A 60,948-nucleotide genomic window follows, 5' to 3' on the forward strand; every position below is an offset into this window, starting at 1 on the left:
AGGCACAATACAAGGTAGGAATTCCCTGGGCTCAGAAGTGCTGCAGATGTAACCCAGCACCAATCTGTCGCTGAACTGTAATTCTCAGGCTCTGGTAAGTTTCGCCTTCTGAATCTCCCAGCTCCTCCAAAGCATGTCTGCCTCTCATCTTGAGACTTGAGTGATGCAGAGAGACAAGAGAGTAGGGGAAGGCCCAAGTCCTAGCCCTGTCTGTGTCAGTGGAGACGGAAAGGAGGCCTGGGACAGGAACAGAGCAGCTGGGGGCGCGTAAGGGGGAGGGGGCTTAGGAGAGGCAGCTGGCAAGCGGGAAGCTGATCTGGGGGTCTCAAGTTTCTTGACATCAATTAGAGCAGCCGGCCTGGGCTCATTAGTAGCCCGGGGTGCAGGGCTCATCAATAATGAATTCACCCCTCACACTGCCCCCCTCCAGCTGCCTGCAAGGTCACCCCGCCCTCCAGCCAGCTGCCTCCCCTTGGCGAGCTAAGCAACCCCCCTTCTGAGACCCCTCTAACTCAGGGTCCTGGGGGGTACAGAGTGAGAGGGTGGACAAAGCTGAGGGCAAAGGGGTCTCTATCACTAATCAACTATGTCTGATGCTGACTCTAGTCTGCTCGGGAGTCTGCCCAGGAGGAGAAAGAATAGCAAGAGGCAAGGAGGGAGTATATGTGTGTTGGGGGTGGATAACAAGAACTGGGAAGAGCAAGCTTGGTGATACGAGGCTGGAACAGCATGGTGGTAGGTCGGATCTGGACCACAAGGACAAACTCTGATGGGCTAGGAGACCCTACCGCCTCCGCCAAGGTCAGATTTAGGCATAAAGCCACAGTCTCCCTAGATCTCTGGGCCTCTGGATCAGAACAAGACCAAGGCATTAGAACCCCCAGAATTCACTGGCCCTTGAGCTGGAGCATCTCGGCAGGTAGAGAAACATATTTTTTTCAAACCAGATCAGTGGGGTGAGGACAAGAAACTGCTGAGGCCCAGAAACAGGAACTTAAACTTCCTGTACCTTAATTAGCCATATAGTCCTAAATTTCCTGCAGAACCCAGGAATGCTACGCTCCAGTCCTCTTCCTCTTTTCTAGACTATTCCAAGACGCCAGTCCCCCCCCCCCCCCACCCTCCTCCCGACCTCTGTCTCCCCGCCTCCACTCTCCCTAAATCCCAAGTGTTCTAGTTCCTAGTCACACCTACTTTCCCTCTGGCTGGGGCTGGCCTGAAGCTGGCTGCTTGGCATTCTGGGAAATCCTCCCGCCCACCCTCCTGGGGCAGGTACAGACAGGTCCAGGCTGCAGCAGCTGCATCTTTTCCAGACACCTCGCAGACTCCCAGGCTCCAGCCTCATGCTGCGGTCCAAGTTGCCTGCCTTAGAATACATCCTGTTGGTGCTTAGAATACAGTGTCCTGTACTCTGCCCTGCCACCCCCACATTCTCACCAGCACATACAGTCTGTTCTATCTTCCATCCTCTCCTCCACCTTATCAAAGACCCCCCACCAGGCCTCTCTAGCCCAAGCTCACCTGAGTGGGGAAGGCCCTGGACAGACGCTCCCATCCCCACACCAATCCAGGCCATATCTACAAGGTTGAGCCTCAGTTCTGGATCTCCTGTCACCTCTGGCTGCCCTAATGATTTCAGTTGCAAGCATCTATTTCCACCTCTTTGGGTCCATTGATTGCAGTCTCTTCCCTCAGACCTTCCCTAGGACTTAGGCATTCAGATCCCAGCCAGAGATTAACCGGGGATCCATCTTCAACCCCACATTTCACCTCTGAGACCCAGCCCCCAGGCATCCTGCTGCAGAGCCAGAGAAACAAACGAGGACCCAAACATTCTCTGCCCCCACCCTCCACTTCTGCCCAGTCCATCACTCTGGAGAGGATTCAGGTGTCCCATCCACCCTGGCCCCATCCCTCCCCACAGTATTTAGACACCCCACCCCCACCCCGTATCAATTCATGGCTAGACTTCCCGCCCTCAGACTCAGCCCTTCCCGGGATCCCAGGCATCTTAGTTTCCAGCTTCCTGTGTCAGCACACACCGTCCTCTAGATTCTTGTTCCCCAAGCCTTGGCTGCAGTGTCACCGTAAATCCAGGAGGCTCAGGGGCGGCAAGTAGAAGAGAACGCGGGAGAGGGCGAGGAGCCGCCGGGACGCCCCTTCCTGGAGCCCCGGGTGCCCGGGTCCCCCCTCCTCCCGTCTTCACCTGCTGCGGGCTCCGCCCCCGCTCCGCCTCGGCCGGCCTCTGCTCCTCCCCCGACTCCACCCCCCTTACCCCCAGCCCGGCCAGAACGGCCCCCGGGACAGAGCGACGCGGAACCCCCGGGCGCCTGGGTCCCCAGCATGATCCTCGGTGAGTGGGCTCTGCGGCTCCAGGCTCCTGGGTCCCTCTCAGTAGGTCACCCCCCAACCTCGCGCACCGCGGTGACTGCGGCCGCCCGTCAGCAACCGGTTCCCCCCTCCCCCTTCATCTGGCTCCACATCTGGGGCCCCCTCCCTCCCCAAACTACCGCTTCTTCTCCCGGTAATCCTGGGAATGGTAAAGGGGGAGGCCGAGCCGAGTGAGACCCCAGCCCCACAATGAGCACATTGCGTATTCATGAGCCTCATGAATATTATATGACTGTCTACGAGCGGCTGGGGGAGGGGGCTGGCCTTGGCCTGGTGGAGTTGAGCGAAAGGTTCTGACCCGCCCCCCCCCCACCCCAGCGCCCTCCTCCACCCTTAGCTCAAACACTCCGACCCCCTTCTGAGCCCAGGATAAGAGGGAAAGGAGGAAGTGGGGGGGCGGGTGAGGGGAGAAGATGGTGGGTGTAGTTTCGAGGTGTGTGTGGTGGGAGGTGGGAACCTGAAGGCTGAAGATAAGGGGTCTGGGGAGAGGCAGAGGGGAAAACTGTCCATCCCAGGGCCCCTGCAGCTCGGATCCTGCCTCCGCAGGATCCTGCCCCAACACGCCGGGACCTGCCCCTCTCTCTCCCAGCTCTGGCGGCCCGGGCCCTTCCTTCCCGGCTTCCTTCTTCTTCCTTCCTCCCCCACCCTACCCCCACCCCTGCCTTGGGCCGAGGGGCACCTTCAGAGGAAGGGGCAACGGAGAGCATCAGGATGGGGGAGGGAGCCTCCCGCGGGGCTCCGCCATCCCTTCAACCACAGCCACCCCAGCCTCCTGACCTACATGGGAAGGGAGCCCCGAGTGGGGGAGGAGAGGACTCTCAAAATCCCGGCTCCAGGCCCCTGCCTCCACAATAGTCTACCGGTGGACTACTGTGCTCTGTCCTCTAATCTCTGATTCCTGCCCTGGCTAGGCCGGTTCCTGGGCCCTGTTTGTGATGGGAGACTGCCCACCAGGTCAGGCACCTGTGGGCTCCCTGCCCCCACCGGGGACACCTGGCTCCATGCTGGCGCTCCAGGGCTGGCCTGGCTCCCGCCTCAGCCCTCTGCTGGTGCCTCCTTGGCTCTTTTGCTTTTCTTCTTTGGCTTGACCCCTGCTGACTCCCACTAGGGGTCTCTCTTCCCTTCTGCCCTCTTTCCATCTCTTTCTCTCCCCCTCCTGTATCTCCTCATTCTCACCACTCCATGTCTGCCTCCCTCCACCTGGCACTCCATCAAATCCATTAAATGAATGAGCCACCGGAGGCACGAATGACTGGTTGCTTGCTTTCCTTCCCAAGAGGATCTCTAGCAGGGAAGAGGCTCCCCTCCCATCTAGACAATCCCTACCCTTGTGTGACCCCCACCAACACACTTGGACTCAGGTCCCCAGAGCACAGGCTCCACATTCCTCCAACCTGTGCGATCCCCCGCACCCTGGCCCCTCCCTGGGCACGAACCCCAGAGGCAGCATCACGCTTGTCTGGGACAGACCAGTTGGAGCTGTGCTTCTCCTGGTCAGTAGGCCCTGGAGAGGACCTCTGCTAGTACCAGACCAAGACCCCACCACAGGAGGAATGCCTGGGGCCACCAACTGGATCCCCACCACATCTCCTGGAGGACAGACACTGTAATTAACTCTCTCCTTGCGCCAAGCCCATAGACCAGTGGGAAGCCTGGTGGGCCACACACCTAGCTCTCTTAGACAAGGAAAGAAGGAGGGAGGAAGCTGCCAGCTGGGCCTGAGGCCCATTCTAAGGTTTTCAGGTTCTAAATGCAGAGGTCCACTGAAGCTGTGTGTGGGTGTCCTGCCCAGCAGGCACGGCCCAGCCTGCCTGTTCAAGAACTAGACTGTGGGCCCAGATTTAAGGTGGTGACTCTGGGCTCAGGTTCCCTATTCTGAGCTTTTCTTATGCTCCTCTGCAACTGGGCCCTTGGTGTGGTGTTATGGGGGTTAGGGGCATTGAAGGAGGCCTTTCCAGTCAGGCTGGGGAAAATTTTCCAGGGGTCTTCCTTCTTCCTTTCCTGGCCACCTCCTCCCTTTAGGCCCTGCCCCTACCCACATCCACCCCAGGGTCATTAGGGATAATGTTTTGAGTAGTTGTTCATAATCATCCCCTTGTTGCTTTCATCTCTGACTTCAAAGCCTTCCCAGCACTCAGCCTGCCTCCTGCCAAGACAGGGGAAACTGAAGCAGGAGACACATACCTGACAGCTGGTCAAGAAAGTGAGATCCAGCGGTTCCAGGCTCTCCCCCCGAACCCCCTAGTTTTAAAAATGTCTGGGGTTTAGAAGAGACCAAAAGGCCTAAAGAGAAAAAAATGGATTAGAGATGAGATTCAAGTCCAGATGCCAATCTCATTTCTCCTTTGACCCCAGAGCATAATTCCCGCTTTAACACAGTGTTGACCCCTTGTTTTTCACGACCATAGGCCCTAACACATTTGCCACCCTAACCCCAAATCCTCTCTCTGATTTGAATCTCATCCCGGTCTAATCTCCAGACCAACACTAACCTGCAGCCCTACCCTAGCACCCTTCCTGGATCCTGTTCCTACCAGACGCTGCCACTCCCAGAGCCAGCTCATGGCAGACACTCCCATTCTTTGCCACAGGAGCTTCAGGCCCCAGGCCCACCTAAGAGAGGCCAGGGCTGGGACTCCCATCTGGTCAGAGTTTCTAGGGAAGAAAGGAAGGAAAAGACCAGCCCTGAGTTGGGATGGAAGGAGTCTGACCTGGCTTGGTCGTGGCTTAGTGCTGGAGGGGAAACCTGAACAAGATCAAAGTGCCTAGGGCCAGGTCGGGCGCAGAAATGGGCAGATGGACATGCATCCAAGGGACCGAGACCTCACCCCCTAAACTGGCTGGGAGCAGTCTTTAATAAAGCATTTGGCTTCTCCCAGCAGAGTTGGGTGGGGCTCTATCTGTTGGAGGTAATTACTCTAATGAGTCTCCCTCTGGAGTGGCCTGTCCCAGCCAGGCCCCGTCTCCTCCCTGCCCTGCCTGACATGGTGTGCACGCCCACAGTCCTGTGCACTAGCGCACACATACACACTCCGATTTGCTGTCCACCTCCTCTTCCTCCAAACCCCCCTGAAGCCCTCACCTAACCAGCCATCAGGAGACCAGACTTCCTGCTTCATTTCCTCCTGCAAAGCCCTCTTTATATTCTTGCCCCTCCCTCTTCCACCCCTAGTAAAGTGTGGTGCCTGAAAGCCCCGTCTGGAGCCAGCCATCCAGATTCAAATGCCTCACTAGCTGTGTGACCTTGGTCAAGTAACTCCCCCTCTCTGATCGATGGCCGTCATCTAAAAGATGAGGATTTGTTTATTTAGCAAACATTTATTGAGCTTTCTTTGTGGCAGGCCAGCACTGTACATGGATTTGTTCTATCTTTTCAAAAACTCTACAACGCAAGATACCATTGCTCTCTTTTGATAAAGGAGAAGTGAGACAGAGAGTTTGGGAAACAAGCTAGTCACCCAGCTAGTGAGCAGTGGAGCCATCCACAGGGAGGCGTGTATGTACAGTGCCTGGCATACAGTGGACCCCCAGAAAGTGGCAAGTTATTAATAAAGTGATTATTCCCAAGAAGGAGAGGAAAGGACTGAGGCTTGGGCTATCAGACCGAGAGGCCTGTTTCTGCTCACTGGGTCCATAAGCTGCCGTCTGCCCCTCTTCCACTCCAGATCTCAGTGGAGTGGACCCAGGCACACGAATCTCTAGCTGTCCATTTGGGTTCCTCACTTCACTCCATCCTTAGTTCCTTCCTCCCACTTCCTCTTCCCTCCCCCCACCCTTGGGCTCATGTCAGCGGAAAAGATGAGTTGCTGGCCAGAGGGAACCAAGTGGTGGCTACCTCTTTTCCTCCAGCCCCAGGAGGTGCATGGAACTTGCTCTCCATTCCCTCTCCTTGGACAAGATGGAAGCCTTGCTCATATCTTTGCTGAATTCAGAGTTAGACGGGAGCACTTTGGGGTTATGTAGCAGAGGAAGAATTTGCTACAGAGGGTGACAGATCGTCATTGAAATCTCAGCCTTGATACTTACAGGCTGTGTAACATCAACCAAGTCTTTGTAACTCTTCTGAGCCTCAGTTTCTTCATATGTCAAATGGTTAAAACCTAGTATTAGCTACTGCATAGAATGCTTCCCTCAGGGATGAAATGTGCTAATACTCAGAATGCCTGGATATATTTGTTTTTCTGTTGCCTTTTGCGGAACTCACCTCTCTCCTTTGAGTTGGGTGTTTGAGGGGTAGGGACCTGGAGAGTCCTGAGCCAGGGAAAGGGTCAGGGAGCTGAGCTGCTGCCCTCTCGGGGGGGGGCCGGGGCAAGTGCCAGCCCCTAACCAGCTGCTCGGGGTGGGTGCTGGGTGCCGGGGACTCTGGGAGCGCTCAGGTTTCTCTCACCATTCCTGATGCCGCCCGGGGCTCGTTAAGGCTGCCCTGGCCTTGTGTGCCAGGCAGGAGGGGGTGGGCAGAGAAGGGAGAAGCCACGGGGGGAGCAGAGGGGAAGGGGAGACGGTCGGCCCACCCCGTCAGCCTGTGCCTCCCTCTTTCTCCGCTCTCGTTCTCTGTTTTCTGGCCTCTCTGCCCTGTCCCTAGTTCTGTGTCCAGCGTCCTGCGGTATTCTGCTTCTCCCTCATTTTACTCTCTTCGCCTCTCCATTGTCGCCTATCCTCTTCTCTCCAGGCGCCTGTGTCCCTTTTCTCAGTCACCTATTTCTGCTTCTGTCAGTCTTTCCCATTCTCTCTCACTCACTTTTGTCTGCCTGTCTGTCTGTCTCTCTTCTGCCCCCCTACCCCCTCGCAACCTCAAGGTGAGGAGAGAATGGACATGACTTACAGACCCTCAGCTGCCCAAGGGCCAAGGCTAAGCATCCCACCCTTCTCCTTCAGCCCTTGGACGTCTGCCGCCCAAGCTCCCAGCAGCCTTGACCCCTCTCAGCCTCAGGCCCCTTGGCCACCACGCAGTCATAGCAGTGGGTGAAAAAGGCAGACCCCTCCGACCTTCCTGGACCAGCTCCCTGCCCCCAGCTGTGCCTGAGCCCTCCCCACCCCCTCCCTCTTGCCTCTGATTCCCCTAATCCCTGCTCCCCCGCCCTCCCCTCTGCCCCACTTTTCCAGGACTCTGATTGGCTGGTTCTACTGACTGGACTGGGGGTGGGGGCTGGCAAGGGAGGGGGTAGGGGGCAGAACCAAGGGAAGGGGACGCTGTCAGGCCCAGGCCCCTGGGGGGCCAGGGCCAGGCCACTGCCTGGGGGCAGAGGGCACCAGACACTGAAGGTATGAAAGGGGGCTGTCTCTGAAGGGAGCAGGAAAGGATCCGGGTGAGGGGGGACCCTCTGCCCCAGTGAGGTCGAGGGAGGACGGGGCTAAGCTTGCAGCCTCCTGGGTTTGCCTTTGTTCCTGGGAACCCCTGGTGCTGGCAGGGGGTTGCTGGAGCCGTGAAGGGCAGCCAGAGTTCCCTGACCGGTGGACAGTGAGATCGCAGAAAGGAGCTGGGCCAGTGGAAGCTCAGAGGGGTCCTTAGGGCCTTGGGGACCACCCCGTGGAGCCTGGCAGGGCTCCTCCCATGGCTCTGGGGGAGGAGAAGGTTTCAGGGAGGGTAGTGGTGTGGCTGGCCTGGACTTTCATTTCCCCTTGGGGTCAGACCCAGGCATTCCCCTCCCAGAGGCCGGTCACAGTTCCTCCTGCAGAGCCGGAGTGAACATTCCGGCAGCGACCAACAGAGGTGCCTGGGGAAGACAGACCAGTTGGGAGAAGGAGCTCTGAGAATGGTCCCAGGCAGCCCGCCTCCCAGAGCAAATGCCACTCGCTGACCCCGGACGTCGACAGTTCATTATGAATTACAATTGGGACAAAATCATAACTCTCTGGGGAGCCTGAAAGATTCAGCAGCCCTCCTTCAAATCCAGGTCTCAATATTCCCCTCTAAGCAGTGGGATGAATCACTCACCTGACTGTTCTCCCTGGGGTAAGCCTTTGGGATCCCCTGGGGGACAGCAAAACCGGAAGAAGGGAGTGGCCAGGGGTCTGGGACTCCCAATCCTGCTGGTCTGTCAGGCAGCCGGCAGATAAGGCCTGTGATCTTCCTGGGTTTGTAAAATGCCTAAAGGTCTTGGCAGAGGGAGGCTGGAGAAGGGGGAAGTGAAAATCACCCCGAAGGGAAGAACCACAGATCTGCACCCTCCCCCAGGCCCACAGGGCACCTTGCTCCATTGCTCCGGAGCCAGTCAGCAGGGGGAAGTGTGTGTGATGGGGGTCGGTCGCACTTCTGAGTTTGGGGGCCCCAGCTGGGGATTGGGACTGCCAGGCTTGGGTGGGGCTCCCAAGTGTCAGTCTTCCTGCCCCGACATAATGTTTTCTCTGCCCTTTAGGCAGCTTGAGCCGGGCAGGGCCCCTCCCTCTGCTTCGGCAGCCCCCGATCATGCAGCCCCCACTGGACCTCAAGCAGATCCTGCCCTTCCCACTGGAGCCGGCACCCACTCTGGGCCTCTTCAGCAATTACAGCGCTGTGAGTAGCAACCTGCCTGTCTGCCTTCGCCACCCTCCTGCCACCCGGCTCCTTCTCTCCCTCGGATCTATCCCTGCCTTCTCCTATTCTGTCTAATTCCTTATCTCAGGGCCCCATCCCTCACTTCTAGTCAGTTACAAGCATCGTTGACTTTCTGGTATACTATTGACAACAATATCCATAATAGCTAATAATCACTGAAGTTCGGCTACGGGCCAGACACTGTGCTGGGTGTTTTATGTGAATCATCTCATTCAGTCCACCATCGAGAGAAGTCATGAGACCTAGATTGGGGGCAGTGACAACAAGGAGATGGAAAGAGAGACTCCACAAGGGCATAGGCAGCCTGTTTGTAAGCTCCATCTCTCTGGAGCCCACTGTTGGCGAGGGGAGGGTTAGTGCGGTAGGGCTTGAAGGGCCAGCTAAGTTGTCTAGATTTAATACTATATGAAATAGGGAGACATTACCATTCTTGATCAGGAGAGTGAGCTGGAGAAGCAGTGTTTGAGGCAGGTGAGTGGGGCAGGAGGGAAGAGAGCAAAGGCTGGAGGACGGTGGCCAGTCAGGAGGCTGGCCCTGCAGTACCAACATTTGCATTGCACTTTGAGGTTTGCAAAGCATTTTGCATATCTCAGTCTTTATAGCAACCCTATGGGCTAGCTGCCATTTTACCCTCCTTTTACAGATAAGAAAAGGGAGTACTGACTGTAAACAAGGTGCTGTCCAGAGCCTGCAGGGGAGCCTGGAGAGCCAGACTAGGCCCATGACAGCAGCAGAGTGAGCAGGGGAAGGGGGAGGGGGGAGGTGTTTGCAGGGAAATGTTCACAGGGTACGGTGACCAACCAGGGTTTGGGAATCAGGGTAGAAGAGAGAGGATGAGTCAAGGATGACTCCCAGTTTCGGGCCTCAGTGACTGAGAGAAAGAAGTTACCTTGCCAGAGGCAGGGGGTCAGAGGAGGAGGCTGGCCTGGGGTGAGGCTGCTGAACTCACTTGAAGTCATGGTGACTTGGTGGACCAGTGGGACACTGAGCCAAAAATGTCCAACAGACAGTTGGAACTTGGGGCCTGGAGAGTTGGCTGGAGCTAAAGGTTTGGGTAAAGTTCAGCTTTATTCAACTCAAGTAACCCACCATCAAACCATATCCAGTTATGAGCATATTGAGCATCAACTATGCATCAGGCACTGCAGTAAATGGTTCTGTCATCGTCGTCATTGTTGTTTTGGCCACACTGGGTGACTTATGGGATCCTAGTTCCCTAACCAGGAATTGAACCTGGGCCCTCAGCAGTGAAAAAGCGAGTCCTGACCAGTAGATGTTTCTTTACATGTGATCTCATTTAATCTTCTCACTACCCAACAAAGTAGACACTATTATTCCAGTGTGACATATAGGAAGACAGAAACTAAGGCCCTGAAGGAATGTATCTAAGTTGACACAGTACGTGCCTAAGGTATGATTTGAATGCAGAGCATCTAACTCCAAAAGAGTTCTCTTCATACCTGCTGTTCCCTCCAACCTCTTATCAGGAATCCAAACCAACATTTGCATTGCACTTTGACGTTTACAAAGCGTTTTTCATATCTCAATCTTTATAGCAACCCTATGGGGTAGCTGCCATTTTATCCCTGTTTTACAGACAAGAAAACTGATAGTGACTATAAGCAGGGTCCTGTCCTAGAAATGATGGAGATGTGGGGATAAATATAACATGCTCCAGTCCTAAAGATGCTTATATTCAGGGAAGAAGTATAGATGTACATGAAATGATCTACAGTGCAAAGCAGAGGAAGGGTTCGAAATATGGCAAAAGAGGCAGTCACAAAAATTCAATTGAATGAAAAAATTTTTGAGCACCTACTCTGTGCCAGGCACTGTACCGGGTGTCAGGGACACACGACTCAGTCTGCTTGGAGAGCTCACAGTATAGTAGGAAAGATAACAAGTTAGCATTTACCCTATAGTGTGAGAAGAGCTGTGCTGGAGGCATGCAGCTTGTAGGGCAGCCCAAAGGAGTATCAGAAAAGACTCGCTGGATGTAGTGAGGGACCAACTGGAGCTGAGCAGGAAAAAAAAAAACAGTGGAGGAAAAAGAGATTGAAGCTGGAGCATCGATGTTATGATTTGGGCTTTGAAGAAGTATTAGTAGGATTTAAAAAGGGGCCTCAGAGAATATTCCAGACTGAAACAAGGACTAGAAAAGAGCATTTGAGAAACTGCAATTGATTGGGTGTGACTGGAGCAGAAGGTGCTGAGAATACTTTCCCCGCAATCTGCATACCTGACTGACACTTAACCTCAGGTCTCCCATCATTGTCCCCATTTATTTTTTATTTTTTGCCACATCCTGCAACATGCAGGATCTTAGTTCCCCAATCAGGGATCAAACCCATGTCCCCTGCATTGGGAGCATAGAGTCTTCACCACTGGACATCCAGGGAAGTCCCCTTTGTCCCCATTTTATAGATGAGGAAACACAGACCCAGAGAAGTTAAGTAACTTGCCCAGGGTCACAAAGCTACTTAGTCTATTCACTTGGATAATCCCAGGTTTCTGACTCCCTGGGTTCATGGTTCCACAGCCTCTTGTGGGGACAAGCCATTTAAAGCCAGGAGCATGGATAAGCTTGGAGAGAGTGTGACCAGGTTTTGAGCAATACCAACTTTGGCATCAGACTGACAGGCTTCAAATTGATGTTCTGAAAGTACTGGCTGTGTGACTTGGGCAAATTACTTAACCACTCTGAATCTCAATTTTATCAGCTGTAAAATAAGACAGCAATAGTACCAACTCACAAGTTATTGTGAGAATTGTATTACATAATCATAATGCCTAGCATGAAGTAAGTTTTCAAGGTAAGCTGCTATGATTATTATGTTATTTCTATTGTTTTTATTTTATAGATGATCAGAGAGAGAAAGGTAGTTCGGCCAAGGCCCAAGCCTTGGGGAATATGCAGAACTAGGCAGTGGTAACAGGAGGAGGCTCCAGCAAAGGAAATGGAGGAGCCACAGGAGGGGGTGGGGACAGAATTGGGTTTTTGTTGAGTTGAAGAAGCCAAGCGAGAGTGTGTGGCAGGCTGCATCAATAGTGTCAAATTCTGCAGGGGAACAAGGACTGCAGAAAAGCTGCAGACAGGCCTTGGCAGTGATGTGCAGCAGTTAAGTACAGGGCTTTGGAGTCAGGCTGCCCAGGTTTAAATTCAAATCCCAGTTCAGCCACTTACTAGCTTATGACCTTGGGCAAATTATCTAGCCTCTCTAAACCTCAGTTCCCTCATCTATAAAATGAAGATAATAATAGTACTTACTTCCAATAGTGATTGTGAAGATTAAATTAGATAATCCATGCAAAGAGCTCAGTCCACAGGCTGGCACATTCCAAGGGCTCAATCAACATTAGATGGTGGTGGTGATATTATTATTCATGGCAGAGTCTCCCCTTCGCTGCTCTAATACTTCCAGATCTCTCCTACTCCGGTAGTTCTTACTCTTTAGACCCCTCCCTGCATTACTCATCCCTCTGCCCTTGAATATCCCTCACTGTCTCCCAAAGACAGACTCTCTCTCTCCGCTTCCTGGCCCCTGCTTCGCTCATCTCTCGGCCCTAGGTGGAACAGAGGGGAAGAGATCCAGAGATGAGAGAGCCGGAATTTCCTAGGATTTATCCAGAAAAGGATAAGGAAGTGTTTGGGGGAGTGGGCTGCTCTGCCCTCCTGGCCCTCATCCCCCAGTGCTGTCCCCACTCGACCGCCAGAGGGCAGCAAGTGCACGAAGCATAGCTCTTCGGGACGCTGGTTCTCCAGCAGGTGGCGGGCGAACGGAGCAGGTGGGAAGAGGTTAGGGATGATGTCCCCAGCCTGAGGTCGCTTCTGCCCTGGGCGACCCCAGCTCCACCATCCAGAGGAGTCACTAGGAGAGCAGTGCCTGGCACCTGGGTACCGGGGCTCCGTCTCCCATCCCTAGCAGGGGAAGTGACATGTAAAAGGGGCACGGGGGCGGTATGCAGAGGGAGCAGGAGAAGGGTCGTCTGTGGACTCGAAAGAGAAGCTGTTAGCAGAAGAGCGAGGGTGGAAGGGGTGAGAGAAAGGAGAAAGGTCCACGCTAGAGAAACAGGGTCGGCTATGGGATTGGTAGGGATATAAGCCCCAGCAAGGTCCCCAGTGGAGGAAGCCCAATGGGGCGTCTGGCCCATGCCGCTCACCAGGATCAGGTCTTCCTGGAACGAGTGTCTGGACATGGACACCCCGTCCTCTTTTCGCCCTAGCGCCCCTTTATCCCTCCGGAGCTCCCTATCCCCGCCCCCGTGCTTGGCCCTCCCACGGCCCCGCCTCTGGGGCGGGCTCCGGGCCGGGCCGGCGCCGCCTCCCCTTCTCCCGGCCGGCCCGGCCGCACAGCCCCGAGCCACCCGGGCAACGAGCGCCGCGTCCCCGGCCTGCCCGGCCCGGCCCGGCTCGGCCTCCCCGCCCGGGTCCACCAACCCGGGCCATGGAGCCGCGTCCCCCGGGGTCCCGCAGGGTAAGCCACCCGGCCCCTCCTCTCTCCCTGGCCCCCGCCGCTGCCGCAGCGGCCCCCCCCCCCCGCCCCCCGCAATCCCCGCCCGCTCGCCCCTGTCCGACTTCCCTACCTCTCCGCCTGGTCCTCGGTTATCCGGCCCATCCCCCACGACCGGCGCGGCCCTAACCAATCTCCGGATCCCATCTGGCGCCCCGCAGCCTGCTGCCACCATACTGGATACCCCGGCCTCTGTTTCTCAGATCCTCGAAGTCCCCCAAATCTTAAGACTTCCCATCAGGTCCTACACCTACCCTCCGATTGCCACGCCGCTGCTCAGATCCCTAAAGCAGCCCTGACCCCATCTCAGCCTTAGTCCTCTTCTTAGCATCCCTCCCCCACCAGCTTCCACCTGCTCTTTGGACATCCTCTGGCCCCTTCTCTTTCCTATTTCATCCTCCCTGCCCCTCAGGTCTCCCCATCCCTGAGATTCCACCCCTTTCCCTTTTTTGTCTTTATTTGGGGGGGGATGGGGAAGTGGGGTGGTCAAACAGGGGCAGTGGTGCCATCAGATAAAGGGCAATGGAAGGAAATATAATCAGAGCCCCCCCTCGTGTTCCTGATCTGGTTTCCCCCTTCCCTCCCCCTTGCCCTTCCTGATTCATTTTGCCCCAGCTTAGAGGAGCGATTCCCTTTCATGTCTGCTGTTGGAGGGCAGGTGGGAGGGGACTGTTCTGTGGACTTTTCCAGACAGCGTCTAGGCCAAAATCCTAGGGAAGGGGCTCTGGAGTGGAATGGGCTCTGGGAGACGCTGGCCTCCACCCTCCCCAGAGAGCCCTCATCTAGGTCACCAGGGCCTCTTGACCTTGGCCTGGAGCAGCACTTCAGTGGTTCACATTCCACCTGCGCAAGGATTGGGCCCAGGAGCCTTCACCTTCAGCCCGGTGTCTCCTCACTTCCCGGAGGACAGGGTGGGAAGGACCCACCTGGCTGGGTTGCTGCCCTCTTCTCTACTTACCCCCACCCTTAGCTGGTGTTCATGGACTTAAACCTGAGGAGGGGGTGTGCAAAGGAAAAGGCTCTCGCCCTGCAGGAAGGACCCAAGCAGGGGAGGGACTGTTGGCAGGGGATGGATGTTGGGACGGTCAACTCCCAGGTCATCCTCAGGGCACTGGTCCTCAGCCACCCTGGGGAGCAGGCTGAGGTGCTGGGTGGGGCACAGACAGAACCCAGGGCCTCTGTGTCCCCCTCTCCTTCCCACTTCTCTCTCCCTACAGTTTTGACTTAGGTTTCCTGGCCCAGATTGGGTTTCTGTTTGGGCTGAATTCCATTCCCCACCCAGCATGTGAGGACGTCCAGGAGCTGCGGGGATCCCTGGGGCAGGGTTGGGGGTCCCTGATTAGGGAGGACTGTCGGCTAGGGGCTGAGAGTCGAGTGCAGTCACATGTCTCCTCTTTGTGATTAAAGCCTGTCTCCAACTTGGTCTGTCTATCTTTCTGCCAAACACATCGTACATTCACACCGATAAACACACAGCTGAAGATTGCACAACCTGACCATTCATGGCTTCAGCAGAGCCCCCGACACAGAAATGTTGATCCATAAATGATGTACACACAGCACGTGACACGCCTTCACACTCCACCCCTGCACAGATTGATCATAGCCTGCCTAGACACACACAGACACACCCAGTCTTCCCCTGTTTGGCTTTTCCCCAAAAAGGACCTAGGATTCCAGGAGGTGAAGAGTAAGCCACTGAGAGGGGCTGCTTCCAGCCATGGGCAGGCCAGGCAATGGACATTTGTCTGTCAGCCTGGTTATCTGAACCTGGTTCCTGCCTCTGCTACTGCCAGGGGGTGGCCTATTTCACAGGGATGCAGAAGCCCCTTTCTTGACATTAACCCCAGGCAGCCAGTGAAACAACTGAGGGGAGCAGAGAGGAGCCAGGATGTGTGGGCCCTCCAGACCGCCTTCTTCACCCTGCTCCGTGTTCCTGTCTCTCACCACTGCCTCCTTGGGAATCATGAAGACCTGGGCACAGGGAGGGCCTCGCCTAAGGAGCTATGGACCCCCCCAGTCTCCAGCAACGTTTTTTTCCACTTAATCATAGGAGATAAGGTTTCAACTCTCATTTGGTTCTAAGCTTATGAGAGATCACCCAGTCCTGCACAACCTCAACTGCATTCCAGGCTCGCCTCTCCCTGGCCACTGAGGGGCCAGAAGGGAGGAGGAAGAGCAGGGAGGCAGTTTTCATGCCTCTGGGCCCCTGGCTTCATCCCCTGATAGCAGAAAGCCTCAGAGAGAAACTCCCATCCTCTTCCCTCCTCATGTGAACTCTTGGCAGGACACTGCAAAGACATCTGCTGATCCAGGGTGGGGGCAGAGGCCATTCCTAATCCCGCCCAGCCCCACAGCCCTGCCCTAGAAGCCCTGTGACCAGAGAGAGGGAGTTCAGAAGATGCCTGGGCTTCCTTAGGCCAGCCCGGCTTCTTAGCTTCCCCTTATTCCCCTTTAGTCACTGGATCCACCTACTCTCACCTGAGTTCTTTCACTCCCTCTAGAAACTGCTACTCTTAAGAGGTCCAGGGAGTGAGCATGTTAGGGCAACCTGGGGCCCAGAAATGGGAAGCTAGGAACATCTGTCTCCTTGGCTTGGCTTGGTTGAAAGGCCGGAAAAGGCTTTAGCTGAAGGCCCTAGGATCTGGGATGCTCTGGGGACTTCCTAAGTGGGCCTCTGGTGGATTAGCTCAGGAAAAAGGTCATCGTGACAGGATTCGATCTTCATGGTATAACAGATGGATGCAGGAGTCCAGGTTCAAGTCCCAACTCTGCTACTGACGCATGCTGTGACCTTGGGCAAGCCACTTCTACTTTCTGTCAAATGGGAGCATTGAGCCAGTGGCTCTTTCAGGGCCCTTCCAGTGCTATGAAGATGGGGCTGGGAGAGAATCAGGGAACTGAGGCTCGGGGCCTTCTGGCCCACTGAGGAGTGGGGAGGAAGCTGTGGGCACTTTGTTTCAGCCCAGCTGCTGCCATTGGGGTTATGATGGACATGAGCTTGTGCTGGGGTCCCTGGCTTACCCCAGCCTGCTTCCACAGATGGACCCTGTGCAGAAGGCTGTGCTCTCCCACACTTTTGGGGGGCCCTTGCTCAAGAACAAGCGGCCCGTCATCTCCTGCAATGTCTGTCAGATCCGCTTCAACTCTCAGGTAAGATACCCAGCCACCCAGTGGGTGGGGCGGGCAGAACAGGGGCTGCGGGGCATCTTGTGGGAGGGTGGGGGCTGGGAGCTCTGGGTCAGGGGTGGGGATTAAGGGGGTCTCAGAGGATACTGCAGGAGGGGCGGGAATGATAGAAGCCCTCTGGAGGGACCAGAGATCTTTCTTGGGGGTCTCAATTCAACTCATAATGTTTCCAGACATTCTTCCTGTGCCCTATAACTTCCTCCCTCAGGGACTGAGGCTTCCCTGCCTCAGAACTTCTTAGAACACAGGTGGCCATCTGTGTCCAGGTGGGAGCGTGGCCTCTGGCCCGCTGGTCTTGGGTGCAGGGCTGACTTGTATGACTGGCTCCCCTGCAGAGTCTGTGTACCCTCCTTGTTGTTGTTTAGTCCCTCAGTCGTGTCCGACTCTGCGATCCCAAGGGCTGAAGCCTACTAGGCTCCTCTGTCCCTGGGATTTCCCAGGCAAGAATACTGGAGGGGGTTGCCATTTCCTCCTCCAGGGGACCTTCCCGACCCAGGGATCAAGCCCTCAGGCTCCTGCACTGGCAGGCGGATTCTTTGCTGCTGAGCCACCCAGGAAGCCCAGTGCCCTCCTTGGCCTCTGCTAAACTCCTCCCAGCACCCCCGACTTCCCTCTAACCTCTTGGTTTCCTCCTGTCTCCAAATCACACCCAAGGTCTGGCCCCTACTGCTCTCCTGTGGGAAAGTGTCTCCCATGGGAGAAGCCACCCAAACCTAGGTGTCAGAACCAATGTATCTGGCCTCCCAGATTATCCTCCTCTGAGGCTCCCTTTTCTATGGGTCTGTAGGGGACTCTGTGGGGTGCAGGTTCTGAGAGCTTTTGGAGAAAAACAGCACAGCCTCATTCTGCTGAGCAGGGGAAAAGAAAGCATGTTCTATTTCTCTCCCCGGGACACACATATATACACACACACACCATGCTGCCAGACTCTGCATACCACTGCCCCACCCTGGGCTGTCAATCTCTTCCTGCCATCCACACCTTTTATTTCTACTTTACCCTGTCTGGATGTTTTTGTGGTTCCAGGATTGTGTATTCTTAGCAGAGGAGGCACGCAGGGTGGGGGTGGAGCCAGGACCAACTCAGATTTAGACTTCACCTTGACCTTGACCCCAAGAACCCCCTCTCCCAACCCTGGCTCCACTCACTGTGAGACTGGAGGGGCCAGGGGCCAGGGGTAGGCAGCCCTCCCCTCTTTCTGCCCTCCCTCACCCCCACCACCCCCACCCCCCACCAAGCAGCTCTGTTTTGACAGCTGTCTCTGTTGCTGTCTCTGTCTTCAGAGCTGGGCTTGGGGCCAGGGTCCTCCAGGGTGTCCACAGAGGCCTCAGGGAAAATGAGACCAGGGGGGAGTATTCAGGGTAGAGCCCAGGCTTCAATGCTCCTGGGACTCCCAGCTTGAGCGTGGAAGCAGCAAGCTGGATGCTGGGGCCAGGGACACAGGCGCAGAAAGGAGATGCAGACTGGCTGGATTGCTCGGCCCCTCCCATTTCCCCTGTTGGTGCGAGTGGGCTTCCCAGGTGGTGCTAGTGGTAAAGAACCCGCCGGCCAATGCAGGAGACATAGGAGACTCGGGTTATGTCTCTTCCCTGGGTCGGGAAGATCCCCTGGAAAAGGGCATGGCAACCCACTCCAGTATCCTTGCCTGGAGAATCCCATGGACAAAGGACCCTGGCTGGCTACAGTCTATGGGGTCACAAAGAGTCGGACATGACTGAAGCGACTTAGCACGCATAGACGTGAGTTCCCTTTCCCTCAGCCCTGGACAAGGTGGGAAGCCTGAGTCAGCAGCCAGGCCCTGGGTGAGGTGGTGGGGTAGAGCCCGGGCTAGATGGGGACCGAGGTTCCCCGTGACTGAGCCCCAGGAATAATCAGGGCTCCTCGGTGTAAAGCTTTACATATCCCTGGCATGGGGAGAGCTTTTACTGTAGCCCGCTGAGACCACCCCAGGATCTGATAGATCCCAGATGAAAGGTGATCTCAGATTACCTTCTCTTCCTCCATCCCTAAAGAGCCAGGCTGAGGCACACTACAAGGGTAATCGCCATGCCCGAAGAGTCAAAGGCATTGAGGCTGCCAAGACCCGAGGCAGAGAGCCCAGCGTCCGGGAACCAGGAGACCCAGCTCCCCCAGGCAGCACCCCCCCAAATGGAGATGGTGTAGCCCCCCGTCCAGGTAAGTCCAACACCCCCACACCCTTCAACAGATCTTGTCTCCTCCATTCTGTCCCCACTCCCAGAACTCTCCTTTGCTTTCATCTCTCTTCCTCAGCCCCCACCCCACCCCCACCCAAGGTGAGTCCTGTAGCCAAACATGGTGATGCAAAATTTCCATCCTGTCACCCCCACTCCCGCCCCAGCTCCTCTCAGCAGAGTCCCCACTCTCTGTCCTCCCCACTGCCCAGTGACTCAGAGAGGGGCTAGGGTGAGGCCACCTGGCAGACTTCCTCAAGAAAGAGAACCATCAAATGCAGGGAAAGTCCCCTTCATCTTGGGCAGAGGAGCAGGGGAAACAATCAAGCTATCTGAGGGCCTGCCCACGGAGGCTCCCCGCTCCACCGGGGAGGAGTGAGCCCAGGAAACCCAGGCAACTCCCTGGGTGATCTTAGGTAGATCTTTTGACCTCTCTAGGCCAGAATTTTCTTTCTGGGGACATGAGGGACTGAGACTTGAAGATCTGTGAGATTCTTTCTCCCTCATGGCTGATGGCCATCCTCAACCATATTCCCAGCCAAGAAACCAGAAAGAAGGACTATCAAGACAGGAAGATCTGAGCCACCCCCATCCCGGGATTACCACATCAGATGTCAGTCAGGGCCAACTCTAGGGAGACTCAGCAACGCCATGTCCTCCTTGTCCTTGCCTGTCCTTCCTGCCCCACCCTAAGAATGAGAACTGGGAAACAGGTCCCCACTCTCACCACACACACACACGTACACACTGTCCTCAGGGATGCACGGATAGGGCAAGCAGGTGAGCTGAGTTCTAATTGTGTTCTAGCTGCTTCTTAGCCTGAACATTTTGTGTTCATTTGGTAACGTCTCTGTCAAAGGGGGCTGACAATGGTGGTGATGTAGCTAACACTGCCTGTCTAGCACCATTCTCAATGCTTAATGTATACTACCTCACTGAGTTCCTAGGGTACCTCCCTAAAGAGGTAAGGAAACCTGTCCTGCTTTTGAAAGCCAGGAGGGCCTGCCCAGATTGAGATATGAGTATGCTGTCTAGATTGGGATAGAGATAAAGAATGGCAGAAATGAGGAAGAGAGGGGGGAGAAAACAAGAAAGATCCCAGGATGGACCAGAGATCCCAGAATGGACATCTGCATGGCTCGGGGTGGGGGGTCCCCTCCCATCAGCCCCCCATCCCCACCCCTACTCCCACCCCCGGCCTCTCCCTGACCCGGAAACTGGATCGGCCACTGGAGCAAGAATGGGAGCGCTTGAGTTTCCCCTGTGCAGAGGCCAGAACCCAGCGCTGAGGACTGGGGCCTGTGCATCTTTAATCGAGCCATGAATTATAGAGCAGCCCACATCCCTGTTTCTTCCCTCTCCAGTTCTGCTGTTTCTGTTTCCCTTTCACCATGTCTGTGTCTGTCTCCCCCAGGCTCTCCTCACCTCGCTTCAGCCCCTTCCTAGAGTTCTTTGGCATGCCTCCCCAGGGACTGGGCAGGCCTCTGAGAGGGGGCTGGCTGGGCCTCTGAGAGGGGGCTGGTCGGGCTGAAAGCCCAGACTGGCTGGCAGGCCTTGGAGGGGAGAGTCTTTGCTCCATGCCCCTCTCACCCTGGCTAGACTGGATGCCAGCTTCACCCTGGCTGAACGGGAGGCTGGTGGGTCCGGACCCGTCAGCCTCCCAGCTTACAGAGAGCAAGCCAGGCGCTGGAGTCTCACACCCAGCCTGCGGCAGCTGGACCACATGTGGCTCTGGTCCAGGGCATGAGTGCATGCATGTTGTCACAGGGTGGGGACTCCTGGGCCCCTGCCCTCCAGGAAATGAGGGTAGGTCTCCTCCACACAAAGAATCTTCTCCGAAAGCTATCTGGGATGATCCCTATGTTTCTCCCCCAATGACAGTTTCCATGGAGAATGGAGTGGGTCCAGCCCCAGGATCCCCAGAGAAACAGCCTGGCTCCCCATCCCCTCCCAGCGTTCCGGAGACTGGTCAGGGTGCAACCAAGGGTGAAGGGGGGACTCCAGCCCCAGCTTCCCTGCCTGGGGGTAGCAAGGAAGAGGAGGAGAAGGCCAAGCGGCTGCTCTACTGTGCTCTGTGCAAGGTGGCAGTGAACTCCCTGTCCCAGCTCGAGGCACATAACAAAGGTAAGACTCCCTCCCCCCCACCCCCCACCCCTCACCACCCCCACCACCCCCCACCACCCCACCACCCCCCACCCCCACGCCCTGCGCGGCCCTGTCCTCAGCCAGCTACTGCCCCCTACCTCCCAGCTCCGCAGTTTCCTCTAAGACTCACCAGCCTGTCTCCCTCCCTAAGCATCTCTCTCATTCCTTAGCCCCTTGCCTCCTCAGTTTCCTCCCCACCCCCTCCCTACTTTATTTCTTGTAACTGTGACCCTCCCCTGACCCACCTTTGAAAGGGCCGCAAGGGGCTTGGCAAACCCCCACACCTGATGCAGCCCCTCAATATTGTAATTGGAAATGTGGGTATTTGAGGCTTAGTAGACCTGGAGAATTTTTCTCCACCCCTAACCCCTGCCCTCTGTGGGCTCCAGGTACTAAGCACAAGACAATTCTGGAGGCCCGAAGTGGACTGGGCCCCATCAAAGCTTATCCTCGGCTGGGGCCTCCCACTCCCGGGGAACCAGAGGCCCCTGCCCAGGACCGAACCTTCCACTGTGAGATCTGCAATGTCAAGGTCAACTCGGAGGTCCAACTGAAACAGGTGGGTCTGAGGCCTTTCTCGAGAATTCTCGGGAGTTCACCTGCTAAGGGGGAGCTCGGGGGAGGGCATTTCCTCAGGGTCCCCCTTTGGTGCCACAGAAGGGGCAGGCCCAGGTGCTGAGGTGTGAGTTCCCTGTTTTCCTGTGGCTCACGGTGCGCCCCCCCTGCCCTCCCCCTACCCCACCCCCCATCCCTGCCCCGCACTGGTCCTTACAGCACATTTCCAGCCGGCGGCACCGAGACGGCGTGGCCGGGAAGCCCAACCCGCTACTGAGCCGTCACAAGAAGCCTAGGGGCGCTGGAGAACTAGCGGTGAGGCCTGGACGATGGAAAATTTGGCCAAAGCGGGGTCCGAGCGGGGGGAGGGGAGGAGACGGGATGCCGGCCGCCCTGGGAGAGGTGGAGTTGGCCAGGCCACAGAATGACTATTCCCTCTCCCCTCCCCGCCCTCTTCCCCCTGCAGGGCACGCTGACTTTCTCCAAGGAACTGCCCAAGTCCCTGGCCGGCGGCCTGCTCCCCAGCCCCCTGGCGGTGGCTGCGGTGATGGCAGCGGCAGCAGGCTCCCCGCTGTCTCTGCGCCCGGCTCCTGCCGCACCTCTTCTCCAGGGACCGCCGATCACCCATCCCCTGCTCCACCCCGCCCCCGGGCCCATCCGAACTGCGCACGGACCCATTCTTTTCTCCCCCTACTGACCTGAAACCTGACCCCTGAACCCCCTCCCATTCAACCCCCCTCACCTCCAGCCGGGACCCAGGCCTCCGGGCGCCCAGCCCGCCCCTCCTCCCGGCACTCCCTGAATGATCTCTCTCCCTCCCCCCCACCCCGAGGTACGGGGTTCCAGGAAAGGGGAGGGGTAGCGGGGGAGGGGGGCTTCAGAAGGGGGGGAACACCCCAGATCTCAGGGAACCCCGCCCCCTGCCCTTCCCTCTCCCCTAGAAAAGGGGGGGCCGTCTCACCCCCGAGCCCCCTTGGAGACACCCCCCCTCCCAAAAGCCATGTCCATCCAGCCCTTCCCCCCCAACCTAGCACAAAACGGGGTTCACAAGCCATGGTCGGGGTCCAGGGGGCAGAAATGGATTTTCTTGGCAATAAGCGGACTCTGGGACTCCGGCGCCCCCTACCCCCAAACTGAAGCGCTTCCGTGATCACCCCTGTCCTCTGCAGGGGGAGGGGAGCAGGCGGGATCCTGGGTCCCTCATAAGCACTTTGGTTTTACCGCCTGCAACCTCACTGTGCCCGCCCCGCATCATGCCCCAGCCCAGGTCTAGCCGGGCCCACGGGCAGCACTTAGGGGCATCTCTGGCATTTGGGTGGGACCAAGTAGATGCCCCTATAGACCCATTCCCTCACCTTCTTCCTTCCCAGTCCGGATTCCATTCTTTTCACCAGCACCCATCGCCCAAGGGGTACCAAGGGGGGCAAGGGGTGTCCAGTCCATGCCCACCCCCGCCTCGCCTTCCGCAAAACTGTGAGCAAAAAGCAATAGAAGCCTCGCCCCCGCCCCGCCCCTTTCCGCAGGATTTGCAGTCTGTAGCCTCCCCCATCCCAGCTCCTAGACCTCACGGCTGTCCCCTCCCCCTAGACACCTCCACTGCACAATTCGGGCGGGGTCGTGACCTTCCCTCCCTCCACCCCCTGTGCTTTCCGTATCGTCAGCCCTCCCAGCATCGACCCGGGAGAGGAACGGGCCCCACTGGCCTTCCCCTCCACATCAACTCTTTCTGCTTGACGATGTAGCAACCCCGGCCCCCCACCCACGTCTTCCCCTTTTCCCAGTCCCTGACAATAAAATCTGGATTCGTTGCCCTCCGTCCCCCAGACTCAGACTCTCAATCTTTGCCCGCTGTTTTGGGGAGCAGTTCCATCAGAAGGGGTGTGTGTGTGTATGATGTGGGGTGGGGGGCGGGGAACGGCACACAGGATAGAGAGACAGGAGGAGGAGGGGGACGGGAAAACCCGGCTGGGAGGAGGCAAGATTCGAGGCTTGCGCAAAGCGAGCAATACTCCCCATCCCACTCAGCCCCACTCCGGCCTAGCTCAAGTGTCAACTTGGCCCTGGGGAATCATTTCGAGTCCAGGTCTCGGATTGCAGCCACGGCTCTTCAGAATTTGTCGCAACTCCACCAGGCGGCGACAACGACATGGAAAAGAAAACCGCGGGGCTAAGACGCTCCAGTGCAGTGTCGGCGTCTCGAGGTCCTAGGGAGACAGGTGTCAGATCCGGTCTCAGACAAAGGATCCAGACTTTTGTGCCTCTAGTGGGAAACCCACGCCAGCGACACTCAAAGCACGGGTAGATGGGAGGAGGGACCTGGGAATCGGAGCTCTAGGCTCTACTCGGCTCCATATAAATAGTGACCTTGCGGTTAGTCCTCAACTTCCCCATCTGCAAAATGAGCAAGTTTGGGTCTCTTAAAAGTTCGTTTGATTTCATGGATCAACGACTATAAGAGCTGGGACCGTGCTGTTTACAATGATACTAGAATGCCTCCTCATCTGGTTCCCTACTTGGTCTGTAGGACAGGAAGGCGCACTTCACTAGCTGCCTCTCACATGATGCTGGGGGGAGGGGGCTGGGGGGGAGGGGTCTCTCCATCTTCAGAATTCGGGTCAACCACACACTCCCAAGAGCAGCCAGTGATTCTGTGACCCCCTACTCCCTCTAGCCCGGCAGGGCAGCAAAAAGGTCAACAAAAAAGGACAGACCGGAATCCAGCCTCTACGTGGGCTCATCCTGAGTCGCATCTTCTTTGCTCACTTCCACCTCTACGCACTTTCCAGTCTTGCGGAAGAAAGGGGGAAGGAAAGTGGGATGAGGACTCTGAAAGAGGAAGATGAGGGAAATCGGGCCTCCCGAGTTAGTTACCAAGTTGGGGGTGAGAGTTTGCTACAGGTTCAGAAATAGAACCCAACGAGGAGTTTGAGGGTTTTGTGTGTGTGCGTGTATTTGTTTTGTTTTCAGGTTGATCTAGCTCAAAAAAGAGCCTAGAGATCTAGAAATCTGACGGGCAGAAGTGGCCAGATAGGAAAATGGGCGGAGAAAAGTAGGGCTGGATCACATGTGGAGAAAGCTTGGGAGGGCTGGAAGAAATTTAGGTTAGAGGAGCAAGGATATTAGCATATCCCGCAGGTACCTCAAATCTGGTATAAAACTGAATTCATTATTTACCCCCTTCCTAAACCTGTGATACTTCCCACATTCCCTATCTCATTGATTAAGAGAACCACTCCCACCTGGAAAAGTGGGCGTCCTCCTAGTCTTCCCTCCTAAACCTTTTTCCTATGAATCATTAAATGAATCCTATCTGCCTCTCAGTAACCTATGGATCCTGACATTGTTCTCAATTCCCACATCCACTGCCCTAACCAGGACTGGCTACATCATTTGTGGTGTCCAGTGCAGTAAGTAGTAAGGAAATTTCAACAGAGAAGCCCATATTTCACTAGTTAAAGCCAAATGAGTAGGACCGGAGGCAAGGGAGGAAGTGGTGAGGTTGGGTAACTGGGGAGTTTCTTGTTCTTTCAGGCCGGTATAATAGAAGCAGAGCACCTCTTGTTTGAAGCCTGACTGCCCACCAGAAAGGACTGTGCTTTGAGTGAGTTAAACTTCTTCTGCTGAAGAGAGATTTGAAGGCTGGGAGACTCAGGTGAGTACTCTTGTGGTGGATATACTTTTATATTCTCTGTCTCATCTCCCAGGTGGTAAAAACAAACAAACAATAAAAAAAACTGAGGCCTGTTATGTGTGTGTGGCAGAAGGGACTACAGACAGATAGGACTATTCTGAATACAGAGGAGAGGGGACTCCTGGGTGGTCTTAAAGGACAGGGGAGAGTATCTGGAGGGATACTGAAAAGGCCTGGAGATGGGAGTAGACAGAAACTTCATAGATAAAATAGATAAACATTTGGGAAAATCTTTGAGAATGGGAAAGAGGAGGTTGGGGATCTTGGGATGAAAAAGCTTGGGAATGGCTCAGGAGCTCCTGCAACAATTCAGGTGCCTAGAAGCCGAGAGTTATTCGAGAGATCTGAATTCAAGGTCAGGTTGTGACTTCCTCGTCTCCCCATCCCTTTCAGCTTCCATCATGTGGAACGCTTCTGACGTCAACTTCTCCTGCTACCATGAGTCTGTGCTGGGCTATCGTTACGTGGCAGTTAGCTGGGGAATTGTGGTGGCTGTGACGGGCACCATGGGCAACGTGCTCACCCTGCTGGCCTTGGCCATCCAGCCCAAGCTCCGTACCCGCTTCAACCTGCTCATCGCCAACCTCACAGTGGCTGATCTGCTCTATTGCACCCTTCTCCAGCCCTTCTCAGTGGACACCTACCTCAACCTGCACTGGCGCACTGGTGCCACCTTCTGCCGCATCTTTGGGTTCCTCCTTTTTGCATTCAACTCTGTCTCCATCCTCACCCTCTGCCTCATCGCCCTGGGACGCTATCTCCTCATTGCCCACCCTAAGCTCTTTCCCCAAGTTTTCAGTGCCAAGGGCATAGTGCTGGCATTGGCGAGCACCTGGGTGGTGGCTGTGGCCAGCTTCGCTCCCCTCTGGCCAATCTATATCTTGGTGCCCGTAGTCTGCACCTGCAGCTTTGATCGCATCCGAGGCCAGCCCTACACCACCGTCCTCCTGGGCATCTATTTTGTGGTTGGGCTCAGCAGTGTCGGCATCTTCTATTGCCTCATCCACCGGCAGGTGAAGCGAGCAGCACAAGCACTGGATCAGTACAAGCTGCGCCAGGCAAGCACCCGCTCCAGCCATGTGGCTGGGGCACAGGAGGCCGCTCCTGGTTGCTTCCAGGAGCTGGACAGTGGGCTGGCATCAGGAGGGCCTAGCGAGGGGATTTCATCTGAGCCAGTCAGTGCTGCCACCACCCAGACCCTGGAAGGAGACTCATCAGAAGTCAGGGACCAGAACAACAGTAAGGCAGCTAAGCAGATGGCAGAGAAAAACCCTCCAGGAGTGGCTGCCAAGGCCAGGATGACTAAAGGAGCCCAGAGAGCTCAGGACTCTCCATCAGAGTTTGGGAAGGTGACCCGGATGTGTTTTGCTGTGTTCCTCTGCTTCACCCTGAGCTACATCCCTTTCTTGCTACTCAACATCCTGGATGCCAAGGTCCAGGCTCCCCGAGTTCTCCACATGCTGGCTGCCAACCTCACCTGGCTTAATGGCTGCATCAACCCTGTGCTGTACGCAGCCATGAACCGCCAGTTCCGCCAAGCCTATGGCTCCCTCCTGAAACGAGGGCCCCGGAGTTTCCGTAGGTTCCATTAAAACTGTGTCCCCAGTCACCAGAATCTGGGATTGTCTCTTCCAGAACTAAGGTGGCCAGCTGTTATAGAAATAGGTGAAAGTGAGACCTGTGGGAATTTTCATGGACAACCACCCCCCAAACTCCCCAAACCCAGCCTCTCCAACCTTCACTCAACATTTCAGCCCTAGGCTGCTCAAGATGTATTATTAATTATTAATAAATGAATTCTATCCTCTTCATGTTCAGGTGTGATCTGTGGGGAAGAAGAAAATAGGCCAGGGTTGGTTTGCAGCTGGAACCTAATAGTTGAGGGTTTGGGGGGACATAAGTCAGAGCAGGGGCAGGAAGCAGAAGACCAGCTGAGGGGTTTCCAGGTGTAAATCATGTGAGTTGGTTTAAGATTAGCTTGCCTCTTTAAAAAAAAAAAATCAATTACTATTAGCTTACCAGGTGGCGCTAGCAGTAAAGAACCCACTTGTAAATGCAGGAGACATAAGAGACACCAGTTCAATCCCTGAGTTGGGAAGATCCCCTGGAGGAGGGCACGGCAACCCACTCCAGTATTCTTGCCTGGAGAATCCCATGGACAGAGGAGTCTGGCAGGCTACAGTCCATAGGGTTGCAAAGAGTTGGACACGCCTGAAGAGACTGAGCATGCATGGACACCCTTAGCGGATGCCAGACAACCAATTCTTTTTTTTTAATATTTTTAAAATTTCGTTGCCACCAATCTTAGTTGCAGCATGAAGGATCTCTCTTTGCAGTGCTCGGACTCTCTAGCTGTGGCGAGCTCTGCAGCATGTAGGATCTTAGGTCCCTGAAAAGGGATCGACCTTGTGTCCCCTGCATTATTACAAGGTGAATTCTTAACCATTGGACCACCAGGGAAGTCTCTATTAGCCTGCCTTTTTGTTTAACTGAAACTCCAATATTTTGGCCACCTGATGCGAAGAACTGACTCATTTGAAAAGACCCTGATGTTGGGAAAGATTGAAGGCAGGAGGAGAAGGGGACGACAGAGGATGAGATGGTTGGATGGTATCACCGACTCAATGGACATGGGTTTGGGTGGACTCCAGGAGTTGGTGATGGATGGGGAGGCCTGGCATGCTGCAGTCCATGGGGTCACAAAGAGTTGGACATGACTGAGCAACTGAACTGATTTAACTTCCCAGAAATGGCCCCCACCTCTAGCTACCGCTGCCAGGATGACCCATCACAACAAACAGGTTTTTTTTTCCCAACACAAAGTTCTGAAATCCAGCTTTGATGGCCATTCCAGTTGAGTCCAGCCCCCTGACCCTTGTCCAGTCCAAAGAGAACAGACATGGGGGAGAACTCCTCTCTCTGTGGAAATGGAACTGAGCTTAACCAAGGCAGTGGCAGGCAGGCATTCTAGCTGCCCTAGCAGGGTCACGCTGCTTGGAGTTAATTCACCTGGGTCCTGGCCCCTCCTCTTACCTCAGACTTGCTCTTGTCATCCTGGGTTACAAAAGTTACAAAAAGACTCTAGTTAAGAAGGCCCAGGGGCCAGGCTAAGGGGAGGTCACACCACTCCCTTCCTCCAGTGTGACCAATATCCTGTCAGCCGTGTGCACATGCATGCACATGCATGAATTCAAAGCACCTGTGGCCACCAGGTGACGCTGGTTCTCTGTGTTTCCTTTCTCGCTTCCCTGTGAGGACAGAAGGTATCAGCAAGACAGGGAGTCCAGATATACTACCACCCTCCTGGCCAGCAAGGGCAGAGATCCAGGAATCCCCACCCCTCCTTTTTGCCCAAATCTTAGGAAGAAAAATGAAGAAGTAGACACTTATTATTCATGCGATATTTACTGTCTACCTAGCTGGGGTGGGGGAAAAAGAGTGGGCACTGTGGATAGAATGTGAGAGTCATACTGATGGTGACACTGCTCTGGCTGCATGTGTCCCTTCCCGGCCCCTAAGTCCGTGGTTTGAGAGAACAAAGTCCAGAGAGAAGAAGATGAGAGCAGAAAGGACCATAGTCAGGGTGGACAAATTGATACCCTCACGTTCAACACACCTCCAGGGCCCAAGAGTCCTGCTTCCTAATAAGAAACATGTATTTTTGAGTGTTCTCCTTTCACAAAAATCACAGCAGCCTGTATTGAATCAAGTTCAGGTGACTGAGCTGGGGGTCCAGACAGGTGGGGTGAACAGCAAGACCAATAAGGATCATTGGCCTGGGAGTATAGATACCAGGGCTCCAGTCAAGGCTCTCCGATAATTTGTTCTGTGAGTTGGACCAGGAACCTGAGTCGTTTTGGACCTCAGGTTTTATCATCTGTACAAAGATGCAGGTGGGGGTGCACTCTTACCATGCACCTTATACTGTCCTAAATCCTGTAAATATATTATTTTGCATAATCTTCACAAAATTTACCATAAGGTATCTATTATAATGAGCTTCCCAGGTGGTGTCAGTAGTAAAGAATCCACCCGCCAATGCAGGAGATGTAAGAGACTCGAGTTCGATCCCTGGGTTGGGAAGATCCCCTGGAGGCGGAAATGGCACCCCACTCCAGTATTCTTGCCTGGAAAATCCCATGTACAGAGGAGCCTGGTAGGCTACAGTCCATGGGAGTCACAAAGAGTTGGACATGACTGAGCATCTGAGCATATCTATTATAATCTTTTGCTTAAAAAATAAATAAATAATGCACAAATAGGTTGCTTAAAAAATAAATAATGCACAAATAGGGCAAGCCATTGGTCTAAAGTCCAAGGGTTAATAAGTGATATGATCATGATTTGAGAACTGAAAGTCTGACTTTAGTACCAGTCTACATGTCTAACCACAGTAAGACCGAAACTTCTATGACTAGAATCAAGTGATCAGATGACCCCTAAAAATCCTTCCTGCTCAGACCTTCTAAGATTCTCAAAGTTAAGAGTTCTCTGAAGGGGTTGTAAAAGGCTTCACTTTTCATAATCTTTGAAGGCGATTCAAAAGCTTTGGCAAGTAGAAATGAGCAGCAATAGGGATTGAAGTTAGACCTCAGAAGGGACTTCCCAATCCTCAGTCACTGGAAAAAATGACTCAAGAGGACATGGGAAACCCTAGAGTCTGAGACCAAACAGGACACATCATAGCGAGAAAGCAACCCCCTCCTCTCTCACCCTCAACAGCCCCACACATATACCCCACCCCTAATCTCCATAGGCGTCGAGTGAGGGGAAAAGAGAAGGAAGATTATGCCTCAGGCTCGTTCTCTCTCTTGCGTGTGTGCACGGCGCGCGTTTGTGTCCACGCACGAGGTCCCTCGTGGTGCGGAGCTCACGCGTATCTCGGCCAAGTGTATGCATTTGTCTTGGGGAACTGTTTCACGGGGGCCCTCCTGAGGGTGTCAGTGTCGGTCTCTATTTTCTTTATCTCTGTCAGTCTCCCGCCGGAGCCCCAGCTCTATCGCTGACTTTCTGACGCTATCTCTCAAGGCTTCTCTTTGTCTCTCTCCATCTGTCCGTCTCTCCTCTACGCTGTCTTCAGCGCTTGTACCTCCGTTATCGCCCTTTTTTCTCCGCAGCTTTCTCTCGCGCCTGGCCCCCAGCCCGCTCTCCCCCGCCCCCTCCCCTGTCCCCCGCCCCTGCAGCTCTCGCTTGTACGCACACTCTCTCTCTTTCTCTGTCTCTTACAGGCAGATTTATGGTCAGCCCAGGGCCTTTCATTGGCCAAGCGCTGACAGGACTTGATTTAACGCCGCCTCTCATTGGCTGATCTTGACAGGCCGATTTACGAGTCACTCTACCATTGGCCAAACCGCCTTAGCTCTGATTTATGGTTCAGTGGCGGCGGGGAGAGCGGGGCGCTGCATGGGGAGTGAGGACGCCCCTCCCCTCTGCACCGCTTCCGTCTCCCTCTCCGTTGCTTTTTCTCTCCTTGCTCTCCCTCCCCTCCTCGAACCGCATTCCCTATACCTATTCCTCAAGCTTTCTCCTCCTCTTTCATCCGTTGGGAGAGGAAAATGGGGTGTGGTGGTGGTAGACACTGAAGCAGAGGAGGGGGTCTAAAGGGGTAAATAGGACCTGAGGAGTCCGCGGGGTAGGATGGGGTACAGTAGGGAGAGAAAAGGAGATTGGAGAGAGAGAGAGAATCCTGAGCTGAAGGGGAAACTGAGGAAGGAGGCGAAGTGAGTGACAGGAAAAGGAAGACCGAGGAGAAAGGAAGGCCGAGGGAGAGAAAGGGAGGGTGTGAGGAGAAGACTGAAAAGGGCGCGTTTGAGGGGGCTAATGGGCAGAAGCGGGGAGATGGGGGCACTGAAGGGGACTCTTCAAACCTCACTATCCAGACAGAACAAGAGACGAAAATTTCCTCTTCAGACAATGGTTCTGAAAAGGGAGAGACCTTGAGGAGCAAAGGCGTAGAGAAAAGCGCAGCAGAGAGGCAAGAGGGGCGCAGGAAAGAACTAGAAGGTAATAACAAGGAAAGAGGGATGGAGAAGGATGGAGAAATAATCGAGAAGACAGAACTAAGTTTGTTTTTCATTTCGGGGCGGGGAGTGAGAAAAGGCTAATTCCTAGAGGAAATATTGAGAGCCGCAACTCCTCCTCTTCTCAACGGAAGACCCACAGGCGTCAGCCTGGGGATAAGTCAGACACCGCCCCCAGGAGATGTTCGGCTTCCTCAAGGCTGCAGTAGGCTCCCCTTCCCCACACCTCACTCCTCCCCTTGCCCACCTCCCCAGTTAAATTTATGAGTTCAGGGCTGGCCTTCAGGAATTAGGAATATTTATGCTTCTTTGAGAGTGAGGTTTGGAAGGTGATAAATAAGGGGCCGTTGGTGGGGGGGTGCAGCTGGGGGCTCCTATTTTTAGCGTGGCCACTTTCCCAAGCCCCCCCACCTACCAGTTCCCCCCGCTTACCAGTTCTGTCTCATCCTGAGCCAGAAAAGGGAACACTGAGTGAGGTGGGGAGTGGGTTTCAGATATCAGGAAAGGGCTTTGACTATCCTGGAAAGCCCCTCAGAGGACTGCAGAGCTTTGCAGCAGAAAGGATTGAAGGTTGATGGGGGAGGAACTTTCCAATCATCCTGGCATTCTTATAGCCCCTGGAGTGCAGTTACAGCATTTTCTGCAGAAGATGGAGAGAAATGGGGAGAAGCCAGTTTCCCCTGTTACCCCCTAAACTCAGTTGCTGAGGAATAAGAAAGAGGAGCCAGTAAATGTAGAGGCAGGTTTCTCTGGCTTGTCATTACCCTCACAGAGAGAGGAAGATTTGAAATGCCACCCCACCACCACCACCACAGCCTGGGTCCCTGGGAAAGGAGGCCAGGAATGTGGGGCTCAGGGCATCTCCTAGGAGTCTCACCCTATCCACCCCCACTGCTGGCTGAGAATTAAAGACAGCCTGTGATTCAGGATACCCCCTTGCCCTGGGCCTCCAGGAAATGAGAGGGAGAGAGGATCTTCCCTGTGGATCTACATGACTTCTCCAGCCCTCAGCTTTAGGAGCCATGTCTGTGACCCTCAGCTCAACTGGAGGGCTTGCTCTGGGCTTGGGGAGGTAGTGAACAAAGATGGGGGTCCCTGATATAGAGGGACCTAAAGAGAACAGAGGGAGCTAGGGAAGAGCTGCCCCCTCTCCACATGTACACAGTGGGCCTCCCATCCACTCTGGCCTCAGCAAGGATGGCTGCACATAAACACACACACACACACCCCAGACTGTGCTGCCTGGAGTGGGAGAAGGGAGGGAGAGAAAGGTCTAGACTGGCCCTTTAAGAGCCACTTAGGGTCAGAAAGCCTGGGCTACAGAGAGGGGAAGGAGCTGATGTCAGAAGACGGATGGGCAGCAAGATGGGGATTGATGCTAATGGGGGAGTTAAAGCTAAGTACCCAGACACTCAGAGGGCAGAACTGCAGATCTGTCTTCCTTATGCTCACCCCCCCTCCCCAAACCAGGGCTGTAAATCTGCCTTCTCAACTGGGGGAAGGGGGAGCCAGGAAAAAACGAGAGATGCTGGAGATGCTCACTTCTCCCTTTTCCTGTTTTTTTCCTTACCCTGTGCAAATCCCACCCACCCACCCGCCCCTGCCCCGCCATTCTTTTGTCCTTTCCCAGTCTCTGCTCCCAACCTATGAGCCTTTCCCACTGAAATTTCCAAATTTGGGCTTTCCATTGAGAATTGAGAGGATGGTTTCAGCTTGCAGAATTTAAAAAGAAACCACGAGATGGTCTCCTTCATCAGCCCCTGGGTAGGATGGTTTGGTGGGGCTGTGTTGAGAGACTGGTAGACAGACTGAAAGCTCCCAGTTGCCTTGGTTTCTCTTCCCTCCATCCTTTTTTCACTTGGAGGTAATTCATTCAAGCATCCTTCTCCTGAAACAGTGGGGTGAAGGCAGAAAGCAGGATGTCAGGGAGTGGGGGCCAGGAGTTGGAAGTGGTGCAGCTTCAGAGTTGGGTTTTTGGAGGCTTCTAACATGCTGAGATTCTGGAGGGCTAGTGGGCCTCCAAGGGCGGCTAGGGAAGCTGCAGGAGCTGTCCACTGAAAGATATATGGTCTAGTTTCTCGGAAACTCCTGGATCACACCATTCCCTCTCGTTGAGCACACACCCTGCCTGCTGAGTAGAGACAATTTCGGGCCAATAGTCTATTTACTGTAAAGGCAGGGTCCAGCTGCTCCCCATCCTCTCAGTGGGCAATGGGGGATCTCAGGGAGGCAGGTCTTCTCAAAGGGACTGGAGCTAGCAAGTGTTAATTGCTCAGTGTGTCCGACTCTGACTCTTTAGACTGTAGCCCACCAGGCTCGTCCATAGAATTCTCCTGGCAAGAATACTGGAGTGGGTTGCCATTCCCTTCTCCAGGGGATCTTCCAGACCCAGGGATTGAACCTGGGTCTCCTGCATTACAGGCAGATTCTTTACTATCTGAGCCATCAGGAGCTAGTTACTCTTGGGGAATTTCATTTCTTCCTTTGATTTCAGGTGAGATGGTATCTTCCATCTTTCAAGACCCACAGTCACCTTTATCTCCCTCTTTGTTGGCAATCAGGGCCTGTTCTGGAGAAGTCCCCCTAGATTGGGGGACCTCTCCATCTCATTTCATCTGTTGCATTGCTAAACCTGAACTCCTTTCTAGTCCAGGAAATAATAGAAGCCTGGTTTCCAGATCCTCCCCAGTATCCATAAGACATCCATCTCCTGTCTTCCCTTCTCCCAGGTTGTTCTTCAGGGGCCTAAAATCACCTGAGGCCATCCTCTCTTTCCTCAATCTTCAGGGACAAAGGAGAAAGCAAGGTTTGAGTAGGGGAAAGGGTGAGGGGGCGAGAGCTGTGAGCAGGAGCCACTAGAACCCAGGCTTTCCACCTCCCAGCATCTGGCCAAGCACTCCCTCCCATCAAGGGAGGTCAGCCATTGCCCTCAGCCCTGGTCTCTGGCTGCTTCTCTATCCTGGTGATAAATCCTGTCTTTGTCTCCCCTCCAACCCAGGCCCCAGGCGGCTGGGGGTCAGGGGCTGGGGGAGGGGTCAGTACAGAGGAGGGAGAGATACAAGGAGAGTGGGAGGAGAAGATGGACAGGAGCAGCTGGTGAGCAGGCATGGGGGTGGGCAGTGAGGTGCTGGGGCCTCTTGATGCTACAGATCCTAACTGCACATTCCAGCAGGCCTGCATTCCAAGTGAAAAAGTCTGGATTCCTTGGAATCCTGGAAATACCTTGGGGATGGCTCCTGGAGCATCAGGAATCCTGGTTGAGGGGTGTATAGGTGTGGGGTGCCTCAAGGAAGGAGGCGGCTGAAAGAAATAGAATAATATTGTGGGGATCATCTCTACCCTCACCAGACACCCCTCTATGCCTGTGCCCTGAATTCAGGCACACAGACGGACAGACAGACACACATGCACGCATACACAAGATTTATGGCCCAGCAGTGAGAGGGGGCCCAGGAGGGCCAGGCTGCCCCTTGCCTGGCCCCTCCCTAGCTGCCTTCTCTTGCTATAACTTTCCTGTCTCCATCTTTCCATTCCCCCTGCTCCCGGCTTTGCTTTCTTTGTGTGGGTTTCTCTTACGCAATTTGCTATGCTGGCTTTCTGCTAACCCTCAACCCTCTTTGTGTCGCAGTCGTCTTTTTCTCTTTCCATCTTTCTGTCCCACTCCTTCCACCTCTCCTACCTCCTTGAACCCTTCATCTACCTGTCCTGCCTCTGCTGTTCTTCAACTCAGCCATCCTTTACCCTACCCCCACCTCAGAGCTCTCTGTCTGGCCCACGGGGACTGTCAGATTGCAAAGAGGGATGGAAAGGAGAAATTAGTGACTTTGTATGAGTCTTTGCTTTGGTAGGAGGTCTGGGATCATATTGTGTTGTGATATGGGATGGATGGAGTTGGGGGAGGCCAGGTGACCGGGAGGGAAATTCAACAAATTGAAGAGGGTGAAATGGGAGGGAAGAGAGATTAATAGAGAAAAGACACCGAAGGGCAAACACTGATGAGAGAAGGGTAAGGACTAAGGGTTCCCTTTAAGTGTGTGTTTTGGATAAATCTGAAGGGGAGGAGCTGAAGGGCATTTACTGAGTCATATTGAGACACTGATCCAGACAAGATCAGGAGACCCAGCCAGAGACGTGATATCTACCAGGCAGCCACAATTCTGAGCTTTCTTGCCTACCTGGGGAGGTCTCACAGACCTCTGCAGTCAGTCTTGGAGTGCTAGTTCTGTCCCCACTCACCCTCTCCTCACCTTACCAGTGAGAGTGACATCAGCTTTGGCTGCCACTGTCCTCAGCCCAGCTGATGTACTTTCCCATGGGTGAAAAAGAGGCCAGTCACCTCTGCCCCACCCATTCATTCTCCAGTCCAGGAGCTGAAACTTACACAAGCCAGCACCCCAGGGTGGGAGCAGGGAGGAGGCTGTACCAGGTGGGAAAAAGTGGGAGCATGGGCACCAGGGAGAGAGCGAGGAACTGGAGGGGGCACTGAGGAAGAGGGGCTGCAGCACTAAATCACCCTGTAGGGGGGCTCCCTCTGCCTGAGCTCAGTGGGGTGGGGAAAGGATAGACATTTGGGGAGGGGGGAGAGAAGAATAGGGAATCGCCACATCTGGCAGGCAGGTGTCTGGCACTATTCAGGCTCTAGTCACTTTCCCAGCCAAAGGGGAGGAGGGGGAGACAGGAGAGAGGAGGGGTTCCCAGGGTCCCCTGGGGAAGAAGGAAAGGCTCACAAACAGAGACAGAGGCCCAGAATCAGACAGAAAAAGACCAAGGGAAGGAGAGAATCAGACCCTACTCCTCAGTCTCTGCTTCAGTCAGTGCTGGGGGAGGGCTTGCTCATTGTCCTGAAAGAACATTGTTGGCCAGAGGACTGTGTAGGCCAGGGCACCAGAGTTCCATTCCTAGTGCGAAACAGAAGGCAGGAAAAGTTCACAGCAGGCCAGGCTGGGAAAACAAGCTCAGAGAATTCCAAGTTGGAGAACTGGATAGAACACTACTCTCCACACCATTGCTGATCTCGTGCGTATTCAGTTGTGTCTGGCAGCCCCCAACTCCAGCAGGGTCCATGTTGGGTGATGAGTATGAGGATTAGGGTGAAAGTCGCTCAGTCGTGTCCAACTCTTTGGGACCCCACGGACAATTCTCCAGGCCAGAATACTAGAGTGGGTAGCCTTTCCCTTCTCCAGGGGACCTTACCAACCCAGGGATCAAACCCAGGTCTCCCACATTGCAGGAGGACTCTTTACCAGCTGAGCCAAAAGGGAAGCCCGGAGGATTAGGGTGGTGACGTTAATGCCTGAACACAGCTTTTTCCCCAGCTTAGACGGGCAAGACAAAGATCCCTAGCCCTTATCCAGCCCCCTGTACCCCAACTCTCAATGCAGGATTGCAGAGTGCTATACCCAAGCATTTTTTTCCCCTCTTTGCTGAAGGGGACCCGGGGCCCAGGGGTCCCACGGGTCCCACAGTGGCTGAGCTGAATTGCTAGGTTCTCAAAGAGCAGGCAAGATGGCACCTCTATGTTTTAGGCATCATTGATGCTGGAGAGGCTTCTCCCTCTGGTTACCTTCCTTCCCTCAACCTTTCCTGTCTCTGTTGCCTAATCCTGAAGTTACAGGCCCATCTCATGAGCAGAAGAGGTGACTGCAGAGACCCTTAAACTTGCAGCGCAGAGAAGGGCTCCCCACACTCCACCCCCGCCCCCCTTCAAATCCTGCAGAGAAAAGGGGAAAGAAAACCAAAGCATTCTCCTGTCGCCGAGGCAACCATAAAACCCCCAGCTAAATCCATCTTGTGAGCTCACCGCCCCATTAAGATGCAGGGCCAGGCTCTGCGCCAGCCCAGCCACATTCATTTGTGCGAATAAAGGTGGAGGAGGGGGTGGGGAGCAGGCTCTGGAGGGATGGGGAAATGGCGAGGAGAGGTTATTTACACCACCGTCCTGACCTTCTGGAGCAGTGCTGGCTCCGATAAATAACCCGCTCAGCGCCATTTCGGAGCGGGAAAGGGAGGTGCAGGAAGGGAGCCGGGGCTGCAGGCAAGCCCCCACGCAGGTGCGCGTCTCTGGGTTACTAATGGCTGAGGCGGGAGCAGGCAGCTGGCTTTGGGGGTGGTGGGGGCAGCACTCCATTCCCTGGGACTCCCACTGAGAAAATACCATCCCCACCCCACCCCTGGCGCCAATTTCCAGGAGAGTGGACGGAGAGATGCCAAGGAGGCAAACAGCCCTGTAAATTAGGGATGGGGGTTGGGGGGGGCAGAATGCTGGGGAGTCTCTGAGGTAGGAAGGAAGAAATATTATAAGATGGGGAGCAAGGGGGGGTGGTGTTTAGAGGAACAGGAGCAGCTGCCAAAAAGAGAGGAAGAGGAACACAAACATCACACAAAGGCAGTTTGGAAAAAGAAATGTTTTATTCCTCTTTGCACAGAGCAGAATATGAAGGTGGCTACCATCCTGACTCCACATATCTCTTACACAGAAATGCCCCCTCACGGATGGATGCCCAGTTATCCGCCCACACTCTTGGAGAATTGGCAGTTAGTCGGTGGGGCAGAACTCAAAGTCTCAGGAAGATTTCTTGAGATGTTTTTTGTGGGAAGTTTTGGATCGGGGAGAGATGAGACGAAACAGTGGCTGTTCCTTCCTCTGTCTTCCTGGGGGAATCCAAATCCCCAAGGTTTTCTGAAGAAAGGTGCCTCTCAGTGACCAAGGGAGGGGAGGCGCCCCAGACCTACTGCCTGGATGTAAGGCTGAGGCAGAGAGAGGACAGGGTTAAGCAGCAGACACAGACTGCAGACCCAAGGCAGAGTAGTGAAATGCATGTGGGGGAGAGAAGGGGCTGAGAGAGCCCAGAGGCCCAAGTCATAAATTCCACCCTGTCCCTGTTCTGAGCAGAAACTCTCCTTCCCAAGACTAGAATGGAGTTTTAGTTCAGGGACTGGCTTTGCTCCAAGGCACAGAGAGGACAAGCCAGGCGGAGATCCCACGGGGAGTGAAGGTGGAGAGTTAAGGTACTGGCCCAAGAGACAGACCCTCCCACAACGGACACTCACAGACCACAGCAGTCTTGAAGTTACAAGCCAGGATCGGGGTTAAAAAAAAAACTCAGCTGTGTTTAAAATAAAGAATTTTATAGGCCCTCTCCAATAAAATTTAAATCACTGCTTCTTCCACACTGTCCCTATGAGTTGTTCCCAGTCTTTTCTCCCAAGGCTGAAGACCTGGGCAGTGAGAAGAAATGGGAGAAAATACCAAGCCCAGCCAGGCTGTGGCAGAGACGTGATATGCCTCTCCCCACCCTCACTCATTCTATAGAAAAGGATTCCCTTTCCTTCCCCTTGCCGGACATATGGGCTGTTGGGATAAAGGCAAAGGGAGGAAAACACTCAGCACATTCTTTCTCCTGCTTTGAAGCGTAGCTGCAGCAAAGGGCACAGAAATGGAGGAGAAAATACAGGGGGGCCTAATCCAGGGGAGAAAGGAAGACGGTGCTGCCCCTGCCCATGTCCAAATCCACTGAGAGCCCGACTGACCCCCAGAACTGCCAAAAGGAGGGAGAAGGAACGGGAAGTGTACATGGGTTTGGGGTGGGAATGAGGAGGCAACAACAGACAGGATGGAGATTTAAGGATCCCTGTGATCCCCAAGATGACCCTGACAGCATCATTTGGGGGACTGCATGACAAGTCACAGCCGACGTGGATTTTTTGAGGGGGTGAGGAGCCAGGAACAGTGGGGTCTTCACCGAAGGAGGGACCACTTGATCTGTTCTTTGGCTGACTGTAGCACCTGCAGGGACAAGGGCGGCATTGAGGGGCTTGCTGAGGGGCAGGGTCGGGGTGGGGATGGGGCTCTCCTTCCCCTCACTTGCCTTCCCTGTCCTTAGAAGACTGGCAAATAGAAAATCCCCAAGGGTAGAGGGATGGGAAGAAGTTCTCTAAGGCCCTAGAGGACTGTCAGTTTGGGAAATTCCAAAAAAACTCAAGTCCACTGGGGGGATGAAGAGAGAAGAGGTATACCTGGGAGGAAAAAAAAAACTGGGGGTTACTGGACACATGTTAAAAGGAGGGGGGTCACCACATCCAGATGGACTTCTTGGTGAGAATTCCAAGTGGGTAGAAAACAGAATCCCTCCCTGCACCTCCCCCCCCCCCCCCCCCCCGCCGCCCCCATCAGGTAGACAATCTATCTGCAAAGTAGCAAGATGGATCTGCAAAACCTGCATGCATATTCTAGAGTATGCATTGCCAGCTTAGCCCTCATTTGAATAATAAGAGAAAGAGAGAGTGTGTGTGTGCATGCACACAGACCATCTGCTTAAGGCAAGCCTCTGCTGGGGAATAAATCACTGAATGAGGCATCAGGCAGGGAGGGTTTGAAGGGTGTAGAGCAAGGCTGACAGCCACTGCTCATAGGAAAGTGGGATAGGAGTTGGGATGGGTAGGGAGCACTGGACCGTATGAGCCATGAGCCCCAGTTCTCGGGATTAAGTGGGAGCCAAAGAAGACATGTCTTCAGTCTCTAGTCTGCTGAGTTCAGGCCTGGTGGGCTGGGGTGGAATGCTATGCTAGCCTCTTTAGTGACCCGGTCCCTCTGGAGAGGAGTAAAGAAAGTCATACCTGAGACACGGTCTGCTCCGTAAGGGGTACATCTTCTCCCTGTGGCACAGAGAGACAAGTGTTCAGTGTGGAAAAAAGCTGGAGTAAGACCTGACTGAGGTTGGGCAGTGAGGAAGGAAGAGGTAGTCCTTTAAACTGAAGTGAAGGGCACATGCCCTAACCTTCTCAGTCCCTCCTAGGGACTAGTTAGTGCAGCAACAATTTTACTTGGCTAGCCACAGTTTTACTTGGCCAGAGGGACTGTGAGCAAAAAAAAAAAAAAAAAAAAAAAAGGGTCATTTCATCCATTTTCTCTTTTAAGGCAGGAGGACTTCTTAAGATTTATTCCATTCCAGGTAATCAGCAGGTTATCTGATTCTCAACTTGGGGGTGGGAGACCTGATTCCCTAGTCAGAGAAGACCTTCCCTGAATATCAATATCGCTAGGGAGAGGATGAGGGGGAGCCAGGGGTAGTTTAATGGATCCCGCAAGGCCTGATGGGTAACGACAGCATGTTAATTTGAGAAATAAACTGCTGCAACAGCAGCCTGAGAAGGGAAAGGAGGGAGTCGGTTGAGGGGGTGGGGGGACCATCTCTCTTGCCACACAGAGACATATGTTAAAGGAGAAGATTAAACTATGCAAATGGAGCCCACGGCAGTTAAGGGAGAAGATTTCCCATTACCCGGCACTGTCAGCCTTCACTCTGGAGGTCAGAGCTGGGACATTCTGTGAGTGGGAAGACTGGCTTTGCTCAGGCCTCTCTGTAGCCCTACAATTTGCTGGTGGGCTCTCTCTGTACCTCGATGACTTGAGGCTTTCTATGGTTAACTCAGAAGCCTCTTTCTGGTACCACTGGCATCAAAGAGGACAGAGGTTCTGACAAATAAGTACTTCCTGATGGAGAGGTGCTGTCCTCAGTTTCCTGAGACTTTAAAAGACAAGGAAGACACACCTCTGCCTCAGATGATTGGATTCATTCCCCCAGGAAGAAGCAGCCAACCTCAAAGTCCTTTATCATTTTAGAACCATCAACATTCAAGTTCCCTTTAGTTCATCTTTGATTTTAAAAGTGTGTGTTAAATGTCCACTCTGTGCAGACTGTATGAGATGCTAGGTACCAGGTTAGGGGCAGAAATACCTTCCTTCTGCTTCCCGTCCTTGAGATAAGGACAATTTGAAAGGGAAGGAGACAGTTATATGTATTCTACCAGCCCCAACCCTTTAGATCATTGAGGAGGTTTGGTCCTGGAGGATGAGTGGATGGGGACTGTGGGGGACGGGCACAGTCCTACTTACCCTTAATGCTACCCGGTGTACCACTTGCTGGGGATCGCTTTCTAGGATCACCCTGAAGAGACACAGAAGAGACCACTGTTCACTCTGTCCTGAAGGACCAACTTACTGTGGGGGAACTCTGGTCACTCAGACCCCTTGCCTCAGGACAGGGGCAATGGCCCCACCCCTTACCCCAGATCCAGGGAGGTGCAGGGAGGGCAGAGAACTCACCCTCCATCTACGATTTCGTCCACAGCCAAGAAGAGCCCCTCCATGTTCTCCAGCAGAGCTCGCTTTTCTACATTTTTCCTGAGTCCCCAAGAGAAGAGAAAACCCAGCCTGGGTGTGAAAGGGATCCTAGGACATGGTCTGAGTTGGGGGAGCCTCAGCTAGACCAATGTATGTCTCCACTAAACACACAAAGAAGTGAGTAAGAACTTTCTGCCTAACCCATCCTAACACCCTTCCTACACTTCTTTGCCGAGTAAGGATCAGGAATACCAGGAAAGAGATTCAAAATATACATACAGTCAATTTCTGCCTACTCGAGGGCTCATTTCCAGAGCTATGCTTTCTTTCCTATCTGCTATGATGCTGCTTACAACATTGCTCACCAACACTGATATCAGTGTGTGGAAAAAGGAAATCCACAGAGCTAACACTCAATCTGGAGGTGGCGGGAGGTGAGGAGGGGCTGAGTGCAAACTCTATTTGCACTCAAGCTCTGACAAGCCTTCTAAGACTCTCCTTGCTCCCTCCCCTCCCCCAGCCTCCTTCCCCAGCTCTGCTCAGGCCTTGAAAAGAAGCCCAACTAGGGGGCTGGGAACCGCCAGGGCCCAGCACCCACCAGCCTCAGATCCGGTGGTTGGTGCACATGGCCAGTCACATCCGTCAGTTTGACTCTTTCACTAGATCACTGAAATGAACCCTATTCATTCACCTGGCTGAGAAATAAATCATCCCCTTCCTGAGGAAATCTGAGCCATTCACCCTGCTGATTTTGTGGGGCTGAGAGCGCCTGCTGTTCTGCTCCGTCTGGATGGATGTCTGTACTGGGCTCACTGGGGAGCCCTGGATGTTTTCAGGAAAAGTATCTTATATCTCTTCTACGGCCCATCTACGTGGGGAGTAGAGGATGGCGGGGAGGTAGATGGGGAGGAGAGGGTAAAAGGCACATTCTTCCTGTTCTATAGAAGGAACAACTAAGGGCCGCACATGAAAAATTAGGAGTGGTGTCTCCATTCCCGAGGTGCTAATGTCGTATCCGGGACACCTCCCTATGCTTGCCCTTTCTCTATCTTGACTGTAAAGAATGAAGCCCAGGAGAACACTGTGAGGTGCTTGGAGCTCTGACAGAGCCATGGCAGGATGTGACAGCAGACAGAGGCAAAGATTCTGCTCCCTCCCAATCCTTTTTCTCGGGAGAATTATTCCACAGGAGTAACACACTCCCCCATCCAGTCCTCCCCATCCGTGTAAATTACTCTGAAATAATAAGCCCAATTTCTCAAGGTAAATCAACTCCTTGCAGGCTCTGTTGAGCCCCCACAAATCCCTGGGCCCCAAGAATAGTGACTTTCTCTCCCAAACAGATGTCAAGAATGGCCTGCTCACCTCAGCATCTGGCTCAATGAGTCGAAGAGGCAGTTCAGAACAGTCATGAGCATCAGCTATTTGGAGACAGAAGAAGCAGAAGGATAAAGTTCAAGGCCCCAAAAGCTGCTACCTGAAAACAAAACCCTCTAACTCATTAAGGATCAAAAGACACAGGCTTTCACAAAAGACCAACAGCATATGGTGGAAGTGAGAGTAAAACAGGAAGAAGACAAAAATAAATTCTGCTTCATGATCTCGTAATTTGAGGTCTCTCTTTGACCAGACTGTTCAAACAGAACTTTCCTGTCAGTCTTTTGCGTGTATTTCCCAACTGTATATGTGTTACCCTGTCTTAGAAAAATCATTAACCAAGCAATAGGTGAAGGTGGTTGTGCAGACAGCACGGACTTTGGAGTCAGACAGATCTGGACTTAAATCCTCGCTGAACCATTTCTAGATGTGTGACCCTGGGAAAGTTATCAGGTTGAACCACATGAAACAGATGTCATACAGTTCCTCAAGGTTTAGTTTAATCATCTATCAAACGAGGGCACTAGTGCCCAAAACTCACAGAAGTGCTACAAAGTTTAAATAATAATGCATTCTACAAAGCACTTACAGCAATAAAAATTCAGTAAGAACTGGTTTTCTCAAACTGTGACTTTTGCCTCAAATTATGTGGAGGCTTATTTTTACTTATCTACTCTCCTTAAAGTTGTGACCTGAGGTAAATAGTTTTTCCTACATACGGCAAGCAGGTTAGGGCTATACCCAGTCTTCAAAGAGCCACTCAGACTATATGGCTTCAATATGACCCGGAGTATTGCCTAACTGGCCCAAACTCAGTCAGGTGTGCCTCACTCACAGGTAAACCCTGATCACAACTCAGAAATCCATCTTAAAAACACTATGCAGGGAAGGCCATTGATACTGTATGTTAGTGTGTTATCAAAACACAGACAGTGTGTCCTACACAGACACAGAGAGAAAGCTGGGAAAGCTTCCATTCCAGGTTGATTTAGTTGCTCGGCCATGTCTGTGAGGCTGACATGGATCTCGGACAACTTCATCAGCCAGTCAGAAGCCAAAGGCACACAGCAGTCCTTGGGCCCAGAACCAGTCACAAGGGCCTGCCAGTGGTTCAGGAGGTGAGAGCAGAGATGGCAGAGTGTGGGGATTCTCACCTCATTTTCATAGGAGCTGCCGATCACATAGAAATAGAGATCAATACTGCTTTTGTATACCACTGTCAGGCCTTCCAAGAGGGCAATTTCACCTGTGGGGATGGGTGGGGGAAACAAAGGTGGAAACAGTGGGTGGTCTGAGACTTAAAGAGTCAGGGTAGAGGGACTTACCATGAATTAGTATTCAGCTACGTGGGGCTGACAGAAGGTGGGTCTTAATGGCCCCCCTAAAGACCGAAGTTGACCTGCTTTTTCTTTTCAGGTGATAACAGAAGGCAAGTATAAATGGGGGAGTCTAAGCATCTTCTTCTTTAACTGCTCCCCGCCCCTACTACCCTTATTTCCCTCCTTGCATATGAGACAGGATACTAGTCGATCCTTCGGAGGTGAAAATGCAGAGCGGTCACCTTTACAGACTTCCATTTACCTGCCCTAATGGATGCGGTACAATAAGCAGAGCTGCAGTTAAATTTGTCAAGTGAGGCTCATAAATCCAGGGACTAGACAGGTAGCTAACAGCCAACCTTCTAGCACGGTATTCCCGCGTGAGGTACACTCACCTCCCCATTACATTTCTGAAGAGTTTATTATATGAGGGGAGGAGGGAAAAAAGAGAAAAAGGAGGCAGAGTCATTTTATCCTTTCTCCATAGTCCCACTGCTGCCCCCTTCCCGCTGTGGCTTCCCCCTGGCCACCCACCACGGGGAGTAGTGAAAGGAAAACGACCTACTGTCAGTCCGATGGGTCTTGTTGAAAATGTTCTTCTCAAAGGCCTTTTGCTCCTTGACACTGGGGTAGGTGTCGTCATAGTACTGGTCAGAGGGAAGGAGACGGGTTGGGCTGTTAGAGCTGGAAGCGCAGGATGATTAGTGACTGTTTTGCCCTGGGTCTTGGATTTCTCCCCTTCAAGGGATGGGGTGAAGAGAAATACTGACAGGAAGAAGGGAGAACCATAGAGGTAGGGAATGAGCAGTGAGTAATCGGATAAAAAACAAACTTTTTAAGGACCCTGCTCTAAGCCACCCTACCTCATGGTTCCCAGGTTGGAAGGGCAAAAGGCCTAGAAGCCCTGTGAGGAGGCTCTGCCCCATCTGTACGCCAGGGCAGCAGCCCTGAGGCCATCCCCAGGCACCAGGTCAGGGAGCACTGCTAGAGAACACAGAAGGCACCAGCCCTCACTCACTGAGCAAAGCTGAGGAATTGGGAAGGGCTGCAAAACCCTCCTCCGTAGGACAAGCTCTGCCTGGGCTCTCAGCTCTCTGGTATTTTAGCTTCCTTTCCAGCACACTCAAACAAGCGGGAGGCAAGCTAGCACACCATGGAGCCCACTCCCAAGCTCTCCCTGGCACGGGGGCGGAGATGCAGGCTGCTAAATCGCTCTGCTCTTTAGGGGCTAATCCGTCGCAGTCAGCTGAAGACCTATGACAGGTCTGGCATTTAGTAACTGGATAACTGTTTCAAAAGGTGTCCTGCATAGTTACATCCAATTACAGGGAGGAACAGCTGGTGAATTCTAAACTAATCTCTACCTGCTGATTGATTTATGTGATGCTTGCCCGGAGTTAATACACCAGGGACAGAAAAAATTTCTCTAGGAGGGGGAGAATATGGAGAGAGAGGAGAGGGGTGTCCTTCCTTTTCTCTTTCAATGGATCCAAAGTTAGAAACATCGGACCGGGAAAGTCAGGAAGTAGCAAGCTTGGTGGTGACTGCGGATGTAGGGCTGGAACTGTGGAACTGCACGAGAATTCCCTGGAAAAACTCAGGCAGGATGATGGGGTAGAAGGGAAAGGGACAGGGGTGATGGGCCTAGGCAGGCTGCTTCTTACATCCATACACTTCTTTGTTCAGAAACCAAGCTCCAAAGCTTTTCTCTCTTCTGATGTTGATGACAAAGTCTAAGGATGGGTGGATAGGGAAGCAGGGCAACTAACAGATAGGAGCAGTTTAGGTTTTATCTGGAGTGGTCAGATAGAAGATTTCTCAAAATTATTTGTGGATGAATAGGAGTGAATGGGGCCAGTCCCAAGATCCAAAACTCTGTCTTGCTTCTCAACTAATCTGAAAGGGACTCTCACCTTGGCAAAAAGTCGATCTCCATCATTGTCCAGAATCAGGATGGCTTTGACAGTATACAGGGAGGGTTCCTGAAGAGATATGAACACATCTTCAGTCCTGAAGGCTCTTGCCACCACTCACAAACCAGATACCTTCTCCTAATCCTACTGGGGCTGCAATGGGTTAGAGATGTCTCTGTATGTCCCCTATTCCAGCCTGGTTAGATTTTGACATTTGCCACTGAGAACGACTGAGCGACAAATGAACTGAATTGAGGGAGGGGACTTTTCAACAAAGGACCCAGAGCAGTGCCAGGAAACAATTCTATGAGCCAGACTCACAGAGGGCTTAGTCAAAGTAGGTCATGCTGTTATTTCCAAATATTATGCTATAGTTATTTTCCAAATTACTCTCCCTCCTCCCTGGTCTCCCATGCACAGGTGGGTATGGAATGTGACCAGATTAATTAATAAGCACTGCACGGGGCTACAGGAAAACAGGGTTGAATGCCCTAGTATACTTGGAAGTTGCTGCAGTGGCAATGCAGAGGCATAAAGCAAGCCTTCCCTAAACACCCACTCACTGAGCAGAGGGGAAGGAGCAGGCACGCGCACATGTACACACTCACACAGACACACCAGTTCTGAATGCAGCCCAGGGAGACATCCATCTTCTAAGACTTCTCCTAGGATCCCAACTCCTCTACTCTACCCTGACCGCCACCACTTAACTTGCCAAGACAAAAAACAATCTGAATTTGGGGTCGTTAAGAAGCAGTAAGAAGAGGCTCCATCTAAGAAACACTGTGAAACCTGCATATAAGGAGCAGGAGAGGAGTGGTCCTTCACCACCAAGAATCAACCTTTGAGGAAACTGGCTCTCATAAAGAAATCAGGGACGTCTCTGGTGACCCAGTGGTTAAGACTCCATGCTTCCACTGTGGAGGGCATGGGTTTGTCTCGGGTTGGGAAACTAAGATTCTGCATGCCACACGGCACGGCCACAAAAAAAAAAGAAAGAAAGAAAGAAAGAAATCAAGAATCTCAGCCTTAATGGTTACACTCAAACGCAAAGCATATCACTTTGTAAAAGCTCCTCCACTTCTGCAACTTCCAGGGAACCAACTAACACGAAAGGAAGAAGGGAAGGGAGGCAGCAGTACATGTATGAAAGTGTTTGCAGGCACAAGTCCTGACTATCAACATTACTTACCATGCATATCCTTCTCCTGTGCTATGAGACAAGGCTGATGCTTTGCTACCTCCATTTCCTGATCCTACTTAGGAAACCCACAGCTCTCACAGGGCCAAACACATTCTCTATTCTCCAAGCATACATTTAACAAAGACCCAAAGGTGAGGAGGAAAGAATCGCTGCCAAGGATCTGTAGCTTCTACCAAGGTAAACTATCCTATGAGGCTCCAGGAGGTTTATGGTTCCAAGCAAAGAACCAACCTGAGCTCAAGGAGTTCAGAAGGAGAGGAAAGGGAACCCAGTATTTTGAGAACAGAATGATGAAGAATGTAAGCTTTCCCCACTTGGATTCTTGAGGACAGAAAATTTTATTTCATTCATTGATTTATTACAAGTGTCCAGAATAATACACATACTAAATTCTCGCTATTTATTGAATGATTCTGAGAATAAATGAACTTTGAGAGTAAGGTAAAAATTTATTGATGCAATAAGCATCTAGGGGATTTCTCTTATAATTAGGCTTCCGCATACAGGTAGATTTTCTGGTGTGGCCCTTTTGGATGACATTACTACCAACTCATCCTCCTCTGATGAACACATCAGGGGAATGAGTTTCCTTAACGAAGGAAAAGAAGTCCATCAGGAAGGGAATTCAGAAGAAATTTTTCCCACAGCCTCTTCCCTGGAAATCTTTGGCTCTGTTCAGGCTATCTGCAACCTTAGAGAGCTTCCCAATGGCTTAAACGGGCATTGATCTGGCACAGGTAACTTGTGCTTGCAGCCGCAGAGTCTGGCATCTCTAGAAAGAACTGGATCCCAAAGCAGAGGAAGACGGTTACGGCCATCAGCCAAATCGGAGAGCCAGACAATCCTCTGTGGCCAACAGGGAAAGAGAGTGCCTAAAACAACTGGCAAAGAGGGGACAGACGCCTGGGTCCTGCTCCCGGCTCTTTTCACTGGCTTCCTAGAAGGCGCCATCAAGGAAACCCCCAAAATAGAAACATGGATCTTCCTGGGAAGGATAAAAGACAGGGCAAAGGCGGGGGAAGGAGAAGACCAGATGTGACTGTAAATCTGAAAGGGGTAAGAAGGCACTAGAGAAAAGGCTGGTCATTTCAAACTTCCAAAGGAATGACCACTCTAAATAAAGCCGAGAACTTGGCCAGAGCTTCCAAGCTGCTTCAGTTCTCCACTCGGCTAGAGCCAGACTGGCAGCTTCTCCATTACTTTCCTGCCGCCTCCTGACTACAGCTGGTTCCACTTCAGCCTGGGGCCTTTACCTCTCAGGAGTGTGTGTGGGGGTGGGGAAGGGGTGGGCCAGGGGAGGGCCTGAAGTTCCTCTCATATCATAAAACCAGCCTGTTTCTAGGGCCCAGAAGCCCCTCAGTTCAGTTCAGTCGCTCAGTCGTGTCCGACTCTTTGAGATTACTGATAATGTAATTTCATTTTAAGTTTTTCGCAAAGGGCAAGTTTATAAACAACTCCCAGCTACTGAGAAGCAGCATTCCTGGACAATGGACTAGGCCTGACCTTGTTAACACATTAAATGCTGATTATTGAGAAAGACCCTACACGCTTAGGGACACGTTCAAAGGATTTTTAAAGGCCTGTTCTTCCCTCCCACTCCCAAATGGGCAGCTGCTAGAAAGCTTTCGAGACAAAGTTCTGTGATGCACTGACTTTCAGAGAGCCACAGCCTGAGTGTATAACAGAACTTCACCTCAAATGCTAACGGTGACTGGAAATGATATACAGGCAGATTGGTCTGTGGGAGGTTGGGTGGCTCAGATTTTCATGTCCCTTTTTATTATCAAGAAAACTAGACTGTACTCCTCAGGAGAGCTGAAACAACACCGACAAGCAAAGAGACTGCTACAAACAAGTCTTTGATCTCAATCAGAGGCTTCTGAAGCTTGGTGAAAAACATCAACATCTCCTGGTACCCCTACCCCAGCACACAGAGGACTAGAAGGGAGGAGTCATTCCTAGTGCTGCCCCCTGTGGGTCTTCAGATGACCTGCAGCTTCCTCAGGACTATAATTATTAGCAAAAATATTCAAAAGGCAGCGCTGGAGAAAAGCTCTTATCTGTGTGTCTTTTAAGTCAAACTAGAAGAAATGGGGGCCCTGAAAAAGCATGGAGTTAAGTCTGTTCACAATGTACAGTAAAAGGATACTCTGGGATAAGACCATGATTATGCCACCAGAAGAGGACCAGGGTAGTGCTTAGAGCAGGCAGACAGGATATTTGGGGGTTATGACTATTTTATTTGATCTTTGGTGGGGGCAGGGGGAGAAGGCAGAAGGGAGGGAGCCAAGAAGCCTTTGTGGAGTTAGAGGATGAGATCCACAAAGCTGAAAGGACACAAGTAAAAAATCTGGTTGAGATTTCTAGAAAGTTCTTCATTCTCTACTTATAAAGAAATCTTTATGGCCATGCCAGAAAGTAGTGCCCTGGCTTAACAATAGGTCTCAATCAACTAGAAACAAGATGCTCTTTCCTTAAATCTATTTTATAAAGTAAAACCAAGACTATAAAAAATCTAGGAGAAATTTCTAGATACCACTCCAGCTCCACATGGCTGAGCAGGTATTTTGCTCCCTGATTCTGTGCCAATTTCTAAAATGAAACGCTCCTCTAGGTTTGAAGGCTCCAGTTTTCCAGCCACAAGCCTAGGGACTTCAGATGAGAACTAGCTAAAGGTTTAGCCAGAGAAAAACCGTTTTCATATCCTACCCAAGGGTTTACTTAGATTCAGACAACACAGCTCAGGAAAAAAGAGGAGCCACAGGTACCACAGAACATTCCCCAGCCGACATGAGACCAAATGTTGGTTATTAAGAGGAAAGTGAACCCAAGTGTCAGGACAGAAGAACTGATGGCAGGAAGAGCCACCCGGAAAGACTCCTCCGATCTGACACAGAAACAAAACATGAAAGCACGGTCACCGGAAGTCTGCCACTGCAACAAAAAATGTCCTAACTCCTAAAATCTTTTATTACAGTCTGCATCAGCCATTAACTCAAGTCCTACCTTTCTCTGGGAGTCAGCTTTCTCACAGGAGAAATGAGAGGCCTGAGCTAGATCAGTTAAGGTTGGTAACTTTTTTGAGTTACGTTAGACCTCCTTCGATAAGCTGATGAAATCCATGGACGTTGTTACCAGGAAAACACACATTCACAAATTTTGATGATTTCAAGGAGTTCATAAACCTAGATTTAGAATTACATGAGATTCTCTCTGAAGACAAAAAGATGGTGTGGAGAGGGGAGAAAAAGAGGAGAAATGAGTGATACTTTTGTCAACCACCCCCTCGCCTCTGCCAGGCACCGAATAATCACTTCAATAAACGTGTGTGGCCTTCATAAATAAATGATTGAGAAAACTAACACAGCCAGCAGGGGGAGCTAAGGTCAGCACCACACCCCTCCAGCTTTCAGTGAGTAAATCCAGCAGCTCTGAGACAGGCAGGACAAAGATAATCAGGTCCTGAAACTCTTCAGGAATGCAGTTTCAGGTCCTTTCTTAAAAGTCTGAAAGCCCACCTGCCAGAGAATTTTTTGCACAGAGGTTACACAGTCCCTAATTCTTTAGCTATTCTGGAAATGAAAGGATTACAAAAATGAGAGTCAAAAGTGAGGAGTACTGCTATGAAGAGATGAACTGAACAAGCAGAAATCAGAATACTCCTCAGATGTGAAATATCTGAACCCTGAGAGCAACATTAGAACTTCCTGCTTGCCCCGTTGGATAATCCAAGAGCCCTCATTTAACTATCACACAGCAAAGGGAAAACTCAAATGGGGCTAGATCTATTTCTGATGAGTCCTTAGTCATGGTTTGTATCGGGATTTATTCCCCCCACCCGTGTGCTCCTGAAAACAAACAGCTAGTCTCTGAAAGACTGAACTGACAGCCTCCGTGTTCATCTTTCAAGCTACTTGCTCCCCCAAATCAATCCTGAGACAGAATTGCTATCTTCTCCCCTAGTTTCAGCCTCCCTCTAAAAACTACACAAATAATAGAAAAGAAGCTAGAGAAAACTGGTAGACAGAGCTATCCGGGCCAAATGGCTGTGGATGGGGATGCCTACCTTAATAGTGGGAAAATTTAAAAGCCAAATAAGGAGACCAAGGTTTCATCTGCAGCATGTAAGACTTAGATTACACAACAGGAAAGACTTCCTGAAGAGATGGGGGTGGTCAAACATCAGAAGAGGTGACAGGCTTGGGAGTCTAAGAACAGAACTCCTCTAATAATCTGATCTGAGAGAAAGCATAAACTGTGTAGAATCAGCAGAGGGAGATGAAAGAGGCTCTGGCCAGGACGGGGATCTCATCATGCGCATGGACTCAACCTCCCAATCCATCTTCATCAAAGCTGTCCATGGGCACGCTGCCTTCCATCTTCCTAATTACTCTAGCATAAGTGGGTAGGTAGGCACTGATTCTTTATCCCTGTTCCATCCTTTATTTGCCTCTCAGTTTTCTTGTCAGTATCCTGACTCTAACCAAGTCACGTTGACAGAGTAAAGCAAAAAAACAGTAGCAAGTATCTAGCTGAAAAAGAGACCCTAAATCTGCCACTAGGCTCCCTCAAATATCTGGATAATTGCATTCATCCTCCCAAGGAAGACCTGGCTTCTCAGGGGTCTGGCTTTCTTCACATGGAGGCCCCCTCCTCCTCCTTTGACCATGTGACAGCTCCCCTAGACCTCTGATATAATTTATACCTTGCCAGGGACCAACTCTTTCCCACCACTGTGAAGGAGAGGGAAAAAATATATATAAATACGTCGGAAATCTATAACGAGGTCTTCTTGGAGGGCAAGACATGGGGAGAGTTAGAAGCAGCGTCAATTGCTCTTTGGGGGTTTTAGTTCAAGCCGAGGTCTGCTTCCAGCAATCAACCATTAAAACAAGCCGGCCAGAGTAACAGCACAGTTTATTCTGATCATTTAATTTGAAGTGTCAATAAATTAAACTTCAATCAATTAAACTAGGTGTGCAATAACCCAGATGGACACCCCGACACCAACATAATCACAATAAAAATTTTTATGGCTGCCAGGGACCTCACCGGGGGCAGTGCTGGCACTGCTCACGCCCTAGCTGAGAAATATATCTCCACAGTGCAGGAATGAGGAGATTGCTTCTCCTAACGAAATGGACCAGCCAGGCACCGGCAAGGACGCAGCTGGGAGAGGGGCACAGGGGACTGCCAGGAATGAGATGGGAGTGCTTTGGGGGCTTAATGTAATTGATACCTTTGCCCAGAGCAGGGGAAGGGGGCATTTAGGCCAAGTACCTCTACTGTTAGTGCCAAAAGAATTTAACAAAAGCCCCATTAAGATGATTCAGGAAGCTAAGGCCACAGAGCAATATGAGCCTTTAAAAGTCATTGATGTATTCTGCATAGTTTCTTCCTCCAATAATATGCATACTCCTGTGTGCACTCTGGATTCCCTGATTACTGAATGAGGCTTAGAATTCAGGATCTGGTCATTGTTTTAGGATAGAAATTTACAAAGGGGAGAGAAAGAATAGAATTAAGACGTCTAGTCCATAAAGCCCTGGAAAAGCTCTCAGAAAGTGAATCCAGAGAGGATTAAGAAAAATGAAACCTATGAGGAAGATTTAAAGATCTGGACTGCTAGAGTAATTCAGTTTTGATGAAAAAAGGGTAAAAGAGGGAAGGTGGAAGGGGATATGTCATTATCTTTTAAGATTCCAGAGGTTATTAATGGAGAATGGTGACCTGCAGAGATCCCTCTCCATTCACAACTAACAGAGAACCAGCAGAAAACAGCAGGAAAGAGAAAGCTGTGTCCAGGCCAGGAGCATTAATATCAAGCACCAAGAATGGAAGGAGATGAAAGGGTCTCTTTCCTTAGAAAAGAACCTGAGAAAGATTAGACAAATCTGCTTGACAGGTAGGAATGGACCACTTAATTCAAGAAAGAAGCGTGGCCAATTGTCAAGTACATAAACGAAGGGAACCTATTAGCATCCCCGACTCAATGCACCTGCTGTTGTTGCTGCTGTTCAGCCCCTCAGTCGTCTCCAGCCCTTTGCAGTCCCACGGACTGCCGCATGCCAGGCTTGTGTGTCCTTCACTATCTTGCAGAGTTTGCTCAAGCTCTTGTCTATTGAGTCGGTAATGCCATCCAACCATCTCATCTACTGTCATCCCCTTCTCCTCCTGCCTTCAATCTTTCCCAGCATCAGGGTCTTTCCAATGAGTTGGCTCTTCATATCAGGTGGCCAAAGTACTGGAGCTTCAGCATCAGCATCAGTCCTTTCAGTGAATATTCAGGGTTGACTTCTTTTAGGATTGTCTGGTTTAATTTCCTTGCTCTCCAAGGGACTCTCAAGAGTCTTCTCCAGCACTACAGTTCGAAGGCATCAATTCTTTGATACTCAGCCTTTTTCACTGTCCAGCTCTCACATCTGTATGTGACTACTGGAGAAACCATAGCTTTGACTATATAGACCTTGGTCGGCAAAGTAATGTCTCTGCTTTTTAATACACTGTCTAGAGTTTTCATAGCTTTTCTTCCAAGGGGTAAGCTTCTTTTAATTTCATGGCTGCGGTCACCATCTGCAGTGATTTTGGAGCCCAAGAAAATAAAGTCTGTCACTGTTTCCATTGTTTCCCCACCTAATTGCCATGAAATGATGGAACTAGATGCCACAACCTTTGTGTTTTGAATGTTGAGTTTTAAGCCAATGGACCTGAGTTTGAGCAAACTCCAGGGGATAGTGAAGGACAGTGAAGCCTGGTGTGCTGCAGTCCAAGGGGTCACAAAGAGTTGGACACAACTTAGCAACTGAACAACAACTGGTATTTAGAAAGTGCCAAAATCAGATCAAATTTCAAATGATGGTCCTTTTTGACACCTCCCCCCACTCTACTTTCCCTTCTCCTCAGTATCCGATGGCTATGTGTCTTGTAAAGGTGAAGACTGAATATACTTTGATCAGATTTTCCCAGAGGGCCAGTCAAACCAGGAAACAGACATGTGAGAGGGAGAAGCCTAAAAGAACTTTAGAAGAGGTCTGCCTTCTCTAAGAAGTGGTTTGTTAAATACTGGTAGCTCAAACAGTAAAGAATATGCCTGCAATGCAAGAGACTTAGGTTTAATCCTTGGGTCAGGAAGATCCCCTGGAGATGGGCGTGGCAACCCACTCCAGTATTCTTGCCTGGAGAATTCCATGGACAGAGGAGCTTGGCAGGATACAGTCCAGAGGGTCACAAAGAGTCAGACACAACTGAGTGACTAATACTTTCACTTTCATCCAGATACAATCAACATTTTAGCTCAACAGGAAGCTCAGGTAAAAGTCCAGGGAACTCCTTATACTTTTCACAATGAAGATGGTGACCCAAGAATTAGAAGATGCCACTGAGCAGAGAAGGGGATGAGATAAAAAGAACAGTGAGAAAGGGTGATTCTGAATCAGATGGAGCTCTATTTTGTGGGTCAGAATGTGAGGGTAGTGAGAAGAGAAAAATTTAGGGAATACCACCTGATTCTCAACCAGGGTTCCACAACTGAAACACTGAATACTGAAAATTATTTAATACTATTTTTTTCACTCCTCCCAAAGATAGTATAAAACTAGTGACACTGCGTATACAGAGAAATTGATTCATTACATACAATGATGTCTTACGGCATTAGGGCTTAATTCTCCCCTGGAACTCCAGTTGAGAAGGGCTGGAATGGAGAGAAAGATACGTAAGTTCTTAAGTGGGGCCCAAAATATATTGAAGGTAGTAAAGAGCACACACATACAAAAATGTTGGGAAGCACAGACAAAGAGGAAGGAAATTACTAATATGATATTCTAAGAACTCCGGTGACAAGAACTTGTATTGGTACTTTGTTGGTACTTTGAAAGTTGGTACTTTGTACCTAACTAACGTTTTATATAACTGATAGTTGAATGTGCAATTTGGCATACTGAAGAGGTGGAAAGCACACGATAATATGAGAGAAATACTAGGTCTGGGAGGATTAGGAGTCAAAAACTAATCCTGGTTTTGACTGTACTTACTCGAGGAAGCCCTTTTCCCTTAATCTTCATTTCCCCTTACACATCACATAGGTTCCTCAGGACAAAGAATCAGTTAGGTTTCTAAAGCAAACTTCAGGGATACCTGATCAGGTCAGCATCTTAGGTAAAGATTAAAATGGATATAAGGAAGAAGCAGGTCAAAACAAACTTCATTATGGAAGCAAAGATAAGAACTGAAGTAAGAGAAAATGTGAGAGGGAGAGAGACTTTCACATATAACTCAGGTCACTCTACACACAGATCCCTTGTTAAAAGGGCTCCTGGAGTATCATCTTCCTCACTCCTTTACCTATAAGCAGGCTCCCTTCTAAACAGAACTAAGGGGCAGTCTAAAATTTTCTTAAAACTTCCAAAGAAACCAATTCCCTAGAATTCATCTCAGTCTGTTAACTGGTTAAGAACACCGGTTAACTGGTTGGTACAGAAAATATCTTTAGTAAGATTTCAAAGCTTTCTACCTAGACTTAAGCAAACCATATTTTTGGAAGAAACTAGCAGAAAGTGAAGAGGAACTAAAAAGCCTCTTGATGAAGGTGAAACAGGAGAGTGAAAAAGTTGGCTTAAAGCTCAACATTCAGAAAACGAAGATCATGGCATCTGGTCCTATCACTTCATGGCAAATAGATGGGGAAACAGTGGAAACAGTGTCAGACTTTATTTTTTTGGAGTCCAAAATCACCGCAGATGGTGACTGCAGCCATGAAATTAAAAGACGCTTACTCCTTGGAAGAAAAGTTATGACCAACCTAGATAGCATATTCAAAAGCACAGACATTACTTTGCCATCAAAGGTCCGTCTAGTTAAGACTATGGTTTTTCCAGTGGTCATGTATGGATGTGAGAATTGGACTATGAAGAAGCTGAGCACTGAAGAATTGATATTTTTGAACTGTGGTGTTGGAGAAGACTCTTGAGAGTCCCTTGGACTGCAAGGAGATCCAACCAGTCCATCCTAAAGGAGATCAGTCCTGGGTGTTGATTGGAAAGACTGATGCTGAAGCTGAAACTCCAATCCTTTGGCCACCTCATGCAAAGAATTCACTCATTGGAAAAGATCCTGATGCTGGGAGGGATTGAGGGCAGGAGGTGAAGGGGACGACAGAGGATGAGATGGCTGGATGGCATCACTGACTCGATGGACATGAGTTTGGGTAAACTCCGGCAGTTGGTGATGGACAGGGAGGCCTGGCATGCTGCGATTCATGGGGTTGCAAAGAGTCAGACACGATTGAGCGACTGAACTGAACTGAATCCCTGTATTTGCCATTTTGAAAGAGGGATATTGAAACCTGTTATTCTCTTTAACCTGATGAGGATTTGGAGGTGTACATATGAAGAGCTGAAGGGGGGTAAAAAAGGAACCTAGAGTTCTATTCAATTAAGAAGCTGGGAGTTAAATTCCTACACATTACACATACATATATATGTTAACAACCCCACGTTTGAAAGGGGTGGGGCACTTTTGAGAGAAATGCTCAGTTCTAAAGAAGAGATAATAGTATTTTATTTTTTTGAACAAGCAGAAAGGATTATATGGACAGGGGAGGTAACACACCTCTTTAGTCACCAAAATTCTTACATAACCAGAGAAAAGTTGGCATCCCAGATCCTACAGTAGTAAGAATTCCCAAAATTTAAAGGAACCGGAAAAAGGAGAACAGAAAAAGAAGTCTGAAAAAACATTCCACAATCCAACACTAACTCTTATCAGGTATTCCAGAACTCTAATGGAATACTGATTCTTTATGATGACAAAATCTACATAGTAGGAAATTGAAGAAGAAAAGTTTTTTTTTTTTTTAAGGTCTACGACAGGGAATTATCAACGGAGAGTTGCACTGTGACAAGTTTTCTGTGATGACAAACACCTGCACTCTATTCTTACAATTTGAGGCGAGTTTGGAGATTTGGGGGAACTCAAATCACAGTATCATCCACAATGCACATAATCAGAGAGAATCTGAAGGACCCCAATCCAGTACGCTTATAATCCTATGTGTCCTAAGGACTCCATGTGCTCCCTTCAACTTTCCACGAACTCTGCCCTAACCCCGGCACAGCTTCCTACTCTAAACCGAGGCTTTAGCTCCGGCACTAGGCCACAGGCTTATTCCAGGGACCTGCAAAACGTTCGGACCCCGAGGATTACCAGGAACTCCCCTTTCTACCCCCTCCCACTCAGACTGAACCCCGACTCCCGGCCCCCCTGGACAGTGCAGCATCTCGGGTGCCCCTCCAGCTCCTACCAAAATCAGCGCCTCCATCTTGCCCCGCAGCTGGTGCCGACGTGGACCCACAGAGGCAACGCCGCCTCTGATTGGCCCTACGTCCTCATTAGATCCCGCCTGGGATGAAGGTTATTGGACGCCCAAATGTCATCTATTATTTTATTGGCCAATCAGTGTACGAGTTTGCTTAGCGGAAGCAAGGTGTCCAGCCAGAAGGCGCAGGTATTTGATTGTCAGTTTAAACATTCAATAAAACGACAAAACCTCAAGGCTGAATGGAGAGGGAAGGTCAGAGGGGCGGGGTTGTTTCCATGGGGAACAGAGGAAGCGATTGTTAATTTTCAATTGGCCTGGCGGAGGGCACGTGATATCATCGGTAGGATTTAGTAACTTTAATTCGCACTCCCTTTAGGGGGCGCTGTGTCTCTTTGGCCCTTCACACTGGCAGGTCTTGATGTAATCCCACCGGAATCTTCATTCCGGAGCCTCCATTGGGTCCCCGATGTTCACGGTAGCTTTGGCAAACACTACTAGCTCTTCCTTCAGATTCGCTCAGATCACTTCAGCATACTCAAAGTCTGCACAGTCATAAAGTAAAGCCACAAGATGACCAGCGTGTTACTTTGATAAAAAGAAGGCCGCTAGAGGTTGATTGCTAACAATAACAATCTACCCTAGGTGGAGTCCCAGACTTTGCTTGATCCAGGGAAGGACAAGAAGCTAGTGAGTTTTCTAAAAGCAGATTTTCTTTGGCCCGCCGTGAAACGGGATTTGAGAGCTTTGGATACTGAGGGACACAGGAATAAAGGGTCCAGGATAAGGAACGATGTAGGGAACAGGGTATGCCGTTTTCCAGTAGGGACAAGCCGTTGCACAATGAGAAAAGAGAAGTTTACTGAATGCAGAGATTTCACAATAGGGAGGGATTTTGATGAAGTTTAGCTTTCCTCACCCTTCAGTTTCTTCGTCCCTGACGTTTCGTGGGTCAGGGACACCTTTATTTGCCTTATATGTGTGTTAGTCGCTGGTTGAGTCCAACTCTTTGCAACCCCATGGTCTGTAGCCCACCAGGCTCCTTTGTCCATGGAATTCTCCAGGCAACAATACTGGAGTGAGTAGCCATTCCCTTCTCTGAGGAATCTTCCTGGCCCAGGGATGGATCCTGGGTTTCCTGCATCACACTTGAATTTTTTACCATCTGAGCCATCAGGGAAGCCCTTATTGCCTTATATTGTCCCTCAGAGGTTTTTGTGGGTTTAGTTTTTTTTTAATTCCATCTCTAACAGTTATGTCTTTAGTAGCTCTCCAAAAAGAGTATCTAAACCCGGGAGTTCTTCTAAAAATTTCAGAGCAGAATCAGACTGCCTAAGAGAAAAGTATGCTGTTGCTGCTAAGTCGCTTCAGTCATGTCCGACTCTAGGCGATCCCATAGACGGCAGCCCACCAGGCTCCCCTGTTCCTGGGATTCTCCAGGCAAGAACACTGGAGTGGGTTGCCATTTCCTTCTCCAAGAGAAAAGTATAGAGCAATACAAAACAAACTACAGAGCTAACATATGCTATGAAGGAAGGTGTATGATTTTCTGGTAATGTCCCAGGTGACAAGCCCCAAATCTGGGAGAAGCAAAGGTTTAGCCTTTGTCTATTCCCACGTGGAGTCATTCCACGAGCATTGTTCCTGGAATCACAAGATAGTCTTTGGCTTGGCAGTTTAATGATATTACTAACATTTACTCACCAGGTACTATTATGTGCCAGGCACATCTACATCTTTAACTACGTTATTTAATATATTTTTAAAAAACTTATAAAGTAGATGGTTACTACTCCCATTTTACAGATGAGAAAAGTGGAGCTCGGAGCAGTTAAGTAATTTGCTTAAGGCCATACAACTATTAATTGGTAGCCATACATTTGATCAGGGGCTTCCCTGATGGCTCAGTGGTACAGAATCTGCCTGCAAAGCAAGAGTAATGGGTTCAATCCCTAGGTCAGGAAGATCCCCTGGAGAAGGAAATGGCAACCTACTCCAGAATCCTTGCCTGGGACATCCCATGGACAGAGGAGCCTGGTGGGCTACAGCCCATGGGGTCACAAAGAGATGGACACAAATGAGTGACCAAACAACAGTGCATTCAACCACAGGGGCTCTGGTTCTAAAACCGTGTTCTTACCCGCGATCCACTCCTCTGACCTGTAATACAGCCTTTCTTGTAGCCTAGTCCTACCTAAAGTAGCCTACACCAGTGCCGGATGTGCTCCAGGGACCGAGAGAAAACTATGTGATGTGGTTGGCTTGTGGGAGGTGGCTGACTCCTCTTTCTTTGTGGAGTAACTGACAAATTTTAACAGTTAGACATTGTTGCAGAAAATGGCTGATTCTTAGCTCTCTAGCCTCTTGATTAACTGTGCTGTGGAGGGAAGACACCTGGCTGGATGCGAGTCATTAGTACTTGTCAGTGACTTTGTCTTAATAAAGTCCTTGTATCATCTCTGGACTATAGCTGCCACTTTGGAAAATGAGGAAGCTCAGACCAGAGCTTTTTAGGGTCCAACATAGCGTTAAAGTTCTATGGTCATAGAACTTTGTGGTCATTGCTGTTCCTGCTTCCTCTCCTCTTCTTCACCTGGAAAACCTTTAAGAACGAATCAAATGGAAAATGCATGTTGCCTGCCCCCACACTCTCTATTTATACGCATATAAAATCATGTATATGTGGTTACAAACAGTTTATTTAAAATATGTGGAGGAAAGGACTGGAAGTAAATACACCAAAATGTAACCAGTGGCTGTTTTGAAGTGCTAGGACTTTTTTCAATGTTTCCATGTTTTCCAGAGACATCAATGGCATTCTAGTGGTTAAGACTCTGGGCTCCCAATGCAGGAGACCCAAATTCTATCCCTGGTCAGGGAACTAAATTCCACATGCAGCAACTAAGAGTTTACATGCCAAAGCTAAAACCCGTCATAGCCAAATTAATTAATTAGTTAATTAAAATATTGGGGAGTGGGGAAAAGACTCCACTGAAAGGAGCCAGGGTGCCATCCCTGGTCAGAGAACTACGATCCCCTAGGTCGAGTGGTGTGGTCAAAAAAAGAAGTTTCCATGTTTTCTGCTAAGTCGCTTCAGTCATGTCCAACTCTGTGTGACCCCATAGACGGCAGCCCATGAGATTCCCTGGGAATTCTCCAGGCAAGAACACTGGAGTGGGTTGCCATTTCCTTCTCCAATGCATGAAAGTGAAAAGTGAAAGTGAAGTCGCTCAGTCGCATCCAACTCTTAGCGACCCCATGGATTGCAGCCCACCAGGCTCCTCCGTCCACGGGACTTCCCAGGCAAGAGTATTGGAGTGGGTTCCCATTGCCTTCTCCAAGTTTTCTAGGTGTCCTAAAATGTGTGGGTGCTATTTTAAAAGGAGAAAAGTGAGCTATTTTATGTTTTTAAAGGGCAAAATCAACATCCTTTCCCCACATAGCCTTGCATGATATCCCTAGAAGAAG

At 51.4% G+C, this 60,948-nt stretch overlaps 3 protein-coding genes and 1 non-coding gene across 11 annotated transcripts; 2 read left to right on the forward strand and 2 right to left on the reverse strand.

Moving 5' to 3' along the window:
- Positions 2,259 to 23,343, forward strand: ZNF385A (zinc finger protein 385A). Of its 4 annotated transcripts, none has more exons than XM_018047646.1 (8): positions 2,259 to 2,353; positions 8,748 to 8,884; positions 16,480 to 16,590; positions 18,639 to 18,801; positions 20,700 to 20,942; positions 21,353 to 21,522; positions 21,738 to 21,833; positions 21,985 to 23,343. In XM_018047646.1, the coding sequence occupies exons 1-8, from the start codon at positions 2,344 to 2,346 to the stop codon at positions 22,213 to 22,215; spliced, it is 1,161 nt and encodes a 386-aa protein (XP_017903135.1). In that variant the 5' UTR covers positions 2,259 to 2,343; the 3' UTR covers positions 22,216 to 23,343. The 4 variants fall into 4 exon arrangements, with proteins under 4 accessions (XP_017903135.1, XP_017903132.1, XP_017903131.1 ...); XM_018047643.1 differs by lacking the exon at positions 2,259 to 2,353 and adding an exon at positions 7,565 to 7,653; XM_018047642.1 differs by lacking the exon at positions 2,259 to 2,353 and adding an exon at positions 7,983 to 8,344.
- Positions 25,069 to 27,020, forward strand: GPR84 (G protein-coupled receptor 84). The gene is made up of 2 exons (XM_005679846.2): positions 25,069 to 25,170; positions 25,603 to 27,020. The coding sequence occupies exon 2, from the start codon at positions 25,611 to 25,613 to the stop codon at positions 26,799 to 26,801; it is 1,191 nt and encodes a 396-aa protein (XP_005679903.1). The 5' UTR covers positions 25,069 to 25,170; positions 25,603 to 25,610; the 3' UTR covers positions 26,802 to 27,020.
- COPZ1 (coatomer protein complex subunit zeta 1) lies at positions 37,619 to 57,553 on the reverse strand. 5 transcript variants are annotated; one of them, NM_001285734.1, is given in 10 exon segments: positions 37,624 to 38,063; positions 38,548 to 39,015; positions 39,846 to 39,884; positions 41,125 to 41,176; positions 41,335 to 41,412; positions 42,718 to 42,773; positions 43,884 to 43,975; positions 44,614 to 44,695; positions 45,962 to 46,030; positions 57,466 to 57,508. In NM_001285734.1, coding segments are annotated over 9 exon segments (534 nt in total). In that variant the 5' UTR covers positions 57,484 to 57,508; the 3' UTR covers positions 37,624 to 38,063; positions 38,548 to 38,967.
- Positions 48,779 to 48,887, reverse strand: MIR148B (microRNA 148b). The gene has a single exon (NR_129598.1). It is a non-coding gene; the product is annotated as a microRNA 148b (primary transcript).

Source organism: Capra hircus, chromosome 5 (assembly GCF_001704415.2).
Source record: "Capra hircus breed San Clemente chromosome 5, ASM170441v1, whole genome shotgun sequence".
NCBI classification, from domain to species: Eukaryota; Metazoa; Chordata; class Mammalia; order Artiodactyla; family Bovidae; genus Capra; species Capra hircus.

Bases quoted from the DNA above. Each gene is read 5' to 3' on its own strand.
- ZNF385A (XM_018047642.1), top strand. From the start codon at position 8,314: ATGAATCACTCACCTGACTGTTCTCCCTGGG. The intron at 8,885-16,479 runs GTGAGTAGCAAC...CTGCTTCCACAG, and splicing joins TCTTCAGCAATTACAGCGCT to ATGGACCCTGTGCAGAAGGC. The intron at 21,834-21,984 runs GTGAGGCCTGGA...TTCCCCCTGCAG, and splicing joins GGGGCGCTGGAGAACTAGCG to GGCACGCTGACTTTCTCCAA.
- COPZ1 (XM_018047548.1), bottom strand. The intron at 44,696-45,961 runs GTGAGAGTCCCT...CCCTCTGACCAG, and splicing joins GAGATCGACTTTTTGCCAAG to TACTATGACGACACCTACCC. The intron at 42,774-43,883 runs GTGAGAATCCCC...GTCTCCAAATAG, and splicing joins GCAGCTCCTATGAAAATGAG to CTGATGCTCATGACTGTTCT.
- GPR84 (XM_005679846.2), top strand. From the start codon at position 25,611: ATGTGGAACGCTTCTGACGTCAACTTCTCCTGCTACCATGAGTCTGTG.